This window comes from Lepidothrix coronata, unplaced genomic scaffold (genome assembly GCF_001604755.1).
Source record: "Lepidothrix coronata isolate B3197 unplaced genomic scaffold, Lepidothrix_coronata-1.0 Scaffold264, whole genome shotgun sequence".
Lineage (NCBI taxonomy): Eukaryota > Metazoa > Chordata > Aves > Passeriformes > Pipridae > Lepidothrix > Lepidothrix coronata.
Window position 1 is genome coordinate 602,672 of NW_016690444.1, and position 72,089 is coordinate 674,760.

Consider the following 72,089-nt stretch of genomic DNA (forward strand, 5'->3'; position numbering starts at 1 on the left):
GTTTAGACGTTAGGAAGAAATTCCTCACTATGAAAGTGGTGAGGCACTGGAACGGGTCGCTCAGAGAAGTGGGCAGCAGGCCTCCATGGATGATGGGAGGCACACAGATGGCAAAGAGGGGACAGGCTGCCAAGGAGAATTACAGACACGTTGTTTGAGTGTAAATGGAGAGGGTTAGGAAAACCAGAGATAAAGTGGAGTTGGAAGAGAGAGACATGAAGAACAACAGGAGTGGTTCTGGCAGCAAAAAGAAGGCCAAGAAAATCATAGAATAGTTTGGTTGGAAGGGACCTGAAAGATCATTTATTTCCAACTCCCCTGCCATAGACAGGGACACCTCCCTCTACACACCAGGTTGTTCAAAGTCCCATCCAGTATGGCCTGTTCTGTAACTCAGCTCTGCAGGCACAGAAGAAACCTTCTTCCTGCTTCCAGAAGCCATACATTTACAGCCTTCCTCATCATGGTTGATCATCCACTCCATCTCTGTGCACAGTCACTAGAAGTCCTTTCCACCCACAGTGGGGCTTAGGCTCTTGTTTCTGCCATGTCTCTCTAAAAACCCCATCAACATTCTGTTTGTCCACCCTGGTAATATGCAGCCTGCCTATCTCCTCTCACAGCTCCTTCACCTGGTGATTTGGGTCCCAATGACAGCTCACCTCCCAGAGGTAATGACACCCTCAGCACAACCCTCGGGAGAGGCACCAGGCAGTACCTGCAGCTGGAGGCTGAACACTCCTCCCAGAGTTCCCTCTGGGTCAAGGCCTCAGATGTCCCAAAACAGCTGGTGTTTGAGACTGTGGCAAACTGACACCATGGGCGAGCAGGCTCCAGGACTTTTCAGCAGAGCTTCTAGGCCCCTTTGCAAAAAAATCTGTAGCATCAGACAGCTGGAAACAGGATGTGTAGGCACTTCAAGGAACTGCCAACACGAGCTGACTGTCAGAGCTGATAGAACCAAAAGCCTCCAGAAGCCACCCCTCACCTGCAGCAGCAAGCTGCCAGAAGTTCCCCCAAGAAAGATGATCCCTGTGGAAGAAACATATGGAAGAAATTCCCTGAAGAAGAAGCCTGGAGGCTGCTGTGACAACTGTTATATCTCTACTATCTGATTCTCTTAGTTGCACTTCAGCACGGGCACAGCGAGAACTAGTTGTTAGCATGTACGTGTTGTGAATTAATTTAAAGATGAGGAGTTTTCTGAGAGCCAGCCCGTAGTCAAGTCTCGTATGTTGGCAAGCAAAAGATTTTCTTAAGAATTCTGTGACTTTCTCACAACCCAGAGAGCTGTTCAGGGAACGCTGTCAACCAGAAGTGAAATTGGAAGAAAAAGAGCTCTCTAAGAAAAAGATGCAAAGCCACTGGCAGTCTCTGTGCTTGTCACAACCAGACCACTGAATTCCTGAGAACTTCTTGTGCTACTTACAAGACCCTCTACCAGTCCTGCTACTACAAAGTTCTGAAAGTCCTTGGCAAAAATTACTGTAGTGCCCGCACAAGCAGTTCTGTTAGATTTTTAATCACCTGTAGCAACTAGCTCTGCCACCTATTAAACATACAAGTACATAAATAGAAGTAAACTGCCTACTATCCTGAGTGTAGAAACAGCCACTGGCTATGGTTATATTATAGCAGTGCTGCCCAAATGAAGCAGGTCTGAGGAGCAAAACAACCGTGATGACAATGAGACAAAAATTATTTGTGCTTCAAGAGGTTTTTGGCTTAGTTTGGTTTTTTTACAGAGATTCTGTTCCAGTTTTGTGAGCTGCATGCTATTAGCAGCTAGACCACACCAGGCACACCCCTGCAGTGCACCTGCTCCCATGGCTTCAGCTGAAAATGACCCAATTCATACATTCATACCCTTGGAGAATGTTCCATGACACGACCTTTTTGCAGTAGACAGGAGATTTGTTTCAAAAAATTCAAGCTCAAAGGCTCACATAGTTACACTCACATTTTTAAGAAGTGCAAAAGATTATCCTGCTGTCAAACAACTCCAGAACCTTTTCATCGTTTGGACTCCTTGGATGATAATATTGGCCTCTTAATGACAATATGTGGTTTATAGAGGAATTCTTTGTCCTTTCCAGGATGGCTTCAGACATTGAGTCTAATACTGTTATGGTTTGTTAGCTCAACTCTGCTCATCAGCTGAAGCAGTCTGGCTACCAGTGTGACCTTGGAGCAAAAAACCCAGACATCCATGTAGGATAGTGCTGAATGTGGCATACATAATGTGTTCTGGCTAACACTGAGATTGCCATCCATCACTCCTTTTGAAACAGTCCCAAAAATTAATGCTAGGAAACATCTGCACCCTAAGCATGTCATCCCGGTGACAAACAAGACCTTTCAGGGTTCAGTGCTGTCACAACTCTTACTTCAGACATACACATGTAAAGTTTTGAAAATGGGACGTGGTTTGCAGCAGAGCTGCCACCGGGCATATCAGTGACTCTGTCAGAGAGAGGGGGTTGGATGAAACCTGGGAGATCTGTTGTGAAATCCAGGAAAAACAGGAGAAATGCAAGATATAGCACTGTTTATTTTTAAATGCTGGTGAGCTTTCCTCTGAAAATTAGGCTCTTCACTCAATCCTCTTAATAAAGAGCAAGCATCTCACAACAACTGTATTCTATTACTAAGAACTCTCTCTGCCTGAGAGCTCACCAGAAATTATGTGCTGTTGACATACAACTTCAGATACCTCTTAAGTAAAACCAAAAAAATACAAGAAATAATTGTTATTGGTAGGGTTTGTAATGTACTCATTTTCCTATAACTATAAACAACCTTTAAAATTCACCGCAGGTTATGTGTTACTTAGCTGTACATATGTTAGCTGAAAGCATTTTTAAGCCACAAAACATCACCATTTTGAAATCCTGACTATTTTAACTTTAGAAGGGGCAGTGAACAAGTACATTATATCAGAATTTTAGCACTACACAGGTTCCTGTCGAATCCATTTTAAGGATTTAGGTTATAATGCATGGATTTCTCTTTCCTTTTTCATCCAGCTTTTTGAGATGGTAAACAGGTACTCTGTGTTGTAAAATGCTCCTGGTTTGGAAATAACTTGTATTTTCAATCCCTGAGCAGTTCTTAGATACTATAATGACACATGCAATATAAATACTCCATACACAAATGACAAATGCTAGAGTTTGGTGTGTATTTTCTATGAAAGGCATGTTATAGCAATCCTTTCCAGTTAAAATATCACTATAGCCAGTGTCCCTGTCTTTTAAAAGCAATACCAGAAAGGTCTTGAATTATCAGAATATTGTCATTCTAACATCGTAGATCTTCTCAGTCTTGTTTCTCATCTGCCCCACAGAAACCTTCAGTCTTTAGATCCCCCATCAATGGTAATTTCTCACTACCTGCCCAGCTACCACGAACACCAGCTAATACAACACTATTCCATTTCAGAGAATCTTTTCAAGGAAACCTTTTTAGATTCTTGTATACTCTGGCAGTTTGTAGGTTAGATAATATGATGGAGAGTGACAAACACAGAGACCAGACAACGAAAACATTCTTACTTTTGCTTGTGGACACAAAAGAGCAGAAAGACCCTAGAGGAAAACTGAACACCCTTTTAAATATTAACACCAACCAAGGAGTTTCAACTATTTCCCAGCACTTTTCCAGCTGTTTTTTTTTCTTTTTCTGTTGTTTCAAGTCTCACGTTTTGTTTTTATTTTTCCCGTGACACCACACCATGATATTGCCTCTTTGAAAATTGTAGACAAAGTGAGACAGGTGTCTTAACATGTAAATACCAAGGGAATTGTTTACCAAGAGGCTATGGCCATGTGTAGATCTCAAGACTTTCTCCCTCCTCTGTTGTGGGAGACCTGTTAATAATGTGCATAACAAGTAGAGAAAATCAGATACCAAGGACTACAACTATCTGGACACATTTGAGAAAAACACTGGGAGAGAAAGTCAAAACAGTACTTGTGAAACAGCAGGTCTGCTATTTACCATGAATTAACAGATGATTTTCCAGAGAGTGCAATATCTTTCTGTCCTGCCCTAAGGTGAAAAATAGAGTATTATAAGTGGTAAAGAAAGGCATCTGTTTCTGTATTTTTTCTTCTATTAGATATTGAGCCTACTTCCCCCTGCCTCTCTTTTTAATTTAGTTGGCAGAAGAGTAATTTTCCTTTCTATTTTTTGACAGACAATAGAACTTATGAATAAAATACATATTTTTTAACAGGACTTTGTTTTACACCGAATTACATGCAAAAAGCTTTTCTATGCTTTTTTTTTTTGTGTACATGGTTTGAGAACATTGCTTTATAATGTAATCAAATGTAATCAAATATGTGGTTATTATCTGTAAGGTAATGAATGAGGAGGAATGCATTACTATGTTCTTAATCATTGTGGAATCCAGATGACAACATTAACCAAAGGAGCCTAGCTCGAGGGTTGTCTAATAACATCTGAACTCTACTATCAATTTATGATGTGTAAGCTACAATTTATTTCACTGTAATGATTCATACAGGTAAGAAGAAACCAGTTTCTTTTAGAGAAGTTTTGAATTTCAAAAAAAAAAGTTTTAATCCCTTTTCTTTCCTGAACCATAGACCTCAAAATAAAATTTGATAGCAGTGGAATAGCAAGTTACTTTGTGCCAATATACATGCATTGACTTTATCTCATTAAGATGGAGAATTGTTATTTTATACTATTGATTTTTAGCTTCTCTTTTATAATTTTTATTGGCCTGATATTGTCTTGTTCTTCACGCTATTTAGTTTCAAAAGAAACCTCTATTCTGGGCTCTGGTACAAGCCAACTTGCCCGCTAATCCTTAGTCATCTTGTGCTACTGATAGTGAGATGGAAATTCCAGAATTTAAAAGAAGAAAGGTTATATCTGACCCATACATGCAACTGAGAAAATTTTCATGTTTTTCAAAGCTCACATGACATCAATTGGAGGGAATGATAAGGGATGGCAAGAAAATTATTTCAGGAAACAATTTTTCTGAGATGACTGTAAAATATCCCTGAGAAAACTAGTAAGGTTACTGCTAGTCATTATCATGGTCAGCACTGTCATCATCAAGTGCTCAACAGATTTTAAGTTTCTTTTAATTTAAATGAAGAAAACAGGTAAGATATAGAGTCATGGTGTCAGTCATTCAACTGCAATCTCTCCATCTCGTAAGTGATACCCAATTTTATTCAACTCAGGAATCAAAACTGTGATTGACAGTACAAAAAACACCAAAAACATTCCCTAAAATGTGGGCAGTTAGATTTACCCCTGATGCCAAGAGAGGATCCAGAGAAACAGTATGGAAGAAACCATGAGTTAAGATGTGAGCCATAAAACTATTGCACCAGTTTAAATATGGTTTTGACTTGAAAGCAGCCTGTTAAGAATTCCTGAATTAACTATATATGAATCAGTAACACACAAGGAATAGAGCAATTTAGTGTAGGTCAGTCACAGATATTTCGGTTGATGCACTAATCTTGTCAGAAAAAAAGTCTTTTAAATGTGAAGTACAAAATACATCAGGTGAGCAGTGGGGTGGTGAGACTGGCCTTGTGAGAGAAAACTGGAACATGAGAAGGGGAACGGGAGAGAAGGCTGAGAAACAGGAATCTAATTATATATATGGTATTATGTGATACGTGGAAGACAAAGGATAAAAATGTGCTGATAAAGACTAAAGAGGGGGTGGCAAGGCTCCATGAGACAATAACCTCAGCCTGAAAATATATAGTTTGGCACTTGGAGTCAATACTCCCTTTTTTTTTTTTTTAATTCAGGTCCACTGATATGGAATTCCTCAAAGGGGAAGAAGATTCTTCCCCTCTTTCTCTTCAAGGAATTCTTTGCCGCCTTTATGCTGCCGAAAGACTGGGAGGATGGATAATGGCATCGTTCATTTTTGTGTGACAACAGAATGTTCCAGCGTTCAGCAATGCCATCGACTTAACATGCCTACTTTGAAGAGCTGTTAATGCTCTTTTGTGCTGTGTCTGTGGGTTGTGTTGTGGGCTGTCACTAGAGCACACACACATTCTGCACAAGGCTCTGCCTCCCTCACCCCACTGCTATCTGGCTGTCAACTTTATTGTAAAACATCAACAGAAAAGATGTGTTGGGTATTTTTGGCTTCCCAAACAGACCACATTGTGTTTAGGCTGCGAAATAATTGCATGACATTCTTTGCTTTCCAAATTCAGGATTATCTGGCCTGTGCCTATGGCACTAATGCTGCATCTGCTGGTGATGTGCATGACAGAAAGAGCAGAGGCTGATTTGCAGTCTCAGAAGCTATCAAAACTAGCAGCACTGAAAACACAATAATTATATTAATTGGGCAATGTCTCTACAGCACTAGCCTTAGCTCTGCCTTAGCATTTAATAACTTCTCTCATATATTGGTTATGTCAAATGCTAAGAAAAGTCAGAAAGTACTCCTTAGTGTTTTGGCTTCACAGTAGGTACACTCAGAAAGAATCTGAGCTGGTCTAAAGCTTTACAATGGAATATTTTCTTGTCAGAAGGCATTTTCACCAAAATTAAACCATTCTGCAAGAATGTACTGGTTCTGGCAAATTTAATTCACCAAAAAAAATACATCTTTTGGTATCAGTATGAAGCCTTAAGACTTTTGTTTTACTATACAAGAGCATATATTTTGCAGAAGTTATAAATTAAAATAATAATAATATCAGATTTATTGAAATTAAACGTTTGGATTGAATTAGTATTATCTTTTCAAAGAATCATAATGAAAGAAGTTCAGAAATCTCAGAATTTTCCTTTTCATAGCCTTCCAAATTCTGGCATTTTCCTGCAAATATGAAGGAAAAAAATAACCTCCTTCCACTATTCAGAAACAGAAAAACAGGTCTGTAAAGGACTTTCAGAATGCTTTTCTGCAGAAGAGTGAAGAAGTTTATAAGCTGATGTTTCTACTCAACACTTACTAGAACACAGGGCAGATCCTAAAGTGATACAAATCAGAGGAGCCCACTGTGACCACAGCAGGCAGGGTTTAATGCAATCAATCATCGTGAATGCTCAGGCTTTTCAGGTGCACTTGATGATGGACACTTAGAGCATGTTTTATAAAGTTACCATTTAAAGAACTTGCCACTGCAACTCACTTCTGCTGTTCTGCTCTGCGGTGTGAATTTCTGGCAAGCCACTTAATCATCCTCTGTCTAGTGTCCTTCTGTAAAACTGACACAATGTTTTCCAACTTTCATCCCTTCTAAAATTAGACCTTACTCCTGCAATATGCAGATGTTAGTAGACTGTGTAGAGCAAATTGGAAAAAGCAGCATGAACACATACTAAGTGGTTAAGAGCGGAAGATATCTTGTAGAATATGTTTATGGAGAACTTATTGGAAATAATTTCTTTGTCGGTCCTACAGAATATATTCGACTACAAACCAAAATAAAGAACTAATTTCTTCTTTTAGTATTGGGTACTGCACTTCTTATATACTGAGACTATATTTCTCAAGTTGCTGACTGGTAACTTCTTCATCATTTAGAATTCTTAACTGACTAACTACATAATTCATTGTCTCCTCCATTCTTTGGACTTTTGGACAGGGGGAAAAACTCTTATCTCCACACCTCTGCAGTAAGCTAGTTTTTTAACTTTTTTATTTTTTTTTAAAAAGTCTGAAAATTAAAATAATCAGCGATGGTACAGATGCTGTGTTGCAAATCCAAGCCTCATACACACAGGCTTTTTTATTTTAAATTGCTTTTCGTGTACCCATGAGAGCTACTCCATGAACACTGGAAGATTGCAGAGTGAAAGTTTTTGCAGAGAAGAAAGAATTAGATTTTGACTAAAATCTGTAAGGAAAAACACCTTGACAGACTCAGAAGCTAACAATTTCCTCTATCCTGAAGGATCTCTTTGTACAGAGCAAACCCGACAGTGACACACCAGAGAAGTGTTAGCAAGACAGTGACTGATTTGCAATTACCCTGTAGACAAGGTGTCTGAACAATATAGATTATTTCTGTTATTTACTAATTATTAGATTTGTCATTACTAGACACTGTTTGAATTTCACCTAGACTGCCCTTGTCAGAGGGGCAAAGGGCACTTACTTTATCCCAGAAATTATCAAATTGGATTCTTAGTTAACTAACTCAGTAAGTCGTGTTATGGAATGGTACACAGACCAGATTTGACGCTCTCCATTAGCTGTATTTCTGATTAAATGCAACTTGTTGGTTCACACCTATGCAGGAGTGAAATGGAAGACAAAAAGGACAAGGTACAGGTTAGAACATAACAGTGTTTGTTGACAAGGGACAAGCCATTCGCCGGAATTCTCTACGTGGGGTCTAAAACGCCCAGCAGCAGAGCATCCACAATTCTGACACTCATTAACACAAATTACCATGTGGTACATCAGAAGGGCCTGTAGCAGCGTGCCACATAATAACTGTCTGGGATTTAGTGCTGTGGATTCTGCAGGGCCTCCCCAGAGTCTGCCAAGCGCGCAGCAGAGAGCCAACAGTTTGTGTGCAACAGCTACACGTGTGGCCCGTTAGTGAACAAGACTCCTGGAACAGCCAGGAGTGAAATGACAGCCTCCCTCAGACCATCACATGGAATCTGTGCATCTTCCCTGCTCTCCAGAGCAATAGGAGCTCCTCAGCAACTCTGAAGTCACACGACCAAAGAGATATAATTGGCCTACGAAGATAAGCCTGAGACTCCAAACTGTCTGTTTTGTAACATTTCTTAAGAGGGAAAAAAAAAAAAAGGGTTTTTGGTAGGAAGTTTCAAAATTTGGGGGGGGGGAGGGAATCAAAGTAAGATTAAATGCCATTATTTGAAAAATTATTTTATCTGTGCAATAGTCTTCGATGTAAAATCCCACAGCCTGAATCTGTTTCCCCATTGGCATAGCTGTACAAATCAAATTTGTGCTATCCAAAATTGTCTTAGTAGCTGCATGGACCTTAATTCATTGAGTCTTCTTTACCTCTGATTTTGTAACTAGCTTTCCCAGTTACAACACAGCCTAGTGCTAACACAAGCACACTGAACTTGGCAGAGACACAGCTTCATATTAGAACACTCAAACTTGTTTGGGCAAAAGAAAACAATCCTATTGAGCAAAGTAAAGAATTATTGCTTCTGTAATTGAAATTATCACCAATAATTACCTTCTATTACAGGTATTAAATACTGATTCAGTAATAATTCAGGAGGAAAAAAAGAAACAAAACTAAATAAGTAAGTTATGGTGTATATGTACATTGCAGTTAGTGATGAAACCAGAGTGACCCAAGAGTAAGTTAAGTGGTTTTAATCATGCTCACTATTATTATATATCAGTCAATAGTTTTATACCATAAAAATAAATACGGAAATCGTTGTCATGCTAAAATGTCACGTAAGTCAGTATCAATAGCAGTTGTATCACATACATATTTCACTGCAAGATTTTAACAATGAAAAAATACCTAAGGGCCAGTTTTAGGCTGGACTAATGAGAATGAGGTTCAGGATTTCATTTTCAGTGAAGGCTGAGTTGCCTTTCTAATTAGGTTACTCACCAAAGCTTTAGTGAGTGGTTTTTGACACAGTGTGAAAACTGTTTGTCTACATAGGCTTAAATAGCAATGTTTTCAGCCAGTGTAATTGTTTCTCTCCCTTTGCTGTAATCCTTCCTAAACTGTGCTTCAGAGTTTGAGAGGTATCTTTACCCCCTCCAGTAAGAGAAAGCTAGGTCTGGAATTCAATTTATTATTGCCTACCATAGATATCTGCAGCTTGCAGTAAATTAATGAAAAGGATATGTTCAGCTTCGTTAGCCCTGTGTAACACAGCCACATTCTACTTCCTGTACCCACTAATTCATTAAATGCTGGCTGTGGCCCCACATCCCTCAAGATGTAGCTCTGGTATAATAAGTTCCCAGATAAACCTTTGAACACAAATTTCTTAGCTACAAGTTTTTGCTTTGTTTTGTTTTGGTTTTATTTTGTTCACATGGTGAGAGACTTGCAAGCAATCAACGTAACCTGGAATTCATACAGTTAAAATTTTGTTTAGAAGTCAATACTGCAGATCTTATTGAAAAGACAGAGAAATATTATTTCACCTCTTTCTCGACAATGTAATTACATGCAAATAATAATATGAGATATTTTTTACTTGGCACAATGAGTATTGAATATTTTCTTCTATAATGATGAACTATAATAGCAGTATAGGAGTTGGGGAGGTATTGATAGACTCAAACTTGTTTGGGCAAAAGAAAACAATCCTACTGAGCAAAGTCAAGAATTATTGCTTCTGTAATTGAAATTCTCACCATCTAATCAAGTAATTCCACATCTAGTCATTACAGACAAAAGAAGAAAAAAAAAAAGGAAAAAAAGAGATTATCATTAGAGAAAAAGATCTCAAGTTAGAACTTCATACAGACAATTCCTAGGGTATGGCATTCCCCACTGTTATGGTTTACCCTTCCACCACCTTCTGGGTCCTAAGGTTATTGGCTAAACTTTGAGAGCTTAAGGAGTCTGACAGCAAGTTGTTGGCATCCCAAGTATTTCAGAGAGAAAGACATGATGTTGATGGCAAGGGATTCTTTCTCCTCTTTGGTGGCAGAGGGGTAATTTCTTCTTCCTGTTTCCGGGTTCCATTTGCAGGTATTTTCATATCTTTATACCTTATCCCTTTTTACAATTTGCTTTTTCTTCATTGCTCTGTAATTCCACTCTACAGTTAAATGTACTACATATGGAGCACCTTACATATAATGGATACTTGTTCTTTGATACCCTAAAATCCGTATTGTCCAGCTCCCACACCTTTTTGTCCTTTATCAGTAAATAGTCAGAGGTGATTTGTTTCCTGGGGTCACAGGTGTCACCATGTGCCATTTTTCTTACCATGTCACACCCACATTCCTCTGCACTGCTCCAGGTCCCTACTTTCAAGCCCCTGTTGCCACACCATGTTCGTGCTCCTCTCTGTACTACTTTATTTTGCACAGATCATAGATGTTTATTCTATGCAGAAAGAAATTCACTCGTTACTATCGCCTACATAAAAATAAAGAGAGCTTTAGGCAGGTCAAGACAAGTCTAGACAAAGTTTCAGTGCAGAGGCCTGAGTTAGTATTGAGGCTGGACTATCCCTGTCAGCACTGCAGTTTTTGGGATATGGATGCAGAAAGCATTAGTAAGCTGTGCAAGTAAAAAAATAAATGGTGATAAGATGGACAGCTGCTAACCCAGGCAATGACAGCACTTAACTTATCCTGTTAGTGTTGGAAGCTTAAAAGGAGGTTCCAGCTGCCCTTCCTCTCCAGGAGAGGAGGCAATCATATCCCAGTACACTGCTGACATCCCATGAAAACAATTATCTTTAATTTCAACTATGAAGTAAACCCACAGACATTATTAAATATTGGAATTGCCTGTGTGGTTTCAGATATATGTGGTTCAAATGAATGTCTTCAGGAAATGGTTTGATATTTGACTCACCAAGATCAATGTGTTATGCAATTACCAGGAACATGTTTGCACAGTGTAACACTTTGAACATATTTTTCTAGAATTCACAGCAAACCCAATTTTGTAATGAAATATAGTGCTTGATAAAGGTTAGAATTCTGCTTTGTGAAAGTTTTCTTATGTAAACATTTATAACAGCTCATAAGAAGGAGATGTTACTAAAGCAGAAAGAAAAAAATATTTCAAGCAAGCCATACTTTTTCTTTCAGAGTAAAATGCCAATAACCTATCATGACTGTGATGGTATGACTCACTTTAATACTGACACATATAGATCCCACAAACCACAGAAACATTTGGACTGTTATTTTTAATGGCCTTTTAAAGACACTAACAATAAAAGCAAATAATAAAACATCTTTATTGCGCTGCTGTGCTTGGCAGAGAAACTAGAGTTGCTTTGGGTGACGGCTGTACTGGGTTGGGATGGAGTCAGCTTTCCCCAGAGCACCCCACAGAGCGTCCTCTGTTGCTTTTGTGGCTAAAATGGTGTTGATAAGGAGCCAAAGCTTCTGCTATTGCTGAGCAGTGCTTGCACAGCATCGGGTCATTCCCTACAACCCCCCCCCAGCATCCCCCCACCACAAAGGCCAGAAGGCTGAAAGGGTGAGCGAGGCTCTGAGAGGGGACACAGCTGGGGCAGCTGATTTCCACTGACCACAGGGTTATTCCACACCCTACAACATCATGCTCAGTAATAAAAAGTCAGGGGAAGGGGGGAAGGAATAAGTTTCATTAATGAGCCAGTTGTCTTCCAAAGGAACCACTGCACTTCCCGAGGCTCTGCTTCCCAATAGCTGGACATTTCCTGCCGAGGGGATTTAGAGAATCCACCTCCTCGTCTGTGGAGCTGAACAGCCACAAACCTTCTGCAGCACCTTTCAAGTGCTGCTCTGAAGTACAGCATATCCCCTTTTTTGTTCCTATATGAACTGAAACATGATTTCTGATATAGGGGACTTTAATTAGGGGATTTAAAATTTCACTTCTACTGCCAGGTTTCCTCAGTACCACTGATTTTTTAACTAGACCAAACATTTAAGTGAACTTAACATGTGGTTCAGCTATCCAGGAACCTGTTGATACTGCCTTTTTTCCATGAGCACCAAGAGATAGGAATAGATGTCATATTTGAAGAATTATATTTAAATGCACTTAAACAGTTCTGTTGAGCTTTCCTTACCGGAAAACCCGTATATGTTCACAATAAAGAATTTGTCTATCATATTCTTCAGATACATGTAAAACACGGTAAATTTAATAAGCAAATAATGTTCAGACTTNTGAGCTTTCCTTACCGGAAAACCCGTATATGTTCACAATAAAGAATTTGTCTATCATATTCTTCAGATACATGTAAAACACGGTAAATTTAATAAACAAATATTGTTCAGACTTCAAAAGCAGACAGAATAGAAAATAAACCCTAGGAAAACCCTGAAAGGCTTTAAAATACCTTGAAATATCTTCACGTATCCATGTTTATTTCAGAATAACTTTATAGTTTTAGCTTGTTTGCAGAACACAGTGTCTTAATTTCTCAAGATTTCTTACTTTCTCTGGGCCCCTCAGTTCAGGAAGGACATGGAGGGGCTGGAGCAGGTCCAGAGAAGGGCAACAAGGCTGGGGAAGGGACTGGAGCACAAGTGCTGTGAGGAGAAGCTCAGGGAGCTGGGGCTGTTCAGCCTGGAGAAGAGGAGGCTCAGGAGAGACCTCCTCACTCTCTGCAACTCCCTGACAGGAGGGGGGAGCCATGGGGGGGTTGGTCTCTTCTCCCAGGCAAACAGCAGTAGGACTAGAGAGAAGGATCTTAAGCTGTGCCAGGGGATGTTTAGGTTGGATATTAGGAAGAAATTCCTTACAGAGAGACTAATCAGCCATTGGAATGGGCTGCCCAGGGAAGTGGTGGATTCTCCATCCCTGGAGGTGTTGAAGGTGAGACTGGATGTGGCATCAGTGCCATGGGCTGGGAACCACGGCGGGGTTGGATCAAGGGTTGGACTTGATGATCTCAGAGGTCTTTTCCAACCCAGTTGATTCTATGATTCTATGATTCTAAGTGCTGTTCTGTGCTAGGTGAACAGAGAACTTATATTTGATTCATCTGTACAGTAAACACTTAGGAATTTCAATGATTTTATGGTCATCAATATCAAACTGACACAAGACTCTTCTCATCTAACACCTTTGCACTGACACTTTTCTGTACAGGCAGTTTTTTAAAAAAATTAAAACTTAATTTGATCTGGTATATATTGTTACCCCACATATATACTACCTTAATTTGGTTTTGTATTTTGTTTTTTTTTTTCTAACTTCCTACTTAAAGTATGAAATGTTAAAGAAGCTCTGCCAATCCTACTTTTTTTTTCAACTTCACAGCATACTTGTCACATCCGCTGGAGTTTGTTTCATCTCTGGTACACTGGAAAAAGACAATATTTAGATATTTATGTATTGTTTTTCTACAAGATTATCACTGTTTCTGCCTTTCATAGAGTTCTGTTAATCCTTCACATCTATTTACCCAAGTTGCTGCCTCTGACAGGTCTAATGACTGGCATATTTTGTAGCACATTGACTAGTAAAATATTTAAAAAAAATAAGGACAAGATTGACTGAGGTCAGTAAAAATAAATAGCTTATCTCTGTGCTACATCTCTTTTTCCTTCATATATTTTTCTTGTCAAAGACATCACTAATACTTCATTTTCACAGTCACTGTTTAGAAAGGCTGAGGATCTAAATGTCACCCTTCATTATTGTTTGATGTGATAAAGGTTTCATACCATAGACTTAGTAAGGATAACTGCTTATCCAATTCTTTTAGGAAAAGTATTAATTTTGGTTCTTAAACCAGTTCTTTATCAGAAGTCTTCTGTTCTTTGTTACATACACTATTAAATAGATCTTACTAGACTTAAAGTTCATCTACAGAAGTATTTTATGTGTTTTCTGAAATGTCCTTTACGTGTTTCACATTTAAATTCTGCCAGGTAAGGGCTTGATAGCTTTTCCCAATAGGAGCGATGGTGGTTAGGTGACACAGTGAATTACCTTAAAGACATTCAGAAACATATGCTCCCACAGTCTTTATGCCTAAAGGAGTAGTAAATCATTGTGGCACCTACCCCTTCTAACTCAAAAAGGAAAAAAGAAAAAAGTACAATCTCATGAATCTTTCTTTAAATTCAACATGTGAGCTAAAAAAACCCCACCTTACTCAGCATCCTGACAGGATTAAGTGGAAAAAATGGAGACTTAGTCCTAATAAAAAGTTTCTTCCGTAGTCCCAGCCCTGAAACCAGCAGGAGCCAGAAGAGTTTACAACAGTAAAAGACATATCCCATACATGCTAATTATTCCTGCCAGGATTTCTGGTCACTCATGAAGTAAGGAATGTAGCCTACAGTGAAACCGTTTTAGTTGCACGAACAGAGGACTGCCAGGGTACATACCAATTTATATTTTTTAATCTAACTTTTACTATACAAAAAATGGAAATATTATACCAAGACCAAGATTTCACCTTACTCTTCTCAGCTGTTTAAAGCCATGCTTTTTAGCTCCTCCATGGCTGAGCTCAGCAGTCTCCTGTATCAACCCAGCTTCCCCAGAAAGAACAAACAAACCAGAAGCCAGACACACCTTCCCCTAAAACACAGCCAGTGAGACAGTCCACCCTTGATGGGTAAAGACTCACAGAGCCAAGGCCCTTCCTCACTTGAGAATAAATCTTTTAATTCTCCTCCCCCATATTCTCCTCACATAATCCCTCATGGCTTAATTCATTTTCTATCCACCAGTCAGTATTTCTGATACTCTTTCTCTCTTTTTTTGGTATTTCTAGACCACCAGGACGGGCATGCCCACTCAGCATCCCACGGTTTCATTTTGGATTGTACAGAGAGTTTTAAACCAAAAACTTTCTGAGTTCTTAAGATTGTGATTACAGTTGAGGTAGGATCTTACACTAGTGGAAATAGTATAATTTGCTACTTCTTTGTTCCTTGTAAATATGAGTACCTCGCATACAAACACTTCTAAGTATCCACAATTAAAGAAAGGTAAATTGTGTTTGATTCCATTATAGGCAAAGACATTTACCTTTTACTAAAATCACGGTTGCACAACTGTGATGGTTTGTTTTCATTTTCCTTACGACTATGCCTCTTTTTCCTGCAGAAGATTAGAGAAGGATGTCATCAGGGATCCTTCCAAGTTCTTAGCCTTGTTTATGGCATTTTCTAAGCAGCATTATTAACGTTAGAAAGCTTTTCTTTTCTGCATTCCTATTCTGTGAAATTTTCGTAATTAGGTATGTATAATTAAGATTTCCATTAGTGTTTTTTTTTTTTTCTTAATTCCCCTTGTCCCAGTAAAAATGACAGATAAATGCCTTGAGACTTTGTTATGTCTTAATTGTTCCCCAAGAGTTAGATTACTGAGCTAGGACCTGATTCATACACATTTTATGCACCATTTCCTTGACATTTTTTTTTAATTTAACATTTTGCTCAGAAACTTAATATTGCTGAGGAAAGTGCCAATACTTCTTATTTACATAAATCCCTTGAGAATAGTTGCCATGTCTTCCCTCTGCACCTCATTATGCACCACATGCACTCCAAAGAAGAGACAGAATCAGCTGAAACAGTCCAACTAGCCAAATATTTACAGCTTTTTGTTGTTATTTCAATTTTTTAGATAAACCATGCCATGGGTTTCAGCACTATATAACTGATGCATCTCAGAAAAGTCACTCTGAATTCACATTGGTATAAATAAAACCAGATTTTGAATACTAAGAGACAGCCATCAAAAGAATGATCAAGCAAATGTAAGCACACATAGCAGGCTGTTTCTTCAGACTTTATAAATATTTCATCAGAAAGCTTACTTACTATTATGCAGGGGTGTGCTGCTAAAAGAATATTAAAATAATTTGCCTAAGAGTCAGCCACAGAGTTACTACGAGAGGTATTGCTCCTCTTCTCCCTGGAAATCAAACACCAGTGGAAGAGCTTCCCTCACAAGCACAGGAAATGCAGCTCCCAGCATAAAGGGTGGAGCTGGAGAGAAGCAACGTTGCCCTAACTGGAATGAATCACTTCATATTTTTTCCCTTGTCAAAACTGTCAGGCAAAGATGTTGGTGACTGCTCTGTTACTCTCTACACTGAAGTTGTTAAAGGATTCTACGTCCTGAGAACAAATTCTCAGTGAAATCAGTTTGTTATATTTGGCTGTTGGAATACAGTTAAGTGAAACAAACTTCTTTAAAAACATGTAATAGTTCTTTATACACATGGTCCACTCAGGAAAAGCTCGTGGAATTCCACCTCACTGCTATTTTTCATTCAAAGACATCCAATAGAAAAAAAGAAAATCTCAATACTATGGGGCCAAAATAAAGGGGAAAAGTACACAGAAAACCTTTTTTTTTTTTTAATACATTGGAAAGGAAAAAAGTTATTCTTTATGTCATTGTTTTTCAAAATTTTTTCCTCCTCTCTCCCTTCACACAAAGTAAGGATAGCTCAAAAAGAGACTGTAACCCAAAATGGGATAGCAAAACCCCAGTAAGTCACTAGGAGGGATTTCAAATGTTCAGGGAAATATTTACTTGTAAATAAAAAAAATGCAAAAGCTCCCAAACCACATGGCTTCTTTCCTTGTCTCCCATTCCTCTCTCATCCCCTACACACAAAAATCACGTTTTATTTTTCCAGCTCCCATGTTCTTGTAGAAAGTTAAAGCCCATTGGCTTAACAAAGCTCACATGTGTGATATATATACAACACTCAACATGTTTCTGTTACAAATACCTGTGGAATTTTTTTAGGCTCATGCTGCTTCAATATTCCTTCACAGTTCTTCCAGAGGCTTTAAAGAGATTGTGTCCTTATGATTCACCCATCTGAGAACCTTTTCAGAAGCTTTCAGTTGAACTCTCACTGAACCAAAAGCTGCAGAGAAAGAACAAGAAGCGTTTAGTTTTGTTAAAGAAACTGAAAATTATTCTTTACCTGGACTTTCAGGTGCAATCCTCAGGATTTTGTTTTGTAGGGCAACAACTGGCAAATGCATATTCAACAGTAAATGCTTGTGCATGTACTTTTGCCCATGAACACACATATTGGATGATTAAGATTACTAAGTGTTCGTTGCCTTCCACCATTGCTGTTGAAGTGTTTCACTCTGGAGCAAAAGGGGAAAACTGATATTCCCTGGGGATACATACAAGTGTTTATAACTATGAATATAACAGTTACTAAGAAATCTGTAATAATTAGCCCACATCTTTAAAGCAGGTAATCACATCTCTTTTCCAAGGCCCTCAAGCCATAGAGTTCCTGATGGGTTTAAGCTATTCATGTCAAAACAATAACTCTCAGAACTCACCAACATCACTTATGTAGAGAAATACATGATAAAAAAAAAAAGTGACAGGTTTCCTGCGTTCCTTCACAAAGAAAAATCTGAACAGCTTCAAAAGCAAAGAAGGAGCTTGCTCTCAAACCTAGCAGGTGTACAGGTTGAAGGAGTACCAAATCACATTGTGGTTCTCCTAAAGCAGTCACAGCATCAAGAACTATGCCTTGTTTGCCTATTTTTTTTCCTACTTTCCCATTTGACTTATTGAAAAATAAGGGAAAAAATAAAAAAGTCAAACACACTTTAGCCTAATATACCTCTTCCTGCTAACAGACCTTCTAATGCCCACAACTCATTTGACTGAGTACAAAAGTCAATGTTTTGTGTCATTGATTTAATTTCTGGAAGGACAGCCTACTGCCACATTATTTGACAAATGCATGTGGTCTCTGGAACAAAAGTACTTTCTTCTTGGAACACAATTTTCATGTTCACCTTACAAATAATGGGGTTTCTATCAAAAAAAAGCATCTTATGCAGAATCTTTAACTGAAACAGGAGATTATTTCAGAAGTTTAAAAATCATTCAGAACCAAATAAAGCTGGATGGGATGTTTTTCTAGAGGTTATCTGCTTCAGAAAATGGCTTTCCTGCAGTAAGGTTTTCAACAATATTAAAGATACCTCAAAATTCACTGCTTGGAAAAATAGTCAGGAACACAGATGCTGCAGAAGTTAAAATTATCAGTATGGTAGTATTCTCTAAGTGACCTCAAAGTGGAAGTGTTGATTTAAAAAAAATGAAAATAAGTCTAGATTTCTAATGATTGCCTTCGGGTAACTATACATTTAATTTATTTTATATTGTCAACATATTGGTTTTTTTAGGGAGGGAAGAACAAACCCATTAGGCAACCTATAATGATTGCAAGTCGATGAGTTTAAAGGGAACTGATAGGAAAATATAACTAAATGCTTTCTATTACTACATTTTAAAAATAGTTAAACCACTGTTTAAAAAAAAAAAAAAAGAAGTTGAGTTTCAGCTGGGCTTTTTTTTTTGTACATCTCCTAGTTAAACTGTCTCCTCACTTGATGTCTACAAAGAAAACTGGAACGGGTTCATGCCTTGTCTTATTTAGCTAATGAGGCTTAGTAAATATTGCAAAAAAAAATTCTTTTTTTTCTTAATACCATGTAATTTTTAGTAACCACCAAAATTTTCCTCTTTTCAAATAGCAAGACAAGTAACTTTAGTGTACTTATGTTTGATTCTAGACAAGTTTGGTGCAATAGTGGCAGAGTCTGTAGAAGATCCCAGACACTGGAATCTTCCTGAATGCCTGTGTCATCAGTTTATATCTGAGAAAACAAGTATAGTTCTTGAACCTCTAGTTAAGGGTCACAAAATCTTGATAAGGAATAAAACCTTTGGTTTGATTAGAAAACACCAGTTTATTGAAATAATCTGTTCAGAAGAAAAAAAAGAAAGTCACCTTAAAAAGTCTCTCCATTCACAACCATTTACAAGGAGTTTCGTGAATGCCAAACTTATTATAAAAAAGTAATTCTATTCCCTTTTTGCAAGATCTGAAGCCTAACTGTTCCCTAGTTTAAGTGAAATATGCCTGCTCTAATAGTTCAAATTATTTATTTAGGGAGAACTAAAACATTTTGCTTTACCAATATTTGACTGAAAGGAAAACGTTGAAGTTAAACTTCCACAGAAATAGTTTTTAAAAATAAAATTTCTATTGGCTCATAGTCTATTGTCCTCCCAACAATAGAGTAGCATAACACAGCTCCCATCATACTACTCATTGAGATCACACTTCACTTCTTACAGTAAGTGTCTGACTGATTATTCTGTGCTAACAGCACATTGCACTCACTGTTCTTGAACTGGCACTGGCAGTTCACTGTCAGGTTAGGGAGTCCTAAATTGCCTGATATGTGTTCATACACACTGAAATTGCTTCTGTCCCCAGTCTGAGTGTCTCAGTAAACTCTGGAGCCTGCTCGGCTGAAATGAGGAGAAAACTGCTAAATTATTCTTAAGAATGATGTGCAGCTGCTCAGGTTGGAAATCAGCTCCTTTCCCCCCCCAGGGCCTGCAAAGCCTGGCTGTGTTGGCCTGGGCACAGCTGAGCACTGCTCTGCTCTCATAAAGGGAAAACAGTGCTTATCAAAGATACCTTTATAGTGTAAAGGTATCTCCTGGTTATCATCTCTGATGTGTGCTATATATTCATTTAAAGTGGGATAAATCATCCAGTGTGGCATTGTTGGAGATCACAAGGGCAGGTAAAACATGGGATGGATGTTTATCACAGTATCTTTGTAAAAAAATAACCCAGACCAAAACCAAGCAACCAACCAACCCAAAAAACCCAACAAACTCTGCTGTGTAATGCTCATTACAGCTTGAATACCCTCTGCAAAATTTCCAGTGCCTTTTTCTCTGTGATGAAGAACTGACCCACAGCTTCAGAGACAACTGGCTCTGGCTAATATTCAGATTGTTTTTTTCCTTTACATAACAATACCAGACTTCAGTTTGTGAGTCATTCTCTACATGGTAGTTCAATATTAAATGTGTTTCTAAAGAATCTTTAAATATCTCTTCCTGTAGATAGTTAGATATAGATTTTTCTACTGTTTTCTAGGCCCCTAGAAGTAAAGGGAGCCAAGATGAAAAATCATGTCATGTCAATGCTTGTAATCAAAGGGAAGCAGGCAGAAACCAGGAAAAAAACTCTTGGCAAGGTGGGACTATGCTTTTGATGCTCAGGTAATTTTTTGACCTGTGATCTTACGCAAAACAAAGTTGTTTTCTCTGATATATATCAGTGAAAGTACAGAAGGAGCAAGTACCAGTATACAGGAACATGGCATTTTCCCTGAGCTCACAAAGCACTGAGATGCCATTATCTGTAGGTGATGGGCAAGTGCATCTATTTTTCTAATATTAATAGAGAAGTATTAGGTCAGCTTTTCCCCTTGCTGTTCTTTCAAATTAGTGATCTATTCTCCATTAGTCTTCACTAACTACATTTTATTTATTCTTTCTCTACCTTAAAACAACATGTTCACACTAAAGAAATATTTCTTCAGTGTTATGTTTTTTGGGCTACAGAATATGGATATTTACGTCATGGAGCCCAGTAAAGCTGAGGCACAACTCCTTGAGGTACAATTCATATACAGATACATCTTTCTGTAGATATCAAGAATTTTATCATGTGCCCAAAGCAAATTATCTCTGTGCTAGAGAGTGGTAGAAATATGGTAAGAAAAGAAACATAGTTATTCCCTGGTGGTTGATATAATTCCTATACCCCTCCCTCAGTACATTGATGGGTACTGTCCCTATCATAGACCAAAATTCTCCTATCATATTTTAGCTTCATTCTCACAGTTGACAAAACATTTTTTTTCTCCCTTAGGTCCAAGTTTCCAGATTCAAAACATTAGTAGTGTTCAATAGAAATTTACCTGCCTGTTTAAGTCAAGTATGCATCAACTCTGAGCTGCCAGTTAATGAATCCTCAGGTTACAAGCTGTCACAATATTACAAGCATTTCTTCAGGCAAGTCACTGGCCCAAGTTCCTCAAAAATTATAACAGGCAGATATATTTAATTTTAATTATCTTAACTAATGTATCATTCCAGCTTGTAAATATTTGAAAGTTACTGGTAATAATTAGCTGTAGGGAAAATTGCAAAAGTTATTATCTTTTTGTACGAGGGAAATACTAGTATTTACAGTATTTGTATCAATGGAGCTATTTATACATCCTGTTATCCTTAGAAGACAGTACAGAAAGCAAATACACTGAGAAAAGGAATAGAAAGAAGTGCTTGAAAAGAGACAATTCAACTGAGAAATTGTTGTGGTTTTTTTTTTTTCTAAAACTAGATCTGTAGTAAACATGTTATCAGAATAAGTTGCTTAAGATAACAGAGGATTCTCATGACTCCAAAGGCCTTCAGTTCACAACTGTGCATCCTTTTGGGGCACAGGCTTTATCCAGACAAATTGCTTTTATCAATAGCACTGTTCTAATCAACATTATGAGCGATATATGGACATCAGACTGGATGATGTAGCTGTTCCTTCTATGACTATCTGACATTATCTATTTTCAGAGTTTGGGGAGGGGGCAGGAGTTGGTTTGTTTGGGGTTTTTGTTTGTTCATTTGTTTACAGTTTTTTCTGGTGATAGTTCCCAAGTGTATGGCTAAGATTCAACGAGCAAAGTAGCCTTCATCCCAGAGCTCTCCTGCAAATCATATAGCCTGCTTCCTTGCAGGGTTATTAATAAATTAGATACTGTGATATGTCCAATAAGCATGGAAATGTTTTCCTACAGTAGCTGTCGTTCAAGAACAAACAACACTGCATTTGGTGCACTAAGTTTTTCCTTTTACAATTCATTCTCATGTCCCAAGACTGAAGAGGTCCATTTTTTACTAAAAAGTCCAGAACAACAGAATGACCTAATTCAAGCAAGAAACAAGGGATGTGTCGTTTCGCTCAGGAGAAAGTCTTCAGCTGTAGCTGACTCTGTGTTTATACTGGAAGCATTTTACAGTTAGAATTATGTCCTCATACTACCCTAGCAACATGTTCCTAATATACATCTGACATGCTGACACTCATTGCACTTCTGTAAGTCAAACTATCCCATCTCTTGCACAGGAAGTTACACAAAAACTGGTACAGTTTTGCTTATAACACTGCAGGCCACTTCACTTTTTCTATCTTGCCAGTGACTGTTTCCATTCATTGCAGCATCATCCTGATATGGAAATTGTTCATGTTACAACCTCACATTTTTTTTTCTAAACGTCTATTGCATTTAAAGAGAAATATCGTAGGAATACAAGTCTTTGTAATAGTTGAATATTCTTGGGGGGAGCAAAAGAATTGGTTCTATTTTAGAAACAGAGTATTCTAAATACTCTAGAGTTGCCTAAGCTAACATTAATTGTGTAAAGCACATTTTACTCTAATTAGAATTACCTCTTTTTCATAAGGGGAATGAATTAAAGAAATAAAGCCTCTAAGTTCCTGCTCCAATATTGCTGTTCCTTTAGAACTGTAACTCCTGGATAAGTGCCACATCTGCCTTGTGTGGTTTAATTTACTGGTGGTTTTACCTTTTTTTTTTTCCTCAGGAAAACATAATATTTATTCATACAATATGACATGTCACAATATTACAATGATTATCCAGTTGCTTTATGTATGGTCATAACACCATCTGGTATACAGCTAGCCTTCCTTTTGCATGTGTACCATCTGGAACATCTATCTATATTCTCATTATTGTACAGATGAGATTTTTGTTTCTACAGAAACACCATATTGGCTGTATCCTTCATTGATTTCTTAATTTAAAAAACAAAAAATACAACGTAAAATAACGTAGAAACAGAAACAAAAACTTGGCATCTTAAATTAGTTCTAGCTGTCAGATTTTCCTGTGCATTTCTGCTAAGGAATGAAATTAAACCCGAAACCTAAATGTATTTACGACTACTTTGCCATTCAAATAGAAACAGGACCTATTTATGTGAGATAAATGCTACCACAGGGTACTCGAAAGCACTTTTTATTTTACCTTATTTTTTTTTTTTTAAGGAAAGTACCTATTCTCCCCTCTCTTTCTTCTAAATGATTAGGAAACACAAACAAACAAGTTTGTGCACCTGAAGCATTTTGAGTCATGCAATACAAGAGCATCAGTACAAATACCTTAAAATTCCCGGCTTACCGTATATCCAGATATGAAAACTTGGAAGCTTTGTAGAAAATGCCATATGAAAAGACCATGTTAAGTATGGTCAGTTTGCACAGAATGCCTATTTTTGCTAATCTTTTATTGTAGTGAAAGATTACTTTGATAATATCGATAAATGAAATGCTCTAGAAATTATCTGGGAACCAAAAGGGTTTTTTGTTTCTTTCTAAAAGTTATTTTCCTGGAACAATTTCAGGTATCCCATAAAAATCCCATCTTAAATAGGAAATAGTCCAGCATTACATCAAGAATCCGGTTCAAAACAGCTAGGTTTCTAATTAGGATAATAAATTTCAGTTGAAGACTGGAAAGTTTATCTCAGCCTGGAGCTTGCTTTTTTTTTTCTCTTTTTCTTTTTTCTTTTTTGTATAAAAAAAAAAAAAGCATTTACAAAAGACTAATCGATGTTTGGATCCAAATGCTGGAAAAAAAAAATATTAAAGCTAGGCTTTGTTAAATTATAAGTCTTTAATTCTAGTCTCAGCCTTACCTTAAGTAATTTTGAGAACACTCATTTGTAATAATTAATACCTTTGCTTTTACAATGGAGAGTGGGGCTCATGACTAATCGTCGATACGAAAAGCACAAAAATGTTAAGAACTGCATAATAATAGATCTAGGGCACATAATCCACGACTCCCATATTCTATACTTAGTTTACTTTGCCAAAGCTTTGATGTATTTTGTAGGACATGTGCTTCCCAGCTGCAACTACAGCAAATGCAGTCAGTGTATCACTGCTTTTTACATTCCTGCTTTTTCAGATGCTTAAATTAATGTCCTCTCAGAAATATCCTTGAAAGGTCCCACTGACAGATGACCTTTGTCTGGCCTGTAACAGCTCCAGCGTGAGAACAAGGAGCCAACTCTGCATTTGCCCATGTGAAGGATATTTTCAAAGTATACATCTATACATGATAAAGGCAGTTTCACTACAGTTCAATACAGGGTATTACTGTATGTCACCCATTACACAGCTGGAGCAGAGGCTTCTCTTCTGCTACCACACAGTAATTAACAGGAAAGAGGAGAGAGCAAGAGACACTTCTCAAAGAAAAGAACAATTTAAACCACACTTACAATCACTTTCATTATAATCAACATTTTTACCTAAAAGGTAACTTGCAGTTTGAGATCATCTGTGACCTTTAAGAATATCGTCGTGAGTACGTGTTTAAAATATATATCAGATTGAACAGGACATCTAACTTATTTATTCTGGTTTCTACTCTGTACAAGGTTTTCCTTCGTGTTTGCAACTCAAGTTTTGTTTCTTTTACCTTAAAATTTACATAGTAATTAGACCTTAGATAAAACGATACGAATAAAATGCATCAGGTAAAATCATATAAAACTCTCCAACTCAAATGCTGAAATACACCAGCAAATATGCTAAAGGCTATTGCTTCCCCAAGTGTAATCTTTTATGCTTCTAAATTGTTCTCTTCTGGCAAGAAATCAATAAAATACAGAATTCCTTTAATTAGCTGGAATTTCAAATTAAGCATTTTATCCTTTTAAGTTTAAAATCGTTATGAAAGTAGGAAAAAGCCTGCAGAAATTAATTCAGTAGAGAAATTACATACAAATTGCAAGACGTTATTTAATTTTCAGTTAATTAGGTACAATATTCTGGTTTTTTTCAAGCCTGAATTGTGCAGAGTGATACTAAAAATCTGCAGCTTGTTACTCAAGTAATTCTTGAGTAACAATCCAGCTCTTGATTCTACACAGACAAGGGCAAGTTAAGCAGGCAAAGCTAAATCTCTCTCTGAACTTAGAAAACTATAAAAGAATTAAAGGGACAATGTAAGACTTTTAAAAAAAGACTCAGACCAATGACCCTGATTTATTTCTTAAGTAAAGAGGACTTCTTGCATATGACCTTAGCTTATAACTCTTTTATGACTTAGGATTTAATTGAGCTAGTAACTCCTAAAAGTCTAAATTATTTCCTCCCTACACCTTTTTAATACTCAGTCTCTGCTTCCTCAATAATATATCCCTGTCATTCATAGTACTGAAAATAGAATTTAAATGGTTATTTATAGCCAGCAGTCATCTATTTATGGAGAGATTAGGCAATATTTGAAGTATCTAAGTTACCAGAGCTTCCTCAAGTATTTGAAGTAGTCATAAAAGCAATTTCCAAGTCATTAGTGATTATTTCCCATGACTTGGAGTGTAGATGATGCATCACAGGTCAGTAGAAGACAAAACTTACTCTTTTAAATTTTAACAGAGGGGAAAAAAAAAAAAAAAAGGAACAAGAAAATCACAGACATGTCAGCCTCATTTCAGCATCCAGAAAGATACTGGAGCAAATTAAACAATCCATTTACAAAGCCTTGAAAGAATAACAGAGTGACAAGAAACAAACTGTGTTAAGTTGATGGAATTTCCCTCTTTGACAGTCTAAGTGGATAAGGGGGAAGAAGTCAAACTGTTCTACATGACATTCTCAACAAAACTGGGACAATATGGTGAAGATGAAATTATTACATGCTGTGTGCTCAGCTACAAAAGGGGAAAAAAGGCCAAAAAGCATGCACAGGCAACCCTTTGGTAAGTCTTCCCACTCTGACATCAAACGAGGTCCTCCAGAGATCTGCTCTGGGTTCGGTCCTTGTCAGTGGTTTCTAAAAACACTTAGCCCCACACAGAGGGCAAACACTTCAGATGGACACGTTATGCCAGTTGTGCAGCGTGAACTTTCCAAACCCAGCGACCAAATCGCATTCTGTGACGTGTTAAGGGTTCCACCTTGTGTAAGAACAGGAGCTTGTTATTCTACTCTTCATTTCCCAGGACGCTTCAGCTTGTCTGTGTTTTGGGGATCATACTTTAAAAACGTAGACAAATGGAAGGGAGAGTAGAGAAAGGAAACGGAAACACAAGATTTAAAAGACGATACATTAGAAAAGGTTAAAAAATAGATGTTTCTCCTCTTGAATGCCATACTGTCTTTGAGGAATGTAAGAAGGGGCAAGGGAGGGAAGAGACGATTAATGATAGCACTGTTCTAGTGAGTAAAATGTTTCCTATTGAGAGTGTGAACAGTGTTTCCTTCAGATTCAGGGGGGTTTGGTCAAAGAGTAATGAGCTTTGCCTCGAAGAGAACACAGACTGATAGAAAGACAGGCTTTCACACACGTGAGCATAATAACCAGTCACCTAGAATGGTTGAGAAATCCCTGCCAATAAAAACCTCTTCAAAGTGGTAGGACTTGTTACTTAATTAATTGGTGTTTAATCTTCCTGGATTTTGTCACAAAAAATTTTAGTCTCAAACATAAGAAGCAATGCTTTTTTTTTTTCCTGAGCCCCCCCCCCCCCGAAAATTAAATTTACCTAGAAAGGCATATTTGGAGCTTATTTTACTGCTGGAAAGAAATAAACAGGAACATTGTCACTTGAGTCTTATAAGGACCACATACAACTAAGAAAAGTAACCTATTAAATTTACTGTAATTATAGAAAAAGAGAAATACTGATTTCTTCCCATCTTCTTATCACTTCACAGAACGGGATAAAAATACACATATAATTGCACATACACCTGCTTGAGAAATTCCTATTTGTCTTCACAAGACGATTTTGGGAGTCAGACTGGCAATTTCAGCCCAGGATTCCTGCAAGAGAACAACAGCCCTTTTCCCCAGGAAAGCAAGCCCTTACCCTCGTGGTCTCAGGTGAGGTTGGTGGGCCACCCTGGGCACTCCACAAGCAGCAAGAGCTTTCTGTCAGATAACACAGAAGTTTTTTAGGCTCTTCTGTCCCTGTACACCTTCAGCCTTTGTAAGTAAGGTGTTTCACAGCAGGAGTAAGAGAGACCCACATGGAAAACTTCATCAGAGGTAAATTTTCCGTGTGTGTTTATACTCAGGTTCTTTAGAAAGTTATAATTATATTTCTTTCTGTTGAGTAAATCTGATACCAGATCAGTTAGACATGCTTCCTAAATTACTTGCCTTTTATACATGCAATAGTTTACATAATACTTGCACTCTTAACAGTTGTTTTTCTTTTTCTTTAACAATGCTCTGTTACATTGCAGACTTAGTCATGAGAAAGGTGATATAAAAACCTCTTCCTAATCACAGTGGATTTTGGTAACTCCCGACATCTTACAGATTTTGTTACTCTGTAAAGGTATTTTCTAGTAAGTTAGATCTGCATACAATACATCATATAACATATATAGAGTGTTTTTGTAGACCTTATGGGGTGTTTTCATAGACCACCTCCATAGAGTCGGAATTAACCTTCATCTTTTAGTAACTTGATAGTATGTTTATTACATTCTCATAGTATTAATTTCTGTGTTTGATTTGCTTGTGATCAAGTTTGTTTTGTTTTAATTAATCTTCTTGGTGTCTTTTTATTACTGATGGTTGGAAATTTTCTTATTAATAAATTGTTTTCCAGGTATTTTGGTATTTTTGGAGGGGCTGGAATGGTTTTCCTAATTTTCTATGGATGAATGGATAAATTCTCTCAATGGCTATGATGTAAATTAAAAATACTTACTTTAAGGTCTGTGGGTTATTACATGAAAAGGAAGGGTAGATTTCACCATGCCATAGCTAAGAAAACACAATTCTCTTGTTACCAGAAGATGTATTCCAATATCTCTTACAAGAGGGAGGACATTGGGACCAATTTAATTTGATATTTCCTTTGGACTTGTTTGAGATTTATATATAGATTTACTTTTACTCCAGTTTCTTCTCTTTTAGATACATAGGTAATATCATGTGATGCCTATTTTTTTCAATGATTTAGAGTAGTACAATATGTAAGTCAAAATTAAAAACCAGAATCACAGATATTAAAAAAAACCCCTTTGGAACCATCTGATTACAGCATAATTCCAGCCTTCTCCCTCAGGACTCCTCATCAGCAATATTCATAGAATATGTAAACACTTCACCTTAGAGTAGGGAGGAAGCAGTCCCTGGTCAATTGGTCCACAATCATCAGTGCCCCATAAACAGCTGGTGGTGAATAACTATGATCCTTACTGAGAATTGTAGCATGCACAGAGCACAGGGCTTGCCAACTGCTGTGTGTAGCCCTTTGTTCAAGTACAAAACACACATTTTTCAGTTATAGAGATGCATCTGTGTGTTTTTAACCAGTTTCTCAAATTCAAATGGACAGAAAAAATGTAAAAAACGTAATGGATTAAAGATCAGTAAGTATTCTGGCAACTCGGTTTTAAAGGGAGGCATGAAATAATTATTTAAAACATGTGAGGGAAGAGCAAAACAGAAATAAGGGATATATATCTATGGAAGTGGGAAAGTTTGAGAGAATGGAAATAGCCAGTGGTACCTTTACCACTTGCAAAGGAAGAAGGGAGAAAGTGAGATAAAATACTTTCTATTATAGATAATAAAGAAAATAAAATATTGTAATAAAATTGTTAAATTGTTATTATTACCAAATTTCCCAGCTAATTGCAAAGCATAAGGGTCCCAGTTTATCCAGGATAGGTCTTCTAATGCATTTTGAGACTGTCCTTCTCCCCAGCCAAGCAAGCCTGCAACCTTTGGTCTGGGTGGAATCTTCACCTGTTTTCAATATTGTGTGTTGGTGTGGCAATTTCAGAGCAGGATTTCTGGAAATGAATAACACTCTTTTCTCTCAGGAGTGAGAGATTTCAAGCTTTGGGGTGGAGTTTTAGTTGTTGGGCCAGCCTGGGCACTCCATGGGTAACAAAAGCTTTCTGGTGTGGCACCTTTTTTGTGGGAGTAATCTTCGCCCGTATGGAATTTTCGGAGTTGGACTGCCTATATCTGCTCAAGGATTCCTGTAAGTGAACAACAACCCTTTCCCCCAGGAAAGAAAGCCCTTACCTTCATGGTTTCAGGTGCAGCTGGTTGGCCAGCCTGGGCAGTCAATGGGCAAGAAGAGCTTTCTGGGCTGGCTCTTTTTGTCTGGAGGGAACCTTCATTGGTCTTCAATTTTAGGAGTTGGAGTGGCAGTTTCAGCACAGGGATCACAAAAAGGAACAACAGCCCTTTCTCTCAGGAAAGAAAGCCTGTGACCTTTGGGTTCCAGGTGCAGTTTGTGATCCAGCCTAGGCAGTCCATAGGTAACAAGAGCTCTCTCTCCTGGCATTTCAGTAGACCAGCTCAGCCCATCTTCTCTGCAAGACTTAATGAGTTGACCAGGAGGCAGCTGAGGTTGTTTGTGGGAGATTTATACTGCATGGAGAAGCTCCTCCCCGCTCAACCCAGCCCAGCTGCCCAGCAAACCTTAATTAGCTGACTGTTGGTTGGAGCTCAGGTCGTTTGTGGGATATTTAAACTGCAGGAAGAAATGGCTCTCAGCTGAGCCCAGGCCAGCCCAGCCCAGCCGCCTTGCAGGGCCTTATCAGCTGACAGGGCGTGGAGTAGAGGTCCTTTCTGGGTGATTTAAAGTGGTCCAGGGTGTGCTAGCAATGGGGAGTGTGTGGAACAGGAGTTGGCAAAGAGGAGTGTGGCAGGGCAGTTTGCATGGCAGGTCCCACAGGCAGGGTGGGCAGGAAGCACTCAGTCAGCCTTCCAGCTCTCTGCTGTGGCCTTTGAGGTAGGTTTGTGATGTCTGTATTTTTGTTTTTTTTTTTCCCTGCAACTCAACTCGACCCAGCAATGGTTTCCAAAGGACCAAAAGTCGTTGTTGTTGCTCTCATGGGGAGTGTGCTAACCCAGGCAGAACCCCCCAGGAAGGATGCAGCTGTGCAGATCTCTGGCTGCCCGGAGTGTCTGAGTCTGGCATTGGTACCAGAGGACAGGGTGAGTGGCATCTGTGTAGGATGCGAGCAGGTGAATGATTTGCTGTGCCTGGTGGCAGAGCTCAAGGAAGAAGTGGAGAGGTGAAGAAGCATTAGGGAGAGTGAAAGGGTCGAGTCATACCCTTTCAACCCCAAAAGAAGTCCACCAGGAGACAATGAAGCCCTGCCTATCCTACCATCAGGCAGTTGGAGCAAACCAAGTAGACTGGGGGGAATGGAAACAGGTCCCTGATGGAAGAGGTAAAGGAATCCCCTCCTGACCCCCGTCACCTTCCCAGGTGCCCTTCAAGGAGAGATATGAGGCCCTGGACCCAGAGAGTCAGGTAGAGGGCAGTCAAGAAGAGGATCTGTCTGGAGGGTCTCCTGGTTGCACCCTGTTTACTAGATGGATTACGATCACAGCTATAAAGAAAAAAAGAAAGGGTAATTGTAGTTGGTGACTCCCTTTTGAGGGGAACCAAGGGTCCTAAATGCCAACTGGAACCATCCCACAGGGAGGTTTGCTGCCTTCCCAGGGCCCAGGTGAGGGATATTAGTGGGAGACTCCCCAAGCTAATCTGGCCCTCTGATTATTATCCACTGCTGCTAGTCCAGACTGGCAGCGATGACATTAACGAAGGAGGCTAATTAAAAAGGACTTCAAGGCACTGGGTCGATTAGCCCTTACCCTCGTGGTTTCTGGTGCAGTTGGTGGGCCAACCTGGGCACTCCATAAGCAGCAAGAACTCTAAAAACAATACAGAGAGCAGAAACAGCAAATGAGTTTGTAACCATTACTGAACAAAATTCTGTCTGGATCAGCAAAAGAGCTATACAGGTTTATATGTGTGTGGATGTGATCCCCATACCTCATGTAGACTCACATCTATAAGCTGCAGAAATATGTAATCCAATTCTTGGTTTGTTTATTTGTGGGGTTTTTTTTGGGGGGGGGGAGTGGGGAGGAGTTTAGTTGTTACCTTCTCCCCACCTCCATGCTCACATTCAGGTTTGCTGCAAACCAGACTAGTGGTTCTAGCACTTCTGAAATGCAGAAGCCAAGGGAAGTTCAAACAGAAATGGTAGAGTTACTCCAGGTTTACTCAGCTAGTCCCTGCTGAGTTTATTCATTTGGTTTTAGCTGCATGGTGCTAAACCTGACAGACAAACCCACCACTGAAGGAATAAAAGGGAAGCTGTAGAAGCAGTGAAAAGAAAAAAGGAGTAGCAGGGATAGGAAGGGTGAGTAGGTAGGTCCAAAGAGGGCCCCAATAGTGCATTTCCACCTTCCTCAAAAAAATAAATTAAAAAAAAATATGGCTATGTAATAACCCATAGTCAGTGGGAATCACTTCACAACCAATACACTCCACCTTATTGTGGCTAAATGTGTGACTTTCCTCCCTAATTGTGTCATTCTACTGTAAAAATAATACTGTTCTGTTTATTAACAAAGTGGCTGGTTGTGACACGTTTTTCTCATATCTCTTTCATCCTTATTTTTGTTGGAAAGTCAGTTTCAGAAATGAACTTAAAATAAAAATGAATTGAGACCTTCTCATTGACAATTCTACTGAGGGGGAAAAAAAAAACATAAAGCTGTGAAACTCCAGGCTCAGATACCCTGAATAGACATATGTTGGAAGCCACTGGAGCTGTTCAAAGAGCCAGATATTTTTCAGAGAAGTAAGAGCATATTGTAAGAAATAATCAACGTGCAAGTAAGCTAATGTTGTTTTATAAGTACTGGATTGAAGAACTGTTTAGAACCATTGCCACAACAAGCAGCTGACATTCATAACTTCCAAGAATCATTTGCCGTGTTTCACTGGTTACATTTGCTTTCCCTCTTGAGCTGAAGTGCCTTGGAGAAGTCCTTCAAAAATACATGCCTTCAAAGTTTATCCATTACTTTCCATTAAATCCTTCCTCATTCTCTGAAGAGTTTGCAGGTATTGACAGTAGAACGTGGCATTCATTGTCAATCATGGTGACTGTAATATCTCACTGTTTCCAGGTGTCACCTCGTACACTTGCCAGAGTCTGGAACTCTCTACAGCTCCATGTTTGTGCATCCTTATTGCAGAATCACAGAAATCATTAAGGCTGGCAAAGATCTCCAAGATCATCAAGTCATTCCTTGATTGCGACTCCACCACCTCTCTGGGCAGTCCATTCCAACGCTTGACAACCCCTTCAGTGAAGAACTTCTTCCTTCTTGTATGACTGTAGGTGCTTTACAGGTTAGAGTGCACACAGAAATGGTCTGTGTGGCACAGTCAACGACCACTTCACCAGGAAAAAAAAAAATTGTGAATAAAGGTCAAGAACTGCTTAGGAATCCTTAAGGATCCCTGAACCACAGTTTATTATGCTACTGCAAAGTAGCAGATTTCAGCATGGTCTCTCTCAAACAGCTGTACATGAACCAGTGGTTGATTGTGGAGCCCTAAGGTTATGTGGTCTATAAAGCTTCTATTTTTACAGCTAAAAAGATGAACCCAAATTCAAACCCTGTTTTTTAATTAAATCACTGGTTGCAGTCCCAGGGAAGTGATGAGATTATTATTAATAGGTGTGCTCCATGCTAGGCAAAAGATTGAGAATATCTTTCCTGGCAAATAAGGTTATGAACTAGACATATGGGTTATATCTAAGACTCTGAAGGAAATTTGGCCTCCCTGAAGGTAAGAGAATTTTGTCATTTTATAAAATGACATTTATTATAAAATGACATTTATTATAAAATACCATTTTCATGTTAACAATATTTTATTTCCCCTCACTGAATTTCTCAAGAAAGTCACTTCACCTTTCTAAACATCCTATTCTTGAGCCATAAAGATAATAATGAATTATTTCTCTTTGTGAAGTATTTTTAAAATGATGATAAAAATCATCGTAAGTCTCCGTTCTCAAGCATACAGATTTAACTTCCACATGTCAAATATATAGCACCCAACTGACATCACAATGCTCTTCAATAGAAGATTGGTTCTATACTAACGGAAAATTAAGAAATAAATTAGAAGATTATACTGAAGTTTTATAGTTCTGCATTCATTTGCAGTAGTTAATGCTCGACCATTTGTCCTGGCAGCGAAACAGATATTTAAAAGTTCTATTAAGATGAGAACAAAATCTGGCTAACACAAATGACTGATCTTAAAGTTACACTCATTTCTATCAAGGAGTGATATTTTTATGGTCCATTCTCCATCGACATTTTGGCAGGTGTCAGGATAATAGCACTGAGCATCAAGGAATTCCCATAGATACAATTCTCAGCAGGTGTAAATCAGCAGAGCTAAAATGCATTAGAGCCAGAAGAAATTATAGCACCTCAAAATCTGCTCTCAGGTATCTGCTATCCCTGCTGACATACCAGTCAAGCCAGCAGTGTGCACTGTTATCCCCCAGTACCACGTATATTGAGTCCTAAAAGTCATCTGCCAACACAAAACCCAGCAGACTAGAATTGATGAAATTACTGTTGTGGGTTCACAAACTGTCTGTAACATTTTGTGTCCTTTATATATCCAGCTTTTTGCACAGAGTCTTGTGTTTTCTATGGGACCTCTTTTACTTTAAAGTACATCTATTGAGAGTTGGAGGGTGATTTTTTTTTTCTTTTATACGACAATGCACCCTCTTTTTTTTTTTGTTATGCTTTTTTCTTGTCACTCTGGAAATAGGGCAGTTTGGTTTTGAATAGACTGCTCTGGGTCATTGTATTCATAAGCTGGTTACAATTCCTGAAGAAGAGATTTTGCCTGCTGAATAGTCATTGCTGGTTCACAGCATGTTCATGAATCCAGGACATGCAGACACATCACAAGGTGCTGGGACTGATAAAAACTAGAAGGGTAGAACAGAGGGTGAGTTCTCAGGGATTTCAGCTAACCTAGGGCTGAACCCTCTGTTTTCATTGGAGTTCCACAACCAAGGAATCTTCATGTGTCCCAAAATAGATTTGGACTTTATCACTGCTGAATGAAAGCAAACGATATTTATTCTTTGGGGGATTTTTTTGTTGTTGTTGTTTTGGTTTTGTTTGTTTTCTTTTTGTGGTTAATACAAAAAAATTGTAATTTTACATGTTTTTTTCCAGATAGGAAAAAATATCAATCCAATAAGAGCAATGTGTCACATTTATGAGGGTTTTTTAAACAGTAGAAATTGTTGAAAAATTATAAGCAAAAGACAAATGAATGCGTGGGTTGAAGATGGAGGGGAAAACTTGATGTAGACTAATAATGTTCATTCCATACTACATTTTACAGAAAACCAGAAATTACCTGTTCTTTTCTGAATGTGAAGCAGCCACTTTCTAAGTGTTTTGATATTTCAAGAAACTTGTGAAAGCAACCTACCTAGAAATTCCTTGAGAAAAGGGTTGTGATGTTCTTGTATTCGAGTATGGTGGAAAGATTGAATATTTGTAGCATTTGTTAGAGATCTTCTCTATTCTATCAAGTTAAGAGTTGATGTCTAATATGTAATATATGGTAATATGTAATTGATATATAATGTAGAGCATTCCTTTGATCTGGAACCGGCCATCAAGCAGGTAGAAGCCAAAACTACCAGCAGCATAATGTGTCCAGAGAACCATGCTGAGCTAGGAATGCAGTTCTTCAGGCCCTTGGCCACATGTTCTGGCCACAGAAGCTTCCACCTCAAATATCTGCAGCTCTGCAGTGGAGACTGGTCAGCACAGACTTCTCCACCCACGTCTTGAAGGTGCATGTGACGCACCTCCTGACAACCACACCCCATCAAATGATCTCATGCACTGCGTTTGTGAGGCTCACAGATGAACTCAGAAAAGCACAAGGGACAAGTGCCATGAGTGCAGAGTGGGGCTCTGGCTGCTGGGGCACAAGCCCCTGCAGAGCAGTGGTTCTGAGAGCGGGGAGTGCGTCCCATCATGGATCACCGAGGGAAAACGGAAATCTTCACGAGCGTTTCAGCAGTAGCCAGCAAACTGAATAAATTTTCCCTGTTGCATTTATTTACTGTAATGCTGTAGTATTTCCCTCTCTAATTAGCATTGCTTTCCTGTAATTAAACTTTTGGTTTCTATAGAGGGATGCTATAGCTATGAAATCTATAATTAAAAACGTAGCCACCAAATTGCGGATTTCAGCTACACCCATGCAATCTTAGCGAATCCCATGGCTTTGGCAGTGTGTAATATGAACAGATTTTAGATGGAAAATGCCACAGAAGGTGAGAGAATAGAAAATTGCTTTGGTGTGATAGATGTATCTGCGAAACAAAGCCCACCATTGCACAAACCACCAGCTAAATGCTATAAACCATGCATTACAGCTCTTCTGCTGATATTCTGAAAATAATTATGATTGTGAGCTGTCAGAAAGATTCACTGCACCAATTATGTTCATCACCAACTGACAACCTACCTAGGCAAACCCTTTTAAAATCTGAGCCTCCTACAACACTAATGAGCATTAAAGAACAAAATATATAGCTCCCATGAGTCAGAGGCACAGCATCATAGCTTACCACTGCCATAAACAGTAAATCTTTACATATGCCTGTTGGCAGTGATGTTCCACAAATGTCAGCATAGGCTCTTGTTTCCTAACTTCATCAGTAATGCCCCTCTTCATTACATTTATAATGTAAAATCAAGTGTACCACCACAGAGAAGTACCTTTTCCTGCAGAGAACGAGATTTTCTCTTGGGGTGGGAAGAAAAAAGGGTGGTGTGAAAAGGGTTTCTTATGACTTTCAAGCACTGAGAGCCCCCCCGGAGGATTTCTAGGTTTCTCTCTGGAGACTATACTACTGTTTGTTTCCAGTGCAAAGGGTTTTTTTGTTTGGGCTTTTTTTTTGTTTATTATTTTGTTTTTTTGATGTTTGTTTAAGCAACATTGGCCATGGAACAGTGCCACAGCCTCTATCATATTCTAAGCTGCAATGTAGCCATTTGTCATAATGTCATATGCGCCACAGGATCTCATTGCGGTGTCATGCCCTCAAAACCCATTCCTGCTTCCAAGAACGAGACACAATAAAACAGGGGTATGTGCTGCTAAAGAAAGAAATTGTTTTGTTTGTCAGGAGTATTGAGAGCAGTAACTTCACTCGGAGGAGCACTCTCAGATTATTTTAGCAGAGCTGTCACATACACAGATAAACCCGGTGAAATATAGTTTTCGCCGTCATTATTTGTATAGCATTTCAAAACAATTTGTCTTGACCTAATGCTTTCAAACATAGATGATACTTGGAACTCCTGGGTGCATCTACAGGCCATGCAAAAGCTGAAGCCTAGATAAATGTAGTAATCAACTCTGTAGTACCATGTATGGAATATGATTTCATTTAAACAAGACAAGACAACAAAAAGCACACTGCTGAGTAGAGGTTTTTAATAACATACCAGGGAAAGAACAGGAAAAATGTTTAAAATGTGAGAAACATTTCACTAAAAAGCTGAATTCCATTATACAATCAGGTGCAAAAATACCTGATGAAAGACACGTAAGCTGTGCACACAGAAGCATATTTTATTGCAGTGCTTTTCAGGACAGTTCCATGGAAACCTGCACTGGGAGAAATATCTGTCCAACGGGAGATATAGATGGATTGCAGCCAGAAAAACTTGCAGTCCAACCTTAAAAGTGGAAAACCTTTAACTGGTGGGAAAATCTTCCAGCATATAGCAGAACACGTTTGTCGTGATTGAGTGTTTTAAAGTTGCTTAAAAAAACCACCACCACAACCTTTGACCACCATGAATTTATAAATATATATCCCACAGTGATCTTTGGGCATGGACTGTCCCACATACACTGTCTTACCCTCATGTCAAATTCCTGCACCCTGGATGATCTGTATAGAGCACTGACATGGGGCCAAATGATACATGTGAACAATGAGTAAGAAGTGCACCAGGGAAGTGCTCCTGCCTCCAGAACTACATGTTTGGAGAGGCTCTTGACAGGAGCTTCCTTATGAAATCACACTTTTGATTGTTGGGTAGAGAAGAGAGGTAAGAGAAGGAAGAATCAGTAGCTACCAAAAAGTCAAAGAGGAGAGTTAGGGCCCCTTATTTAAGCATTCTATAGGAAGAAAAATGCAAAGAAACATCCAGCATGCCCACACAGCTGTGGGATTCCTGTCAGAATGAGCATATGATCTGCCCTAAAGCACAACAAATAGATAAGACTACAGCACTGATCTTGTCAGCAGTGAGACAGAAACCTTCAGGACACAACAATGGGCTCTTTTTGGCTGACAACCCTTGGTAGCTGAGATGTGAGTTCTTTTTGTCCTTCCAATACCCCATCTGGCAGCCAGGTTTGCCCTGCCTGGCAGTAAATCACAACTAGTGGTACAGACTCTGCTCATCCTGCTCTTCCAGTTGGAAGGGAGGATGCCCATTATGACTGACAGCCAAAAGGGATGGAGCAGTGTCAGAGACCTCCACGACAATAGCTGGAATGGACTTACCAAGGCTCAGTTTCTGTGATACAAATCTGTAGGAGTTTGACAAGTTTGGCAAGGTAATTTTCCAGAGAGGACATCACAAACACTTGAGCAGTTACTGCAGTGACTGCAAAGCAGATGTCAAATCTGCCTGTTGGTTAATTTGGTACAATAGCTCGGTCATACACCTATGTCTGAAATGCATTCAAGAAGCAAAGAAAAGAAATTACACAGAGCCTAGAAAAGGCATTACCTTTCATAGGTTTAACATTTTCTGAGCTTTAATTTAATTAAATGCCTTCCTGCACTTCATCTTTTTTAAAAAAAGCTCGTATTTTCTGCTGTTGACTCCATTCATTTAAGTGGATCAGAAGAAGAAAAGAAAATCCAAATTCTGCTTCCAACCAAGTTGGAAGTCCAGTGCAGCTTGGTATTCATTTTGCTCAAAAAATACGTGTCATATATCTCTACCCAGTAAAAACTGGATAGCATTTTTCATAGGTTTTTAGACCAGAGTAATTATACAGTCCACCTCCTGCATATCCTACCTTTTCACAGACATGCTGCTAAAGGGATGCTTGTAAAAAGTTTTTACCTACCGTTCACCTTGCTGAAATCTGTTAATTAAGACTTTCAGACACACGCAATAATCCTGCCTTTTCTGTTCCTGGAGGACTATGCATATGCATGAGTGATCTCTGCAGCTGGAATGTTAACACTGCTGAGGGTAATATTCTAAATATGGAACAGTAACCATATGCCCACACCTCACACCTTGCCCCTTTTTTAATCCAGATCTACGTTCTGGGATATGCAGTGCTTCAGAAAAGATACCTCGCGGAGGGACAGTTCACTGGGCAACAAATTTTAAGCCTAGGGGGAAAATAATAATAATAAAAAAAAGATAGAAATAATAGTTCTGATGCTTTCCAAAAATAAAACACAGCTATCAGAACTCTCTGGCTATTTGACACCTCATTTTCTCTGCAGTAATAAATACATCTAAGGAGGCTTCTATTTTGATAGCCCCCTCTGAGAAACCCTTCACACTCTTCAGTACAAGATTTTCATTCTCTTTTAAGTTCATTGCAGTTATTTAATCTTCCTTACTGCATAGCACACAAAAAAATGTATTTCTGGCTGATAAACAGCAGACCCTTTAGGAAGCTAGCCAAGCATTTTAATGTTATAGAATACAGGATTCTTATGCAGTCCATCAGGAAAATCAAACACCTCAGAAAGGGAGATATGAGGCACCCACACATATGTCAACGGGGACCAAAGTTTGTCTGGGCACCTTCTCTAGTAAAGTATTCACCTCCCAAGCTGAAGATCACAGCCTGATGCCCTGATTGCCTTCAGGATACTGACTCCTAGCTCTCACCTCCCAGCAGTGGGCTCTTAGCAGCTGACTATTCCAAAACACTGGACACTCCCAGTCTGCTCTGGGTTTCCTTCCACGTGGACAAGATGGGTGTACAGTCAGAAAGGGAAAATCCAAAAGTGATTATTGCTGCCCTTACATTTCCTCTCTGATAACCCTAACCCCCTACACACTGGGACCCAGTTCTCCCCCTTCCCAACACAAACCTTTGAGCTTATGAATCACTAAACTGGACTTTAATTCTAGTCCTTCCTTTCTGTGACAGAGATACTGCCCACAATGGTTTAACAACATTGCAGAATTCAAATCATGCTTTCTAACAGGAACTGGATGTACTCCCTCAGCCTTTTCCATCCTTAAAGAAGCTCTGTTTGGTAAACAGGATATTTATCATAGTTCCTGTACACGGAAACATAATGTTAGTCCAACTGTAGTAAAATCTGAGCTTTAATATTATCTTGAAATTTCCATTTTTAATGAATAGAACCCTTGCATTCAGGGTGGACTTGGCTGGCCTAAGCAGGTGAGTCCAGTTCTTGCTGTTTGCAACACTACCAAAGGAGCTGTCCTTCCTCATATGATTTGCCATTTTAAACAGCAGAGTTTCCTGTCTCAGGGGATTTGGAGTTCACATGATCTGCTCATTACACTAGTCCAATAGATCACCATTGGTACTCACACCAGAGGACAGTAACTGATATTTCTAAGACAGGGAGGATTCTTTTTCCCCCCTAACATTTGAAGTTCAATAAGTGATTCCTGTCATCAGACATAAGGGGGACAAGACAACCATGTCACAGCTGTCCTATGTCTTTAGGGTAGCTCAACCAAATGACACCACTTTTATGTAAAAGAAAAATATTCAGATTTATCATTGTGCTTTTTTGATTAAAAAAAAAAACAAAATATCCACAGAGAGTTAATGTGAGAAAAAACAAGACAAAGTCCAAAAACCCCTGACTTTGAAAATACTCATTTTTTCACAACACTTTTAGACAGAATATTTTCAACTAGCTGTAATAACCTTGAAGTAAATGATACATTTCATTCACAGATCCTATTCTTTTGATAAAGAAGTTTTTCTTGTTACACAGAAGCAATAAAATATTTCAGGTTAACCCACGTTTGTGTCATAGTAAATGAAAACAGCATTTTGCCACAGATTAGCCCAGAGACAACGTAATCAAGGTGGTTAAATTCTAGCTTTTGTTCCTTAGAGATTCTGGGAGATTTTTCTTTAAAAGAAAAGGGTGAAAGAAAAGCAACAAAAATGAGTTGGAATTCTAAATTGAAAATCCCTCAGCTGTGATGTAATAAATAAATTAATAATAAAAAAATAGGACCAGTGCCTCCTTCAGCTGTGCTACAGGAACTTTAGCTGATTCTCACAGGTATTACCCAGGTGAAGCAGACAGCAAATTGAACCTAAGGCAGAAACTGAGAATTTTTGTTTTCGTGAAATAGATCCTACTCTACCTCCTGCCTTAATTGTGTTTCTCATACATGTAGGCATGCAGAACAACACCTTCAGGAATACCAGAAGAGTATTTAAATGAAGATGACAAATCTTTTCGCCGTGGTATCTAAAGGAACTCAATATGCTAGAGGTACTATTTGTGGAAATAACCCGGTTTAGCATCTGAAGCCTTGCATCTCTGGCAGCTACTGACAAGAGATTCTCGTTAGAATATGCCACTTGTGAAAAACAGAACAGTTCCCATCCTCAAGTGCTTTCAAGAGGTTGCTTAATTACTTAAACTATTTTTATTTCTGATTGGTGCTTTCACGGAATGGTTATGGTACCTAATTGATTGAACATTAGTTTCATTTTACATTATGTCTGATGAGTTATTGATTGCCCTTTGCTTTCAGGACACTTAGGAATTTACTGGGGAAGCACATGAAAGAATAATTGCTCCAACCCTGCTGCATCAGTAACTTGTCCTAGCAGGGCTGTTGCAGGCTTCCATATGAAAGATTCCTACCCTTGCAGTCCATTGATCTAACAGTGTGTGACCCATTTCAGTGTTGTAAACAGCTCCTGTGCTTGGTTTTTTTTCTTCCTCTCATGGCTCTTGTCTTTGAAAGAAGAAAGCTCAAAACTCAAAGAATTGACTCTTTCTCTTTTGGGGGCATTTAGAACTAGAAATTTGCTACCATGTTAGCTATGGTTACTGATCTCAGGGAAGCACACAAATCAAATCTGAGTTTTCCAGGAGCATAAGAATTTTCCATAAGACTACATGGTAGCCTCTAAATCGTCTTACTAAGGTATTGTGCTTCAGCTCAATGGACAGTTTAAAGAGTTTACAAACCACCTTTTCATTTCAGTAATTTATATTCCCTGCTGTCATTTTAGTTTTGTCAAATGAAGGTCAGCAAACATTGCAGCGCCCACTTAAAAAAGTAAAATTAAGATGTTTGTATTGGTTAAGCAAGTGAAAGAAGACTCTCTGAAATGGTTCTGTTCTGAGGGTACTTAATCAAGCAGAACAGATGTTTATTATATAATTAGGGAATGCTTTGCCACCAGTATGAACAATTCATGAAATCAAATTGCTCCATAATACTTCCCATTATTTCACAAACACTTGCTGTGAAGAATTGAGGGTACTCAAAAAAACCCAGATACTGTGTTATTCTCCAGCCCCAGGCATTATTTAATTACCCAGCACAGGGAAAAAAAAAAATCCTGCCTGTTAGCATAAAGCCAGAAGAGCTAGAGCCTGCTTCAGCAGCCAGGTTGGTACCGAGGACTTGGAGAGGAGGGTTGTGTGTGAGGGGTGGCACAACTCCACTATATTGTGCTCAAATATAGCACCAAAACACAGCAGAAAGGTAAGAGGGCACGAGGAGTAGAGGAGAACCCAGTCCCAGCTCCAGCAGCTTGTAGAGAAGGTTTGGGCAGATGATTCTTCTGCTCTAGTATCAGCAGAGAGGTAAAGTTTTACAGTGGGTTTTGTACAGTCTTACAGTACACAGCAAGGAGCCATAACTCACACACGGAGGTTTTAAAGCCAGGCCTATCCCGTGAGCACCTCGAGGAAGGGAGGCTGTGTCTGTTGACCAACACAGGTCAGGTGCTAGCGTGGAGCAGTGACTTCTCTCTCAGCAGCTCCGAAGGGACCCTTCTGTTTTGAAGAACAGAGAATTTACCACTTTGGACAGAGCAGCTGTTGTGCTGCCCAGCCTGAGGGTTGGAGAATCATTTCTGGCCCATTTCATCGGCTGGGGAATACTAAGGCCAGTGAGTCCCTAATCAGGGAGAACCCTAATTTTGGTGCTCCCTTCCAATTGTACCAGATCAGGTGGTGCTTCCTCGGGAGCTCAGCACCCAGTGGCACTTTGGATGGAGGTTGGGACACCTCAGCTGGGAGGGAGATGAGAGGAAATTCTGTCACAACTGCTCTCTAGAAGCTTCTCAGGAAAAGAGACAGGGAACATAGTAGCCAAAACTGTAATTGACCAGTGCCTGAAGCAGAGGGATACTGACTGGAAATCATCTCCAGGACAGTCATCTACTGACCTTGCAGTGCTATCACTTGGAACAACTGAGCTAAGAATAAGCTAGACCTCAAAGGAAGAAACCATATCTGTGGCTGGAACCACTGAATGAGGTTACTTCACCAGAGCTTTCTTGAGGGAAGGTCTCCCTTGCAGAGTGAGTGGTGGGCATCACAGCTGATATAGAGACACCCTGGCTCCCTGACAGCATTTCCCATAGTCTGTATCTGTGCACATGCAAACCATTTCAAATTCCAAACACATCCATTTACGTTCCCAAACTAGTTCTGATGACAGTTGTTACAGAAGTGCTCCAGATCTCTACAGATGGAGCTATCTGAGAGAGAAAATGCCACTGGATGGCGCTTATGAACACATAGCTTCACCCCTGAGCTTCACAAGACTGATTCACCTTTTCATGTGCACTGCAAATGGTTTCTTTTGATGTGCTATTAAAAAGGCAGATCAAACTTAAAGCTTTCTATTATTTTTACTTCATGTGCAGAAATTGGTCAGACAAAATAACAATTTGCCACATGCAGGTGTTACAACTTTTCAAGTTCTGGTTTCTGATTTCCAGAGGTGCTCAGTACCATCATTTCCTGGGTTTTTTACTCTGCTCACCCATCTCTCAGTCACAGCCTAGAAAAAGGAACAAAGGACATTAATTCCTCTCATCCGTTTCTGATGACAGTCATTTACTCTGTTGCTGGAGTCTCTGAACTTAGCTGAGATATAGGTATATCTTAGTTTTTATATACATGTATGTATATGTTTCTGCTTCCAAAGTTTTATAATACTTATTCCAACATGGAAAACTTAGAGTGAACAACAGAGATTGCAGCATGAATAATTTAAGGCAGAAAGAAAACAGTTGATCTCTAGTTGATCTCAAGCTTGTAGCTACCAATGGTAATTTGGAGCTGGAATAGCTTTGTAAATAATAAACTCCACACTGTTTATGTATGTGATTCATTTTATATTCTTTCTGAAGCTCATAGATATGACACAATAATGTGACTGTCTGCTTCTCTTCCTTATTTTCACACTCAGAGTTCACTAATACATGAAAACAGTCACAATCAAAGCAGTGCAATAGTGGAGTGAAAAGCACAACTAAATAGATCAATAACTAAATAACTAAATAGTTTTAAATTTAAATAGGCTTACTCCATCAACTAATCTCTTAGTATTATTTAGCATTTACAATATGTGCTATTCAACTAAGAGTCCTCAGCATGTGAGCCTCTGCTAAAAACTCCTAATATAAAGCCAAATCTCATGATGACTATGAACTGTCACAATCAATGATTGATCAACATATGCCTAAAAGGAACACAACATTCATTTTCAATTCATTGTATGGTTACTTTTTTTCCTGCAACCCCACACTGTTCACATTCAATGTGAGTCACAGTCTGAAGGCTATACCATCACAAAAGAACCCTGATCTGGAGAAGGAACAAACAATAAAGGATTACTAACCTAATAGAACTTTAGCTTTAGCATAGTCAGACTTCTAGTCTTTGGAAATACTCATTCCTCTTCTTGGCACCTGAATGAATTTCTCTGATATCTTTTGTTTACATTCCATGTGTTGACACAGTTTTTCCCTGCCCCTAAACCTATTACTGTCATTGGAATCTTCTGTTTTAAATAGTTCATGATGGAATCTTCTGTTTTAAATAGTTCATGACAAATGTGAGTCAACTAAAAGAGAGATTTAAGAAAAGACAGCAGCAGATTTTTAATGAATCGTGGTATTCATTTTAATGAATACCACCAACTCTTCTAAGTGTATAAAATCCCTGTAGATAGTTTTACTGATACTGGTAATAACTTGGCATGGCCCAGGGAAGGAAAGAATTACTTCAAGAAAATATTGCTCAAGTGACCATTTCTACTTCATTAGTTACTGCACAATGAACTGTTGAAAGAAACAGATTTTTCCCCAGGAAGGAGACAGAGTTCAATGCCTGCCAATAAAATACTGATCAAACTCTGTCACTCCTTCCCAAATATTTATTATGAAATTTGATAACATTTACAAGTTTTTGAAGATTCATGTGTAATCCATTTATATTAATAGCCAGTATTTGCAATGGTTGAGACTAGCTAGTAAGCTAATTAAGACCTTTTTTTTTGCTGACAACATCTTTCATTTCATTATATCTTTTTCCATTAATGATCTTCACCCTAAATGTTCGTGAAATGAAAGTCAGGACATGCCAGCTTCTGCAGCCACAGCCACACAGGAAGGAGCACTCCATCAAGTTCATCTGTGTTTCACAGAATGGTGCACACTGATGAGGCTGCAAATGTAAAAACAACCCTGTTAATGGAAACCACGTTTTGGAGTGAGCAGATGAACTGGAGTATTTGAGTTTTAAGAGAAATATCTTACTGCTCTTCCTTTAAAATGCTGTCACCTCGGTTGTAGCATATGACTAGCTGTTAATGGATGTGTTAATGGAGCTTCCTTGCCTGGGAGAGATGTGTCTGCCCCCATAGCTTTGTCACACAGCCTTTACTATCTTTGCATTTCTTTTGATAGCAAAGCTTAGAAAAAGTGCAGTTCAGTAGACAAAGCTGAAGGCAGTCTAACAGAAGACAGACTTAGAGCACGGTGGGTTCTACCACGTTTTTGGGGGAAGGTTTTGATGAAGCCAGAAGCCTGCAGCTGCAGAACAAGGAAGAAGGGAACTCTACACCACTCTACAATGCTGGATGCTCTGCAATTGCCAGTAACTTCAGTAAAGCAGCTCTAAGACTGTGAATGAAATCATGCTGATCTTGGCTTATACGGTCTTTGCCTTTTCCTGTGCTAAAAGAAGCAGAAAGTTTTGCCAGACTCATTTAAAATCAGCTCCCTTCTGTGGATTTATTACATTTGAGGACTAGGGCTTACCACTATTTTTTGGGACATGGTGAATAAGATCTCCAGGAGACTGCCACCTCCACTGCAGGGAATGGCATACACCAAAAAGCAGAGAGCCAGTGGCAGCCTAGAAAGTTTTACAGGACAAATCAGATAAAAATTATGAGGACAAACAATAGTGGCATATGACTGGTCAAATCAAGAACATAATTCAGGTCACCTGAACCTCTGGTGCTGTGTCCAAAGAACTTGAAGCTCCCTGCCTTAAACTTTTAATTGCCTTATTGGTAGGGTGCTATAATAAACTGCGTTTTAGAAAAACAAAGCCACTTTCTCTACTGAGGAATGAAAAAAACGAGGGGAAAAAGCCACAACCAACCCTCCAAATCACACCCTATTTATTTTTGAACAAAAAGCACATTGAGGATTTTTGGCGTCATCTGAGTTGATATTACAGTAAATACAAAAGCTCAGCAGTAATTGCACAAAGTTTTTTTTATGTTCTGTGTGCACTGTGCATGGAGTTTTTAATATTATTTCATTTTTAATTTATGATCTGCTGCAGAGAATCTACTGAGTGAATGCATATGTTTAACACAAATAAAAGAAATGAAAAGGAATGCTTCATCCCCTTCAGTTGAAAAGGTGATATCCAGTGAAGGGCTGGTCACTTCTTATAACAAGCTAACATTTGCTTTCTTACTGTAAAACCCATCCACGGGGGGGGGGGAATAAAGCATACCCTTTTATATATTATTTTTTTTTTACTCTATTTTGTGGTTCAAAACGTACCCTATTGGGAATCTAAAGAAGTGTTAGAAATAGATTTCATTTTGTTTCACTGTACCCTTAGCATCTCTGGCAATAAATAAATACATTACCACAAACTGAAAAAAAAAAAAAGAGAATTAGAATTAAAGACTCACACACAGGTCACCTTTTCTGTGATTAGATTTGATTGTCATCATAGTTATTTCATAGAGCTACTCTTGCAGTGGGTGGCTGTTGCACTGATTTGCAGCAAAGTCTTAAATTTGGGTATGTACTATTTTAAACCAGTTATACTTCTACAGAGGGGTGTTTTAGAACCTTTGAGTTAATAACAAATTTTATCCAACCAGCTGTGGATTATTGAGATGCTACCACACAGCAACCTCTGCCAATATTTATAAATCAGATTCTGTATCTTGCCTGTGGAGAAAGTGAAGGTAGGGAGCTGCAGGCTGGCCCCAAAGACGCTGCCTTTGCATACAGATTGACAACTTTTTACACTCTAGAGTTGAAAAGAACAGACTGGTGTCTGTTGGTAACTTGACAGGTTGCAACAAGTAGGTCAGTTTAAGGTTTTGTTGCATCTGTGAAATATTTAAGGTCCCCAGAAGAGGGCAGTCCAAGAGCTAAAGCATAAGAAAAACTTGGGGATTTGAGTGATGAAAGCATAAGCACAGACAGTATCTAACAGGCATTCACCCCTGCCATGTTTTTAGTATAAACACACTGAAAAGTTTGAGACACTATAATGTGACTTTTCCGTCTGTGGGGCTGGGCAAATCATTTTTCCAAGGTTTCACGAGAAGAAAGTGGCTAAATTAAGAACAGAGTTAAAGTTCCTTGACCATCCTAGCTACGAAGCCATCCTTTCTTTCTTAGGTGGCAATTGATTTGCTTACTGAGTAGCACTTTACTTTATGGGCAAGTTCCTCTGAAGACAAAGTGAGTAAAGGCTCCCACTCTTAAATAACTTCTGTAGGACGTTACTCCACTCTGCCTCATCTTGCAGGATGCCATAACAACAATATTATTACAGTGTTTCACATAAACCCTTTTCTCCATATGCCTTACCCCTCAGGGAAACCTTATTTTGCTATCCCACTGATAAAAGCCAAAGTCTTTAACAAGACTCCATTTTCAGAAATGTCAATGATATTGAAAAAATAGAAGGAGGAGAGGAGTGACCAGGGAGATTCCCTAAGGGTTACACACACATTATTCTCTTTCTTCTAGCTCCAGTTCTTAGCTAGGAGAGAAAGTATGTGTGACATCCACCACTCATGTCTGTAATGTCATCATTATTTTGACAGCAACACGGTATCACTATCACCTCTGAGCTATAGGACAGCAGAATGCTAAATAGCTTAAGGACTTTAGAAGAAATAATAAAGTCAGCATGTTAAGAAAATAGAAAATAGAAAACAGGAGACGTGACAAACTTACCGATTCTGAAATTTCTTGGCTTGGGAAAAAAGTGTAATTAATTCCTCCCCCCCAAAAAATAACAAAAATTGCTAGGCTACATCCTTTAGTGGCTCCAGGAAAACAGTTCTTTTTATGATCTGAATTTCCAGCCAGCCTTAGATTACACAATATGTAGCACCAAAGTTGGCAGCAATCAGGAAAGGGTTACCCTTTACATTGAAGCAAAGGCCATTCACACTTTCTAAGGCCAAAACATCCCAAAAAACTCCATTGCAATGTGGATGCTCCTGGTCACATGATTCTTCCTGAATTTCATTTCGTTTTCCAGGTGGGAATGGGCTAGCTGGCTTCATGCAAAACCAGCAAGTGCATTACATTTTGGAATCCATTCTGTTCATTTGTTTATACCTCGCTGTGCAATATTCCTCTCGAGGCTTTTGTAAGGGCCATTTACCTCGTTTCAGCTTTTGCCCCTTAGGCCCCGTGGAATTTCTAGCAGAAACAGCAGGATAAACCTTCCTTAACACAGAAGCATATCCTGAGTTGGGAAAATACACGATGGGGTTGAGAGGTGGAGCTGCTGAGTGAATGCTGCACACACTTCCCTGGATGCCCGTGGGAATGGGAACACCAGGATCCTGCAGCTCGTGCTGCCCCTGCTGGGAAGAAACACCCCGCTGGATCTCAGGCTGGAAAACAGAAAGGAAGAGTGCTGAATGGACTTTGCTGCCATTCTCATAAATACCTTATTCCCAGGCTGAGAAGAAACCTGAAGAAGAATGGCTGCTGCCAGGGCACAGCAGGAAGGGAGAAAATGTATTTGTAAACTTATTTATTTCTGTTTCATCTCACCTTGGGTTCTCCCTTTGGAAAGTTCAGCCTTTGTAGATTTATTTATTTTTAATGTTGGGTTTTATGCTTATGTATAGAAAGTTCGTGGTCAAATCAAACTTTTCTAGAATTCAAAAGCCTTTTTATTTTCTTTTAATTTTTGAACACACCTTTGTCACTGTCTCACCGATCATATACCTTCAGATAGATTTCTTTTAAAGATATTTAATACAAAACAGGACCTAAACTCTAGACAAGGAAAAAAAAAAAAGATTTCTGCTAAGTGCAACAGAATATTTCAGAATCATCTCAATGGTGAACTGCTGGAAAATGTCACTGGATGCATCCAAACTTCAGAACAGGTACAAGTCATGAGCGTGGTGTCCCATTTTGATTGGAGTAAGCAACATGCTGACACACAGGACAAATTTCAACTACACTTCCACTGGAAACTTGAGCTTGGAGGAGGATTAGGATATAACAGAATATATAATAATATAATAATAATAATATATAATAATATAGTAATAACCCGGATGTTGGACTCCATGATCTTTCTGGGTCACTTCCAACTCAGAATATTCTGTGACTCTGTGAAATATGGACCAGGACACTGTGAAATACAGGACAGGAATAAGACCTACAGTAGATCCAGGTGTACTCCCAATCCTGGAAGTCCTGATTTAACCCCACCTGATGTTAATGCTGCTAAAGGCAACAATGATCATTTCAGAAAGCAAAGACTATCGTGTCTGTGGACAGGTAGTGTGTACAAAATGTTCTAGTGCCTTTAGCAAAGCATCCAAAACCTTTGTAGCTCTATAATAAAGTAAAAATTTCAAGCCATCTTGAGGAAGACCTGTATATACTTTAAGGAAACAAACACAGTGCTCTTGGGTTCCTTTGGAATTTATCAGCATCCATTCCTGTGCATCTCAGTGGGATAACCTATATCCAATAAACTACATGAGCATAAATTCAACAAAAAAAAAAAAACCAACAGCCTAGTGTTTAGAAAATGGAATGCTTTCCACAGCTATATTTTCATGTGTAAATAAAGACATTTGAAAATATAAACACCTGTAAAAAAAAAAAAAAAAAAAGGCAACAAAAACCCATAGAAAGATGCAGTTGGATAAAGGTTAAGAATCACATTATCCTCAATGAATACCACAGGGATTGAACACAGGGGGAACAAGAGAATAAGAAACTGTTTATGATCTTGATTCATCAGTACTTGGTTCCCTGGTTGACTAGCTGGAATGGCATTATAATGGATTTAACTCTTTTTTTTTTTTTTTCTGTCAATAGAGTATTTATATGAAAATTTTGTTAAAAAAAAAAAAAATCCATTCTGCCTTATGAAAGTTTTGTCATATTGTTAAATTCTCAAGCATCTCATCATTGCAAGTTCTAAAAGCTGGAGCCTAAGCAATATTTTGGTTCAAATATTCTGATTTTTTTAATTATTATTACTATAAGCCTTTAAAATATTCATAATGAAAACCACATTGGGTTTTGCACAGGAAAAAAAAATACACTGACATGGAAATTAAAGTTTTCATTGATAAAATATCGAAATGGACAAATTCATTGAAAATAGCCAGTTTTCAGTCCCACTGCTCTGCTAAAAGCTGACATTTATTGAAACAATTTTTCTAAACCATCGTCTTGTACTGAAGGTTCTAATTTGATTTTTTTTTATGGTTATTACTATCACACATCTGTGTGGGTAGTTGTAGGAAACTGCCTAACTTGACAGCATAAAAATGTGGGGAGACTGCTGCTATTCAGGGAGAACAATTAGCTGGACGTGCTTTTTACAACCACTGGTATGATATTAATGTAGATGGTACTACATTGATATACTTGGTATGCAAAAAAATTCTAGCAAATGATGCTACTGGGAGGTTCACACAGTCCTTTGCCTATTCCCTCAGATTAAAAAAAAACAAAACCAAACAACTAAACAAAACCAAACCAACAAAAAAAAACCACAACAAAAACACCAAATAAAAAAAAAAAACACAACAAAAAAAACCCAACCCCCCCAAAAAAAAAATCAAACACAAAAAAACCCCACAAAAAAACCCCCAAGAAAGGTATTCCCATGTTTATATGCCAAATATGCGATACATAAACAGGAATGCAAAGTGCTTTAAGTCTCTGGAGATGTTAGAAATGCAACCAAAATAGAATAAGTTAGAGAAGCTACAAAGTTTAAGAAAATAGAGTAGTTACATTTCTGTAAGACAGCAGTAGTCACGGCTCTGTGCCAAAGAATTAAGGAACAATGTAGGCTGTATGAAAGCAAAACATGACAGGAAAACACCCTAAAATCACCTGCACACTGTTTGCTTCTTAATCATATAAAAACTCTGTGTTGCCTTTTCCATGTTTTTTTATTTTTTATTGGTGGTGGTTTTCTTCTTTCCTCCCACCGGAGTCTGGAGAGTTTTGAAGTAAGATTAGTAAACTGAATTAGTAAACGTTCAGTCCATAGAATTGAAGTCCAAGAAATATCACACTTTCTCAGCTTTGTCTTCAATTCCAGCACAAAATCACTGAATCTACCAAGCCTCCTAATTTTTAATCATATTACCATCGATGTTATTATAACCCTAAACCCCCAAATAACCAAGCCCTTTTCATTTTCTTTTTATGCTTTAGAAGTTCTGGCAAATATCAAGAATTAAAATCAAAGCCTTTATAGTGAATAATTATCAGACAAACTTCTATTTTGTTTTTAACTTTCTGAGACAACTTCTAAGACTCTCTTGAAGATTTTATTTCCCTTTCAAATACTATTCCAAAAGCAACCCAACCTAAATCCAGTGCAAGATCTGTACCAAACAATCCTTTAAGTGACAAACAACAGTTTTAATGTTGTATGACAAAAAAAAGATTTTTGATTTTCTTAACGTCAGAGTTCTTCTGTGGAAAAGATTTAAATACAGCTATTTGATATCTGCCTTAGATAGTCCAAAAATACTCTTAGTAAGCAATATAGGTTGCCAACAGATAGGATAATCAAGGCAGGAATCTAAAATAAATCATACAGGTCATTTCCTGGCTCTTGACAAAGATGTGTCTGCCTAATAGGAAAGATGGAAGACAAAGAACCACTGAAGTGAAGATCTAGGAAAGATTGTCAGGGCCAGATGGAAAGGTACCCTTTTAAACTGTGTGTGTTCTGTGTGGCAGTACCTGAAAAATGCCTAGACACATATTTCCCTATAAAAGTTTAAATTAATGCATAGAACTCCTTGAAGAGGGAGAAAATAAAGACCAACCATATGAACAAGTAAGACAAAGACTCCTGAAATACGACGGATACACTTTATATAACAGACATCTGATATCACACTTGAGTGGATTAAACAATTCTTGACATCTCTTCAGCAGATACAAATAAAGATAAAATATATGTAAGGTACAGGAGATGTCTTACGTGGTTCTGAGTGTAAGTAAAGAAGGTTTACATAGATAACTAAATTGTGCAATAATGTCTTGAGCTTAGGAATAAGTCTTGTAGAACCACACTTAAAATTTAAAAAAAAAAAAGAAAGAAAAAGACAACAAGTTCTTACAGAAACTGCTGCACTTGTTTTATGTAGTAAGAGACACATTCTCTCCCACTTAGTCAATAATCAGAATTTTACTGAAGTGACTGAAAGCCTGGCTTACTAGACAAAACTGCAGCATTGTAGCTGCTACTGTGTGACCACAGTCACTCCAAGAGTCATCAGTGTGCTACCTGGGCATGACAAATACTGTAAAGTAACCCCCTTTCCCTTTGACCTGAAGGTATGGCATTTTGCAAATGGAAGAAAACATCAGGTTTGGGTTGAGCGTCAAGGGTGAAATACTGTGTCTATTAAAGTTGACTTTAGCTTCGACATTGTATGGCAGTCAAACTGTACTGTGTGAATTTATGGGATATAAAGGAACACTTTCTGTGATTGATATTCATAACACTTTCTGTTACTCTGCCTTCCAATGCTGATATGGTTTGTACTGCCTTACAAGACAGCATCTAGATGGGATTGGGTTTTTTTTCTTTGCACTTTTTAGGTCTTGTCTAATCTTGTATCAACACTTGCCCTACAGTCACAAGACTTAACAGGTTGAATTTTCCTTCTTGTATAGCTATACACATGTAAAGCAGCTAGTTTTTGACATTCATAATTATTCATTTTTAAGAGTAACAGGTTGTGAGAGAATTACGTGGAAATTTTGTGGTGTGTGTTGTAAGAAAGCTCTGTACAGTTTGATACTTCCTTCTGCTCTCCAGTGTTTCTGCTTACTACTACATTTTGTCCTCAAATTTTCTGTGATGTGACAAAAAAAGTCCATAAACAATGAAACTTTTTTCCTATTACTTGCCCAGACAGCAATCAGTTAACAACTGCTTGGGTCAGTTTTATTCTCGTGGAGAGACCTTTAGACTAATAAGGAGATAAGGTGTCAGTTCCTGAAACAAGCATTACTGGAGAACAGCAACAATTAAACAATTCAAAACCAGAAATCTGGACCTAAAAAGATAAGCATGATATTTAAGCTCAAACTTTAACCTTCGTTGCTGAAGGACTAGATTCCAGTTTCTGTCAAAATCAGTGGGTCTGGCCTCCACCTCAGTTAAGAAGAGCCATTTGTGACAAACGAGTTACTTGAACAGGTACCAAGCCTGCCTTTCTAATCACTCGAGGCTTGGAGAGTTCCCAAAAGACTTTTCCCAGAACAAGTTTTTTTTCCCTTCCATCTGAGCAGGATTTTTGTCTGGGATTGTTGTTTTATCACTCAGGGACTGTTGCTCTCTGCTACAGCGGGCAGGTGCCCATCCAGTTGCATGCAGGATGACAAACCAGCCTGGAAAAAGTACCCTGGTACCAGAAGTGGCTCAAGTAGCACCCACTGGCTCCTGACTCTTTCCTGGGACACTGGTACAGTTTATATTCCATTGGCCTCATGGTTACTGAAAGCATTTGTCCTGCAAGTGCTGCACAGCACAGGAGGCCTGGCTGGGGAGTGAGGGTTGTGACCACTTTTACCTGCTGAACAAATTTTAAGGCAAGCCCCAGTGCAGAGCTGGATATAACCTTGTTAATCGTATAAATATCTACTTTTGTTTCTATATTTACATTAAACACAGAATTCTGTATTTACATTAAATACAGATTTATTATTTTATTCCTACATGTGTAGGGAAAGAGACAGTTGGCATTGTATTGTAAAGCTATAACGAGAATATATATACATTCTTACCATCTCCTGGAACATGACTGCTTTTTAACTACCTGCAGTCTTCCCTCTGTTCTCACTCTGAAAGCATTGCTATCCACAGCAGTTTAAAGAGATAATACAAAAAGTTCTCTGAAGTGTAAGCACAATATCTCTTGTACTCTCTTATATTCTCTTAATTTGATATTATAGTCTTATGTTATATTTCCCTTATATTCTCTTTAAATATTTACAGATACAAAAATAGGAAAATACATTAAATGTGTGCTGCGTGTGTAATAAAACACTGAGTCATCCCAAAACCTACATAATCCACAGGTTTATTACCAGGTGCAAGTCAAGAAACTTAAGTTTTACCAACTGCATCAGACACTCTGAAGGACATTAGTTAAGAGTGAAAGCAGTATAAGAAACTCTACCAGTGAAGGAAGCTGCTACACTGCACTAGTTGTGAGATTACAGCAGCACGTACGTAATGTGAGGTTTTGTCACAAGTAGAGAGCAAAGCATAAGTGCACAATCAGCTTAACATAAGTGAGATAAAGGACAATCACAAACCTTTTGCTTCAACCTCCTGTGGTAGCCTAAATTCACTTTTTACTGGGAATTTGGGTATTCCTTGTGGACTGTTTTGGATATCAGAAGTCTTCCATTTTACTGTTGTATTTTGTATGCATTATTAGGTTTGCCCATAATTACGTGTGAGATGAAAATGAATTTGTTTAACACCACAAGGTTAAATCTTGATTATTTTATTTGAGTGTAAATAAGCCCTTCTGGAAAGTTTACATTTCTTCTGTCCTGCGACATCCCCTGCTGATGGAGTGACAACAAACCATGTGTGAACTTCAGGCTCTGAGTCAGTTAGCAACTGGTGGAGTCTAATAAAGAACAGCTTGTTAAACCATCCTTCGACTCTTAAGTGGGAATGTTTGCCTTCAGCCAGTTCTGCCAGTGACTTATACTTTGATCTCTGCCGAGATGCACTGGGTTTACCGATCAGTAGTTATGCCAGTGAAGTTCTAGGAAGCTACCTCTTCATAGCCTTTCATCTGTTAGCTCCTGCCTCCGAGCCAAGATGTGATTATTGGCCTTGTGAAAGGCCCCTGAGAGCTTCAACCGGGTGTTATACAGATTAATTTCAGCAAACCACAGTAAAGTTTAACTTCACGCTGGAATGGAGTAGGAGAACTCACCCACTCACTGACAGAGTTGTTTGTCTCGTAATCAAACACTTGCAATATCAAGCAACATCAGGCTGAAGTGTGATTTATGCTGACAGAAGTTTTGGAAAGGAGTTACACTGGGTTTCGTGGGCAAGCAGGCAGCTGATCTCACTCACCACTACTCAGGCAGTGAGTGCCCGTGTTGGCTGCCCAGAGTACACCGTGTTTCTGTGGGTGGCATTTTTCAGCAGTAGGTCTTTGCTCAGTACAACCTTACTAAGTGTACTCTTTAGCTTGAATGTGTATAACAAAGCACAGAGAATCAGCTGAGTGAGGAGAAAATGTGTGCAAATATGCAGCCAGATAATTGAAACACAGAGTTCTCTATTCTGGCTCAAAGAAGCGTTGCCAGCACAAGCACCAACAGCAGCTCCCTCCCCTAACTGTAGTTCTTCATATAAGACTGAGCAAAATGTCTTCTGTAACAGTTTATTTTTTGCCTCAGCAAAACAATTTCCACTGGCCAATTCAGAGTGCAGAATAGGGAATTCTTCAGGGAACAGTGTGTGACCAGAGCTGGACCCACCAGGTGAGAGTTTGACAGCTGATCTGCTTGTGAGCCAGACTGAGCCCCAGAAAATGGAACCTTTCAGCTGCCCCACCATTTTCTGTAACTGGGTCAGTTCCAGCTCGGTGCCACCAGCCTTGCTTTTTGTCCACAGGGCTGGCAATGAGTGGGAATGGTGAGGAGGAGAAAGCCAAACAAACAAAACATTTCCCTCCCCTTGTACTCCCCTCCTCCCCTCCACAACATCCTCCACGTGAGCCCTGTCAGTCACTGCAAATCATTTATTTAATCATTTCTTTCTGAGAGGCTCCCCTGCTTTATTCAAATATCTTGTTCACAGATATTTTAATGGCAGTTGCTGGAGCCCTGTTAGGTCTGATATCTCAATACCTGCCTATCTCTAGCTAATAATGCTTGCTGGCAAGTTTGAGTTTCATTAGAGATATCACTGTAGTACATGCTAAATGAACACTACTAAAAAGTAGCACAAGAGTGCAAGAAGTCATTAAATTATTACTCCCAAAGTCTCACGATGATTATTGTTAATAGGGCAATCAAATCCTGCTGCATTGTTCCCTAACTACAGGCCTGCTTAGTGGGTGGCATACATTTTCATTAAATAAAGACTTATGGTTAGGAGAAGAATGTAATCAACATTAATGACCTGAAGAGTAATTGAAAATACAGTCTCAGTCACCACCCCACCCAGCTATTAAAAAGGACAATCATTAAAAAAAATTCTAAACTAATTCCATTTTGTCTCTCTGCATGTTTGTAGACTATCATTCACATTCTCCCTGCACCGTTATCTCTCTTTTTCTGGTCAGGTTAATTTAATGTAATTAGAATAAAATACACTGCATATGAAAATAAAATTTTGGCATTGACTACTTCTGATAACAAGTACTGCAAGGAAAAGCATTATACATTCAACATACATTCATTATGCATCACCATTTGTGCTAAGTAAATCACTTTGGGTGAGACCGACTTAGCCTCAGTGTACAATAATTACATTCCCCCCCCACACACACCAGTGTTTAACAGTCCCTTAAAAGAGGCCAAAAATGGGTTGTAGTTTATGTTTAAACAAAAAAAATCTGAGCCAAACAACCACAATTTTTTTTCCTTTCCTTGAGCTCACAACATAGAACATTCCTTTCTGGGATTACATGCATTTCTATTTGTTTCTTTTGTTTGTTTGTTTGTTTTTTCTCCCTTACGTTACAAGAACTCAGTATAAGTAAGTGGGTTTTGTACAATCATAAAAAAATAAAAATAAATCCCCACAAAACAGACCAAAAGTCAAACACAATATGGAGGTCATTTTCATTTCACCACTAGACTAAGACAACTTCATATACTTCTTCAGTTTAGACCATCAGCAGCCTGAAAGATCAACAGTTCCAAAATGCTTCAAGGCTGGGGACTGACACAGGAAGGATTTTAAGCATCTGAGCATTTCTCCACATAATAACATCTGAGAAACAATGTCAATCCACTAATCAACCACTACTTCAGTATATTTTTTTTTTTCTCACAGTGGGAAAACATTATTTTTCAAGCAAGAACTTGAACACGGTTGCCTTCCTCCCAGCTCTTATCTGTAAGCAGGCAGATGTTCCTGAATTAATATATGTGAGTCATTGACCATTTATCCTTTAGTACAAAATTAAATACATTTTGTAGCATTAAGGAAAATTATTAAGTGGAACGTATAATACAGTTTAATTATTTTTGTGAAACTGGAGGGGGAAAATAATTATTTCCTTAACCAACCATTTTTCACATTGAGTTTGTTTGTTTTAACGTAGATGACATTATAATCTACTCTTCAAACCCATTTTCTTTCACTTAAACCTAGCAGCACTTCAAGGAAGTATTGAAGATAAGAGTGAAACAGTACATAATACAGGCAGACCTCACTGGATTTAAGAAATAAACACACTGATCCGGCCAATAATCTTAATTCTGACCCAGAACTACTTGAACTCAGAACACCTCAAAAAAAGGATATACTCTCATTCCAATTAAATCAATGTCTTTTTTTTTTTTTTTTTTTCAATGTTTAAGGATTAGGAATTAAAGTGAAATGGTAGTTGAGGATAAATAGCTGTGGAAGAAAGAAGATTACAAAAGAACTAACATTTTTGGAAGCATGTGCTGCTTTCTTTTTTCTTTTTTTCTTTTTTTTTACCCTTTAACCTGTTTGCCTGATGAGATGATTTTCTCTGTGTAATAATTTAGGTAATCATTTAGATCTGTGCAAAGCAGGCAGAGAATTTCCCATAATAGGATATTCAGGCAGCAGCACTTAACACCTGGTTTTGGTGGGGGGGAGGGTTGAGATTATTGTGCACGAGGAAGAACCAAAGAATCAAAGATGCTGTTTTACATTTCCAAAAGTTTATACAAGGAGATAAAAGAAGTGAAATTACATCCTTTTAGTATTGGTTCCATAAGTAAGTGCTTCACAGAACTGTTAAAAACCCAGTCAAAATGCAATAAAAATATGCCAATTTGAAATGGTGTTTGTGCATTTAAAGTGTGAACATTTCTGTTACTTATACCATATACTTACCCTATATCGAATACATTAGTAATTCATTCCACTGATTGTTTTCTTTAAGAGAAGAAAATTACTGTCAAAACCAGTGAAAGATACTAATGCAACAATACAGCCTACATTCAAGATTATTTCAAAATCTGTGTTTATTCTTTTCTTCTGACTTTTTTAATGTTAAATTTTTCATGGACTGTTTTATAGCCATTACAAGCTATGTAAAGATTCCCCTTGCTGTGTGACTGCACTCAAGAATCCCAACTCTTTGAAATAATCCCATGTAATTCAGAAATCTGGCAGTGCACCCAGCCCTTCATCAGCCTTTCTCTGTAACTGCAATTTTTTTTCTGCTGTTCTTTGTGGCTTACGGGACTAAATATTTTCTCCTTTTTAGAATGCAGGTAATTCCAAACATTAAATTCATTGTTTGTGTTCCTGTACACAGGGATATGCTATCTACAGCAAAAGGGACCACATGTAGATTGACTGCTGTAAACCCTAAAGGGAAATGTAGTGGATAATTGAAGAATATATTAATATCTCTTCTTTGCGACATATTTTAATAGAATATTTATGACATTTTTAATGGAATTGTCAATAGAATTTACTTTCCAGCATCTGGCGTCACAAGGAACTGGTTGTGTATATCTAAAGGAAGGCAACACAAACCATAACAAAGCAAGAACATATATGGATTTATAACATCTCAGCTGCTTCACAGGAATCATCTGTATGCACACTCATATACATACAACAGCATCACAGTTTAACTCTCCATTTAGTGAGATTGGAGAGTGAACTCTCAGGGAAAAAGATACAAAAAAACCTCCCATTGTGGGTTGAGATGAAGACAGTTTAATAATTAAAAAAAAAAAAAAGACAAAATAAAACATCAAAGAGATCAAAAAGACTAAAGCCAAGAAAAACAAGTGATAAAAAACCAAAATAAATTGCTCACCACCAGCCAGTGGTTGTGGTGATGCCCAACCGGTCCCTCAAGCAATGGCAGCCCTGGCCAACCAACCATCTGGTCTGGAACATCCCTGTGGTCAGCTGGGGTCAGCTGTCCCAACTGTGTCCTCTCCCAAATTCTTGTGACCCCCCCATAGCCCACTCTGTGGCCGGGCAGGGTGTGGAGCAAGAAAGACCTTGGCATTGTGCAAGCACTGCTCAGCATCAGTTAAAACATCCTTGTGTTAGCAGCACTGCTTCCAGCACAAATCCAGAACACAGCCCCGTACCAGCCACAGTGAAGAAAATTAACTCTATTCCTGTCAAAATCAGTATGAACAGCGAAAGTTGTGATTATGAAACTGGAAAAGAGTGGTCAGTCAGACAACCACCATCACCTGTGTAATTCAGACACTCACCTATACTGTGACAACATTAAATGTAGTTGTAGCCTTGAAATATCTCCTTGCTCCACACAGGGGGAAACACGACAAGGTCCTCTTGGTTCCTGGAAAGAGACATATCAAGCCTTGAGTAAAATTAGCACATTTGCTCTAGAAATCATTGAAGCCCACTAAACGTTGAATCCAACAAAGATACTTTAATAGCGAGCTTTGAAGTGTGAGTGCACTTTATAGGCCTGTTTTATTTGATTATACACTTGCTTTTATGGTTCAGATCAAGCCCATACAGCAGGTTTAATATTTGCTGTGCTGTCTCTGGGGATTCTATCACACATAACAACAGTTTTTCAGTCTTCAATAATTACCAGCAGGACTAGCCATTGCCAGAGATAGTTCAAATACATAAATTCAAAAACTGTGGGGTTTTTTTTCCCCAAAAAAGCAAATTATTTCCGAACATTTACTGCTTTTCAAGAGTACACAGTGGAAATATGACAAGAATGTATATGCATTTATATACATATATATATACACCTATATCTGGTTATTTTTCTCTGAAACAGTCATTAATTCTCACGTCTTTCATCTTCCTCACCCTAACTTCTGAGTGCTCAGCTCTGCCACAAGGTCGATCCTGGCACCTCACTCTTATTAAGAATGTTCTGTTTTAATAGCTCCCATTCAAATTGTAAAGTTTAAAAACATTGCTTTCATTATGAAATGTATCATATTTGGAAAATGAAAAGTGGCACATCATTTCCCCTTGTGCTTGTCAGGGAATGATGAAGGTGAAGAGATACTAGCAGGAAACTAATGAAAGTTTAAATTAACACCAGTCTGCTGTTGTTACTAATAGGATTTGACTTGGTGTACCAAAGACTCTTATACCTGTACATAATATACCATATACATAAAGGTATATATCTATATTTAATATTTTTTGTGTATATATTTATGAGATAGCCATGGACACGCAGACTCTGTGCTGAACTATTTTCTGTTCACTGATATTACGCACTGAATAAAGATAATAGGATGAAAAGTCTTTGACAGAATTTTCTTCCCAAACATCTAATTGGATTTCAGACATAATAGTCATAATTATGTACTTATATTGAAGGAAGAAATGCATCATCCTTAACTGCCACATGTTCTATTTTACCATAGGCTCTGTGCAAAGAATATTTGTGAATATTCTCCACAAATATTAATTTCTTTCCCTTCTCACTTTCTTTAATAGTTCAACTTATTATTTCTCTTTCAATTCTCTTGCATGTGTCAATTTGTGGGACCAGTCGAGTGCTGACAGTATGTAAATTAGATCCAGGAGGATATAAGAAGAGATTTCTCATTTCTCTGAGAGATTTAAAAGAGATAAGGAAGAGAGTGAAAAGATCCTTCTGGATATCTGCAGTACTAAGATAACTTTTATTATGGTTAAAACAGATTAGCCTCTTAATACGAGGTGTGTTTTATTGTTCACACAGCTGCTCCAACAGATTGTCTTCCTAGGCAAAACAGGAAATAAGGTAAAACCTGGATATTTTCAGTGAAATTCCACTTTAATTATTTCTTAATTAAGAGAACATTGTTCAATTAAACAAAATTACACTGTGAGGAAATGGGATCAGCTATCTAAAGAGATCAAAACACAGCACTGAAAGGGATTTTAGAAGGATATGCCAATAGATATAGTGTGTTGAAAGAAGTTTAAAGAGGACAAGACAGAAGACAAGTTATATCAAGTGGAAAAGTAGTCATTTTGGGTTACTGCTCTTCCGATATTAATTATAAAAGGCAGGTCAGCTGTCAGCTAAGTAATGTACTTTCCTTGCAATTTGGAGCACACTCCTCTTTATCCAGGGTATCTCTCAGTCAGAATTTTGCTTTGGAAGACAACAACAACACAAAAAAAAATTAATTAATAGAAGACCTGTAACACTGTCTATAATTCCAGCTGAGACAAATCAGTTTGTATGAATTTGCAGAACCTTTATCAGGTTTTCAAGTTTAATTTCTCCCTTAAAGTACAAGTAAATGTATCTAAATAGTACAATAGTTGTTGTTGTTGATTTTTTTTTTATTCAAACCAGAAATATTTCAATTTTGCAAGAGACCCTGTGATTTCAGAGTGAGAAATTACACCGAGTTCATTAGAAATTTATGGTGAAAAGAAAAAACCTATTCCAACAGAGTTTGAAATTATTATGTCCTCTTAGAGATGCAAATTATTGGTCGTTTCAGGAAATGGTGAAGTCATTTCTCCCAGCATTTGGGGAAATGATACAAGTGTTATTGATTTCGATGAGAGTTAATATTGGCTCAGTCCATCTGATGCAAATTTATTGAGCAAAACTATTGTTGCTCAGGCATTTGAGATCTAGACCATATCTATTTAATTTTTTTTCACCTCAGATTAGCTGTTGACTGAATGACTGCAGGAGGTCAGAGAGGGTTACGAACACTCCTGGAGCACATCTTCCAGTTTGTTTTCCCCTGACAGAAATCCAGTCCATCTGCTTGTTGTGGTTCAACCCCAGCCAGCAACTAACACCACAGCATGGGAAATTACCTCGAGAGATTCACAGCTAAAGCACATTTCTGATCTGAACTAAAATGCCAGTGAAGACACATTCTGTGTGTTCCTGTTGGTGCTTAAGGAAGTGTGTTAACTACGACCCTCGATCCTACTCACAAAATGTAATTACTTACATTCCAGGCTCTATACCTTAGCAAAAAGAGAGAATGGATATTCACCCCAAATCGATGAGAAGAAACCTCTCTAAAAGATTCAGGAGGAAAGACAGCTGAGAAGAGAGCACACATACTACTGAGCCTGTTGAAATAATCAAAGCTAAGTGATGGAGTTAAATAAGAGGCTTGAGCTTTTGAGGGGAGCAGGAGAAGTTAGCTGTTAATTGGGAAAAAGGAAAACCATTTGACAGTTGCCCTTGAAAATGTACTTCAGTTTATTTTAATATACAGGGGCTGGCTCATTGCTAGTCACCCCCTGTGGACAGAACCATGGGATTCAATTCAAGAGACTCCTCACAAATAGAACCCCGCAGTGTTCCTGCAGCTACAGTCACCATACTGTGAAATCCAATGCAGGGACTGCAACTGCTCTGATGAAAAATGCAAAGACACTGGTCCAGAAAGATAATAAATTTGCCAATGTATTTTTGCAAGTAATTGATGAGCACATATTGTTTAACATGCAGTAAAGAGCCAGAGAGGGAATTAGTGCACTATAGTGGATAAACAGAATATTTATGAATTTATTTCTACAGCTCCATCAGCAAAACTTTGGTGTGTGCAGAGGCCTTTGTGTTACAAAGAAGTGTTTCAAAACCTGAGTCTAATCATGTGTTCTGTGTGGTGTCCAGCCCCAGAGCATTCTGCTCGTGGTAGAAAGCAAATGGGTTCTTTCTTCCCCTCCCCTCGAAGTGCATCGCAAGCATCAAGCAAACTTCTTAAAAATTATTTTATACAGGGCTTTTCAAACCTGTCCTGCTTGGGAAAGAAAGGAAAAATGGAAAGGATGTTTTCTCCAATAGCTACGAGATCACCTCAGAGCAGTAGAGGGATCTAATGGGTAGATTTCAGCAATGACCCGCTGGCCCTTGGAAACACTCTGAGGGGTGTGCAGCTCTGCTCACCAAATCAGGCAAATATTAAAGAGTGGAAAATAAAGCACTCGAGGGGCCTGCAAGTGCTGCTGGTGTTACCTTGACAACGTAAGTTAAACACATTCCTCTGCCAGATAGTCCAAGGAAAGAGTTCTAATTCTTTATTATGTTGCCCAAACTGATACCTGTTAAACACACAGTTCTGTCTAAAGTGTAGGAGAAAATTACTCTATATCCTGTCCTATATTCTCCCTTATTTCTCCATATTCAGCAACAACAAAACAGAAACAAATCCCCCACATATTTCTGTTCTAGTAGTTTTCTAGTAGTTTTCTAGTAGTTTTCTACTGTTTGTAGTTTTTTAGATTTCTTGCCCACACCTACCCTCCCTAAATACAGGGCTCAGGGGATTAAAGATGAAATGCTACAGGTGAAAATTACATCTGAGATCACCTCTTCAGACTCTAACTGTTCCTAAGCCTCTGTAGAAAACTTAATCTGAAGTTTTAGGAAATGTTTTAAGAGAGGTGGATCCTGCAGAGTAGTAGGTGGTGGGTGTGCACTGCAACTTGTACAAGGTCCTGAGCAAGGTACATGGAATTCATTGGGATTATACATCTATAAATTTTTCTGAGTTGGTTAGCATACTAAAGAAATACCCCTAGATCTCAGTGCTGGTGTCTGAGTGCACATACTGGGTGAAAGTACCCAGGGGCTGCTGGCCAGAGGCTGCAGAACAGGCCTGGGGTAAGTGCATATAGGAAAGTACAGAGCACTGCACAGTAGAGGAAGGAAAAACACGTGAAAAACTGCCCTGCAAGCACCAAGGTGAGAGAACGAGAAGGATATGCTCCAAGTGTGGAGGAGGCATCCCTTGCAGCCCCTGCAAAGTCCATGATGGAGGAGACAGACATCCTAAAAGAGCTGCAGTCATGAGGAACCCATGCTGGATGAGGGGAAGAAGCATGAGAGGGAAGGAGAAACCCCTATGTACTGACCACACACTTCCATCTCCACTGCACTGTCATCCTATTTTCTTCTCTGCACCACAAAGGAGGGGAAGCAAGAGAGCAGCTGGACAGGCAATTGCCTCCTTGTCAAGGTTAACTCATCACAGTGAGCAACCAAGAAATAATAATAAAAAAAACCACAAGCAATTCTACTGGCCTATGTATCATAAACAAAGAAAGCCAAAGGAGCTTTAATTGAATTTCTAACTTACTGTGTCATCCTCAGGAAACAGGGGAATGTAGCTTTGAATTACCAGATATTTAGGTTGGAGTTTGCTGGTCTAGGTTTGAGATTACAAGTCCAGAATAGTTTGGAGTATCAGAAATCAGACTTAAACTAGGGCTTCCAAAGTGTTGGTCTGGATACTGATATACACACTGATACCCAGAACAGATGTAGTGTGGGAGGAACACCCTCCTATCAAACAGTCCTTTCAGTTAATCTTGCCAGAAATTACTTTTCTGAGCGATCAGGGAGAAGACAGAAGTTCTCCTTTCCCCTTTTGCAAGACTTGCAACATGCTTCTTATCACCTGAAAACAGTAACTAGGCAGGTCTGTTCAGTCTGATGTGCAGCCGTGCAACAAGCACTGCATCACACAAAGAACAATTAAGAAACCATGTAAAAAAAAATGTTTCATGCACGTTGCAAAACAACAAGTAAAAAAAAACCAAACACCTGATTTACTACAAATACTTGCCAAAAATTCACTTCAAAATTAGTGGTCAATAGGTGACAGAACACACTAACATTAAATTATATCATGTGACCAATGTGCTATACAGTCTAAAACTTCGAGTTAATTAATATGGCATTTTAAACAATCATGTTTTTTATTTCCCCATTTTCCTTCTTCTGAAAAGATAATATTCACACATGAGAGACATATATTAACTTTAAATATAGTCAAACCATTTATGGCAGTGACAACAGCTTTAAAAAGCCAGTAGGGACTAAGTAATTTTTTTCTGTGAGAAGAATCTGTACAGTGAACTGGAAAATCCATGAGCTTTTAACACAAGTTTTTGCCATTTGGTTTGAGAAACTTTTAGGTATTTATGGCACCATGTGACTTTACATAAGAGAGCAGAACACAATCACTTCAGCTTTTCCCGCTGCTATTATCGAAGTACCAGTATAAAGAATTTTGTCTTTTTATGCTTCCTTCACTTAGGGAAAACAACATTTTGTGGGGATATCATTATTCATGTGGACATACACTTTGCAGAAGCTGGTGAAAAAGATAAAACCATGGAAATACCATTTCTCTACCTTGTTTCTCTGCCAGAAGCATTGCTTCTTGACGTGCCTGGGAATGTTTACAAAACCAGAGCATCATATTCTAAAGGTTTGTAATAAATCAATGAACCTTAATGGCTTACAACCTGAACATGTAATTATTTACACATAGGTGATTTATTCAGTAGATTTTTAAAGGATGTTCTGGTGGGTAGCAAATAGATTATGTTTGTGAGTGCAGGTAAATAATGGCAGTCTGTCATAAGATCTTCTGTTATTGCAGACAAGTAATTTAAGATTATGTTCTCAGAAGTGTTTAGGCACCCAAACATGGAGTTAAGCACGTAGGTGAATTGTCTACATTTATTGGAACAGTAGTAAAGTAAGGATTTCAACAGATGATGCAGGAAACACTACCCAGAAAAACTTTTGTGAATAAAAGCTTAAACATCTTTGCAAATACAGCTTTTGAACTATGGGCATGCCAAAACAGTAATCATTAATTATATTCATAGAAGGGTTTGGGTTGGATGGGACCTTAAAGATCTCCTAGTTGCAGACCCCCTGCCATGGACAGAGACACCTTCCACTAGACCAGGTTGGTCAAAGGCCCATCCAGCCTGGCCTTGAACACTTCCAGGGATGAGGCATCCACAGCTTCTCTGGACAACCTGTTCCAGTGTCACCACCCCCACAGCAAAGAATTTCTTCCTAACATATAATCTAAACCTACCCTCTTTCAGTTTAAAGCCATTACATATTGTTCCTTGTCAAAAGTCCCTCTCCAACACTTTTGTAGGCCCCCCTTTATGTACTGGAAGGCTGCTGTAAGGTCTGCCTGGAGCTTTTTCTAGGCTGAACAACCCCAACTCTCTTCACTCCCACGTTTATGACAGTAGCCACTGCCTTCGTTGCCAAATCCTGTTGCCTTTGGAGGCAGGGAGGGTGGGGAGGGAAGTAAGTAGTAATTTTTCATCCTTTAATTAAATAACAACTTCTTGCTTTTCTCAGCACCACTTAGAAGCATCTTTCAGCCCTGCCACTGCCTAATTTCACACTGGATAGAGCCATGAGAAGGAGCTGGTGAGTAGTCAATATGTTTATCCTCTGTGTTTTTCCTTGCATTAATGGAAATTTGTCTGCTCACTAAAGAAAACTTTCAAGTTTTCATTTTTTAAGGGGGAAAAATTAAGAATTAGAATCTGATTACTGAACTGTAGCTGCTTTTTTTTACTGACAGAGAAACAGCTAAATTATGATTTTTAGGAGTTTATCTCTGCTGCAGCATTATAAATTTGAAAATTTTATGGCTTTTCTTTTAGCCTAGTAGGATGAAAATGTGAACCTCTTCATGTATTAAATGCTGTCTTCTGGAGTGTATTATTGCTTAATATAGCCTCATTCTTCATAAATTAAAGCAAAAAAAAGTTAAAGTTAACTTCTTTTTCCTGAAACAAAGCTATCAGTGGGCTTGATTAATATACAGATGCTGTATGCTGCTGGGACTGTGTTTTCATTTTAACAGAGTAATATCTTCTGCTTATGCTCTTGAAGCCACGTAGATTTATACATTTTGCATTTTAGGATAATATATGGAACTTGATATTGTTATGCAAAATATGTGTTTAAAGTAAAGCATAGCTCTTTTATTCCAGACTGTGAAAGTTAAAATGCACTGAATTTGCATAACATTTAGCAAAGTTAAATTTAATAGTATCTCTGCAGAGCATTGCCATGTGTGGAAAAGGCACATTCCTCTCTAAGTCCCATTTTAAGTATAAGGGGGTCACAAACCATTCTGCAACAAGTTATTCCCTACAGGTCTGTGTGGTTGGCTGTGGTTGGCACTTAGACTTGCCACGGGCTGTGGAAAGATGCAATTGGAAAAAAAAAAAGTAAGGAGCAAGCCCCAAAACATGGAGTAAATATCAGTAAATTCACTTTTAACTCCTTCTTTTGTGCTGATCTTCACTTAGTTAGCTCTGCATAGTTCTGGCCCTCATTAAGTAGGTGCACTTTCCTCTTCATATCCTGAAAATTGCCTTACTGCTTTGCCAGCAGTGCCATCCAAGTTGGTGCCTGTTCATCTGTTTCTACTGTGTCTTTTCCATTGCTTCTGTAATTATCACCCATGAAAGAACAGGCCAGATATGGATATCAGTGAGATTATCAGTAAGATTCTTGCAGAGCCTGTGCAAGAGGAGCGAGAAGGGAAAAGATTGATAGCTACTAACTTGGTTTTATCCTGGAAATGTCAAAAATTTATCCCTAAATATCTTTCTTTATGGACAAAAAAAAAATAAAAATTATTTTGGTTTTCATGTATAGAAACCTGTATCAAGCATAAATTATCTACTTGCATACATGCAAGTCCCTGACTCTTACAGAAAATAAATTAAAAAAAAAAAGAGAAATGCAGTAATTATTTTTAAAAACCAAATTAGAATTATTGTCAGGATGAAGCCTGTCCATAAAACGAGGAAATATAATGTTACAAAATCCACAGTGAGGTCCTATGAGACCTGTGGGTTTTCTTTAAAGCTGAAAACATACCATAATTTTAGAAGCACGCCTGAACAAGGACTGCTCACCAGGAGGGCTGCACGAGCAGAACAGTTAACCTAACAGAACATTAAAATGTGCTTGACATTGTCACAGACCTCGTGAAACCCTGGAACAACACAGCATCTGCTTGAGAAGCCTGTTCTTGGGCTTAAACAATGAAAAGTGGATAATAAACAGCTTTTTGAGCACTTGAGCACCTGATTCCTACAGGCTTATGTCTCCTAGCTGTTTGACTACTTACCTGAACTATCCTAAGGCTTTCCATGACCTTTAAACACATATATTCTTCTCCTTTGCTTCATTTTAGCAACAATTTGCTGACTACCAATTTTGAGAGGGGAAAAAAAAAATCAACCAAAAAAAAAAATCAAAAAGTAAATATTTAAAACTCACTTTTTTCCCCCAACTGTAATCTTATTTTTTATAAGGCTTGTATTCAGCACAGTAAGTAACCTCTATAGGGCGTTTCAACACACCAAACAACCTGACTTCCTCACTAGTCAGGCTTTATCAAACTTAACATGTGGATCCTATACAGGTCCCACATCACAGGAGAACCTATAGTTTATTTTGCTGAAAAACATCTTCCATACTTGTGGTTGTAACACATATATATTTCTCCACCTATTCTGCAATGGATTCTTCAGGAAATCATGTTATTAATCTGTTCTGGTGACAGGTTTTGCAGTTTTCTTGTTCAAGGAAGAAAAATTATTACATCTCTATTAGTGTAATCCCGTGGGACAAAGGGACTTTTAGCAGCAAAAGTACCCAGTACACGCTCTGGTGGATAAATATGTATGTTCCTGCAGTACTGTTTCAGTCTGATGAGTCAGGTTTTGTTAGTAACCATCAGGACTGAAGAAACGTGTGAATTAAGGTTTTGGTATCCCCATAACTAAGCCAATGTGAACTTTTATGAGCATCTACAAATTCAACTTTTATACAATTTTCTTTATGTGTGCCAGACAAATAGTAATCCTGTAATGGGAAACACAAAGGTAGGAGCAAAGAATTTAATAATTCTCATTCCCCAGCTACTTCCTGCACTCAGGGCTTGGGGTTCTTGTTTTCTGGAATGATTAATTAAAAGCACCATTGTTAAGCAGAGTTTGAAAACTCACCCCAACATGTCCAGATAATGCTAGGAAACTGTGACAACGTGTGCAAAATCATGTACCAAAATAAATTAAGAAGTAATTGATGGGCTCTCTTGCCTGAATTATAAATTCTTATTCAGGTATCAAGGCCTTTGAATTTGAGACAATACCTTAACAGCAGTCTTTGTTGTGACTGATCCCACTACCTCCTTTGTCATTTTTTGAGTCATTAATCATGGCTGAATCTAGACACAAGCCTTTCTTTAAAGTCCCTGCCATAGTGGGTCAAACCCCACGCATTAGTTGTGTTCATCATTTGTTTCTTCAGGAACCACTTAGAAATGCTAATAGTATCCTTAAAAAAACAAACAAAACAAAACCACAACAGTTTAGTAAGAAAGCTAAAACAATCTACAGTCGGTGCTCCAGATTTTACTTAGCTCCAGGTATCAGTTACATGTCATGCTCCTATTTGATCTCTATTTCAGGATCACAGGGGTTTTTTTTGAATGCCATAAATCAACCTATTTTCACTGATATAAATTGTGCTGGATCCTATTACTTGAAGTCAGAGGAGTGTTTTTCAGACCTGCTGAGGAGCTGAGCCACAACAAGTTTCTCAGTGTTACACTGAGTTCATAAAAACTTGTTAAAAATTATTCTGTCTGTAACTTGTCTCAGTAGAGTAAAATTAATTTCAAGCAAACAAATATTTTGGAGAAAATTCCAGCGTCTAATGAAAGTTTTGGGCTCTTCTTGGAAGATGTAAAACAAATCCCTAAAATCTTAGGTTTTCTGGACTTTTCCTATTTGTCAACACTTCCATTAAAAATTCCATGGGTGTGTTTTGATGAAGTAACTTTTATGTTGGCATAAGACCTTCATAACTGGTGATTGTTTTGTTTAGGATAAAAAGAGCTACAAGTTCTAGAGGGGCTTCAGGCAGCAGCTGCTCCAGTGACCCAAGAGTGGGAGGGAATCCCTCTACCACAGGAAATATGATTCAGAGTCACAGTCAGAGCAGGGAACAATTGCCATTACATCTCAGGAGCAGAAGGACACTCCTGCCTGCTTCCTCTGGAAACAAAAGAAACCAACCCAAACAGCAACTTTAAGACCTTAAAAAGTTAATTTCAGAAAATGATATAAAAACCCCTGCACAGTTTTTGTTTTGCCTGAAATGTTTCACCTTGTTCTAATGAAACCGCGGGGAAAAATTAAAAAAAAAGTATTTCTTTTCAGATAGCAAATTTTTCACATCCAGCTACTATTTTCCAATAAAATACCCACAAGATCTTCTATGTAGTTCATGAGGCATATTCATGGTTGTAAAAATACTCAACAATATATGAGCCCATAAGTACTCATTAGTGTTTAGTAAGTCAAAGTCTGCTTTTGCGAAGGCCTAAAATATAAACTCACATTCCCTAACTTATTATTTTCAATTTACAGTGCCATTAGTTATGCAATCTGGCATGTCTTCACTTAGTATTTAATGGTTTAACACCTGCCTGTGTTTGTTTTTTTTTTTTAAACCAACTTTAGCAAGTGACATAGAGAATAAACTTCAAGGGAACAGTCATGGTCTAGTAGCACAATGTAGAAGCAAAACCAGATTTTTATGGGTTTTTTTTCCAATAGAGTGAAATTAATCCATTAATTACAAACCCCCTCATTCTTTAAATTTTTTTTCTTTTTTTTTTTTCTATTAAGTAAAGCATTGCAGGCTTAGCTTTGCACTGGCTTTTAGCCAAAGATTCTATATGAGGGTAATGCTTCTTGCCTCTCATACAGGTGTGACTGTACCACACAGGTGTGAATTGTGACCATAACTCTCTTTTGTGCATGGTTGGCACCACGTAAAAAAATTCTTCAGAGGTGGCATAATGCGAGAGCAGACCAGTGAGTCAGAGAAAAACAGACCTATATTATCACAAAAGTGTAAAGGAAAAATCCTCACAAAGGAGCAGATTGCTTACATAAGGGCAGTCTGTATTATTAGCATTGAAAGTACTTTGAAGCCTAGTTAATCTTAGCTAAAACCAAAAATTTCACAGTAGGTAAAATTACCAATGCAATGAATATCATAAAAGCATGAATGACAGATAGAGGATGGATTATTTTCACAGTTTTGCCTATTTTTATCTAAATGAGTGAAGTGAAAAAAAAAAAAAAGATGAATCAAGTTAGGAACAAAAGGGGGAAAAAAGAAAGTTATATAACTATAAATAATTGCTTTTAAACCTTGGCACACTGCAAAGGACACTATTTTTTCCGCAAAGATAAACCTTTTAAGCCTTTTTGCTACTCACAATTCATCACTTTATATTGATTTTTTTCTTTGCCCCACAGAAAAAGAGAGGAAAACAAAAAAACCCTAACTTTTCCCCCTCCTCTCTAATTTGATATTTAAATACTGCAGCACATACTTAAAAGAACAGCTTGAATTTGACAGAGCTAGGCTCCTGGACACTGTACTGTACATTTGAACTCAGTACAGTGATATAATATTAGTTTTACCATGGTCTACTAGGGCAAGAGTAAAGAGGGAGACAGCATTAGAAACATTAGAAACTTAAAATAGTGAGCTTTTTAAATAGGCTGTTTCTACTCTTCATTTCAGTAAGTGCTACCGTTTAGGGATTTTCAGTCACATCCTGTTATCTTTCATTTTAAAACTGATTAGAGATAAAGTGCAGTCCCGGGCATGAATCACGGCATCTCGAAGGTGACCTCCATTTGTACACCACGCAAATTGCCTTTCCTTTGCCCGTCACAGAACCATCCAACAGCCTGCCTTTGAAAGGAACCTTTTAAAGCTCACCCACCGTCTCACATTCAGGGGCATCTCAGAGCCCTGACCAGCCTGACCTTGAATGTTTCCAGGG

At 38.3% G+C, this 72,089-nt stretch overlaps 1 long non-coding RNA gene across 2 annotated transcripts; it reads left to right on the forward strand.

The window, feature by feature from the left end:
- The first annotated feature begins 26,546 nt into the window (after positions 1-26,546).
- Positions 26,547-32,594, forward strand: LOC108507662. 2 transcript variants are annotated; one of them, XR_001878214.1, is made up of 3 exons: positions 26,547-26,674; positions 27,274-27,442; positions 32,528-32,594. It is a non-coding gene; the product is annotated as an uncharacterized LOC108507662 (long non-coding RNA). The 2 variants fall into 2 exon arrangements; XR_001878213.1 differs by lacking the exon at positions 32,528-32,594 and adding an exon at positions 27,808-27,904 and having other exon boundaries at positions 27,274-27,607.
- The last annotated feature ends 39,495 nt before the right edge of the window (positions 32,595-72,089 follow it).